Source organism: Meriones unguiculatus, chromosome 17, assembly GCF_030254825.1.
Source record: "Meriones unguiculatus strain TT.TT164.6M chromosome 17, Bangor_MerUng_6.1, whole genome shotgun sequence".
NCBI lineage: Eukaryota > Metazoa > Chordata > Mammalia > Rodentia > Muridae > Meriones > Meriones unguiculatus.
The window spans coordinates 5,482,184-5,549,836 of NC_083364.1; the positions used below are offsets into that span (position 1 = coordinate 5,482,184).

A 67,653-nucleotide genomic window follows, 5' to 3' on the forward strand; every position below is an offset into this window, starting at 1 on the left:
CCACCACTGCCTGGCTAGCTCAGTTTTTTAAACTGCATTTATTTGTTTTGTATTTATGGTTGTTTTCCCTGAATGCATGTTTGTGTGCCCGGTGCCCCCAGAGGCCAGAAGAGGTTGTCAGGTTCCTGGGGACTGGTGCTACTCACAATTGTGAACCACTATGTGGTTGCTGGGAATTGAACTCGGACCTCTGGAAAAGCAGCTAGTGCTTTTAACCATTGAGCCATCTCTCCAGCCCTGTATCAGTCCCCCCATCCCAAGACAGTATTTCTCTGTATAGTCCTGGCTGTCCTAGAACTCACTCACCAGGCTGGCTTCAAACTCAGAAATTTGCCTGCCTCTGGACTAAAGAAGTGCATTGTGTGACTTCCCTCTGGCTCATATAAAGGGCTAATCTGTAGGAATCATATCTCAGCAAAATCTCTATGTGGGTTGTATCTGTGAGGATCGTGGCTTGTACTGAGATCCGGCTGCCTACCCCCTGCCAGCTTTTCTCTTCTGTAACCAGAATATTTGTCATCAGCCTCTCTTTCTATCTCTCTCTCTCTCACACACAAATAAACAAACACAAACACACACAAATAAAATTGAATCTGGACACGACAGTATGTTTGTAACTCCAGCATTGCAGAGGCTTCTGCTTCTGCTGCTATGTCACCCCCACCAAGGTCAAATGTATCCCCTCAATTTAAAGGACAAACAGTCCTCCCTCAAACTGCATGTTGTTAAGCTGGTCACAGCAATGAGAAATCCAACCAACACTGAAAATTGGTGTCAAGAAGTGTGTCTTTTGGCCCAGGAGACCTGACACTGTGGTTCTTATGCATGTGAGGCTGCTTCCTGAAGGGAATGAGAAAGGGCTGTGAGCCAGGCTAGAAAATCCCAGAACCAAGAATGTAGAATTCAGCAGGTGGTTCTTGTGTTTGGGAAGCTCCGAATGCTGAGAAAAAGGTGAACCCTGGAAGCCTGACATATGGGGTATCAGAAGGGCACAGGAAGGGCTTGGTAGGCGTCTCCCCAGCAGATCATCCAACTCCATGCCCAGGGCTCTGCATTCAACCTCTAGCACTGCAGAAGCAGTAACTAACAGAGGGGAACAAGGATTCAGTTGGGAATGGCGTTAGAGGCCAGTCTTGTTCCATTTGACAATGTGGCTGCCTTCTGCCTATGTCCTGAGGACTTGTGTGAGGCTGGATTAAAAGGTGACTGACTGATTTTCTTGGTGGGGAAAAATTCAAGACAGCACAGCATTCCCATTCCAAGGCTCACTGCTTCTGTTCAGATCTGCAGTGGAAAAGAGCAAAAACACATTAAAAACCATGAAGGCTATTGGAGAAAGATGTGTGCTCAAAGTTATGCAAAACGAGAAAAGTGTCCTGAGAGAAACATCAACTCATTAAAGGCCCTAACATGGGAGAACTCAGACCCATTCCAAAGGAAAGAGCCTGAAACGAGAAAGCCACTTAAGGGACTCTCTGCTCCCCAACAGCCTAGGTTGACAGCAACAAAGCCACTGTGTTCCCAGGTGGCCAGGCCTTACTTGGCAGCCCCATCCATATGTACCGTTTTTATAGGCATGGAAAGAATGAGATAGGAGGTCATGAAGATTTCTATTAAGATTTCAGAAGGCTCTGAGACCAGGCTATATGTGGCCATGTCCTAAGGGGCCATTACATGGTTTCAGTCTTGCTTTAGTCTGATCATCTCTTGCTATGCCCCCAATCCCTCCTTTGAAATAGGAAAGTTTATTCTGTGCTGCAGTGTGCTGAAACTATGTAACTTTTGATTGTATAGAAGCTCACAGTGAAGAGATGGCCTTGAGTTTCAGAAGTGGTTTAAAATTTAGAATTTTAAAGCATTGGAACTATTAAAAGATTAGGGAAATTTACGATTATTTATTAATTGTTTTTTTTTTTTTTGTTGTGCCTAGATTGTGAGACCCCAAAAGACTACCAGGAGTTGAGTCTGTTGCAAAACAATGAGGGTTTATTTGATACAAGCTTAAGACCGGGTCATAAGCTCCCTGTTGAAGCAGGAGAGGAATGCAGCCCTGAGGTCTAGGGGAACAGGGTTTTTAAAGGGCAAACCTGCAATCAGGGAGTTTCTGAGCCTTGGCGTTACATGATTGGGTAAGGGAAATTGACTTTTGAAATGATTGGTTTATTTTAGGCTCCAAGACCATAATCAGTCCTGGCCTGTCCGTCTGGGGGCTGCCTGATCATGAGCAATGCCTGGAATGTGCTGATTAGCTGTTGGTAGGCAAGAAGAACAATTAGCACACTCGGTGGTCACAAGCTAGGGGCCATCTGGGTGGGAAATGGTACCTCTTAAGTGCAGAAGGAATGTGGCGAGCCCAATTACTCCCTGCAGCCGGCTGGACATGTCTCAATTAACCCAGTCCTTTGTCTAAACTTTTATTCAGGACCTCAGTCATGCTACCCTAAGACTCTAGTTTTAAACTTTGGACCTCTCATTTCCCCCTTTTTAAGAGGATACTGTCTTGAATCCTTGAGATGTGTTTAGACTATTTAACCTTATGTTGAGGGGCCCTTCCACCTAATAGGCCCTTCAGCCTATTAGGTGGAATTATGGGTGAAGACCTCTTTGTCTGGAATTGCTGTGATGCTGACAATAGGACCATTGGCATTAGGGCCTAGGAAGGCTGAAATGCCAGCCAAAGGCTGGGCAATGGGGCAGTCTTCAGAAGCATCTGGTTAGTTGATCCACCTGAAGAGGCAGGGAATTATCATGTCAGCTTCCAGCAAGTCCAGATTTTAGCTTGCAGTCCATAGCTGATCCCCAAATAGATTCTGTCAGCCAGGCAAAAATCTCCTGAGATGAATTCAGACTAGAGACAGAAGGTAAAATTTGTCTAGTAATTAGGGAAAGTGAGAAATCCCAAGGGAAAAAAACTCATCAGGGGTCCATTTGAGTTATACCAGATCCAGGTCTCATGACTTTTTGATTTCCTGAAACTCTTATGAATTTAGTTTACCAAAGGAAGTATATTAGTATAACCATTGTATTGATATCCATACTTTAGAAAAAGCAGTTAACAGGTGTCTACAAGACAGCAGAAGTAGACTCAAGACCTAGTAAAAGCTACAGCTTTTGGGTCAGATAGCACACTAGACAGATGTTTTTAGCATGATGAAAAGCACTTTTAAATCTCCAGAAGAAAACCAAAAGGAAACTAAAATCTCAAGCTTGTGTCTGGTTAATAAGCAGTCAGTGCTCCATCAGCTTATCAGAACTTTATTGATCAATGTCATAACTCTGAACTTCTGAAATATTATAACAACATTAGCACAACAATAGCAGAGAGGAGAGAGAAATCTGAAATATCTCCCATTTTCAATATGCCTTAAATTACTTTTTTATATCATTACAACTTACATTTATATATCTTAAAATACCTCCAATCTTCCTTGCATTTGCCAACTTTTCCTATACCTTCAACTTTCTTTTATATCTTCATAACTTAAATTTTCATATCCTCCAACCTTACATAAATTTTACATCTTTCTACCCAGTTATTTACCATAAGACACAGGCAATTAACATGAAGCCTGTGAGCAAGGCAAACCTGTTTGCCTTTCTAAATAAAAGATCTATTACCTAGTAGTTCTAACTAGCTAATGAATTGATCAATGAACTAACAGTGGATTAATTTTCTGCTCTTTAGCGGCAAAGCTACCATTAGCTTAGCGTAGCCATCAATATGATCAGAGACCTAAGAGGGATAAATTATAAGCTAAATAAATGTACCAATCTATGTACCAATCAAAATGACAGAGATGACTAGTCAGTCCACCACCTAGGCAGTTGTCCCTGGCTCTTGTGGGCTCATGGCATCATGAGCAGAGGCAGTCTGGCTATCAGACACAGAAGATGAGAGACTGTTCTGTTAAAAAAGGACTTGAGACTCTTACCTCACCTTCAGCAACGTGAAACAATGGCTCTCCAGGTGTCCATAGTTCTGTCCACAGTTTAGGCTGGGCCCTAGCAGTGGGCCAGTTGGGCCAGTCTCACCCAGTGGTTAGCATACCACAATCCAGAGTCGCATTGTGCCCAAATCTTCTCAGAGACCTTGGGGAGCTTTTGCCATGATTTTGGTACTCTCTTATACATGTTAAAAATGCCACATGAAGATCTCTGACAAGCTTGAGGGCCAGCATATGAGTTTCTCTTTGTCTATCATTAGTTATCTGCTCTAAACTGCATCCTGTAAAACAGAATGCCATAAACTCTAATTCTGGCATATTCCTTAGATAAGTGTTTTAGGACCATATCTATTTCAAGTAGATCTACATAGGCAAACTTCTTAGTTACATATCCTAGGCTTAATCTTAAAAACATAAACTCTCATTTTGAGATAAGGTTTCACTTTGTAGCCATATCTGTCCTGGAATTTGCTCTGTAGACCAGGCTGGCCTTGAACTCAGAAATCTGCCCAGCTTGACTATGGGGACTTTTGAAAGAGAAAATAATTGGATTTTTGTGTTATGATGTGGCCATGAGCCTGTGAGAATGGAGATGGAAGGTAATGGCTTAAAATGATGTGTTTGGGCAGATGTGACCCTCAGGGCCAGGAGCCGTGGTATAAAAGGAACTTTTCTTTTTTCTGAGGTAATTGGTGTCTTGGAGACTTATTGCCTCTGTCTGCTAGCCTAAGCCTAGTCCTGGAAGCTTCTAGCCTAGGCCTGGAATGTTTTCTGTCTCTGAGGCTTACTGCTGAATAAGCTCATCCTGTCTTGTTTTCACTGAGCTCTTGGGTGTGAGCTACTCTGGAACTGATCACAAACGGTTGTGAACCATCTGGCTGCTGGAAACAGAACGAATCTGGGCCCTCAGCAATAGCAACAAATGCTTTTTTTTTTTAATTATTTCAGTTTATTTACTTTACATACCAAGGGAGCCCCTCCCTCCTCTCCTCCCACAAACAAGTGCTCTTAACCACTGAGCCAGATCCTCAGCACTAGCACCCCGTCTGTTTTCTTTACTCTATTCCCGGGGAGAGGGGTAAAAAGGGAGAGGAATGAGTGTTGGAGGGGTGGGTTGAGGGAGTTTTATTTTGACCCTGGCTTTTTCCAGAATTTTGAAATCAATTTGCTTGGCATGAAAAGAAAATATGGGAGCCAATTTATATTGTCTTCACAGATGATGTCCTCCTTGCTGCTCTTGGCAACAGCTGGGGCTTGTGACTGGGAGACAGGGCAAACCAGTTTTCAGAACACAGAAGGAACAAAGGCTTGTATTAACTATTAATTAAACATTTAAAATGCAGTAAATATTTATTAAGGGCCTATTTTGTGTTAGGTATAGAACACGAACTTTCCTTAAATATTAATTAATTTAATTTTTACAATTACATAAAACAGACACTTTTGAACAAAATACTCATTTTATAGGTCTAGGAAAAGAGACCAGGAAGGGGATGAGGGAGCGAGAGGGAGAGAGATATCTCACCATGTAGCCCTGGGTGGCCTAGAGCTGGCTGTGCTGACCAGGTTGCTCTTTCTGCTCACAAAGCTCCTCCTGCCTCTGCCTCCTGAGTGCTGGGACTAAAGGCGTGCACCACCACACATGGCTTCACATTCCTCTGGTCTGGTTTCTCACACTCCCTTTGTGCTGTTCCCTATCGCATTTTGAGCAGTTTCCTCTGACTTTTCGTTTATTAAGCTTACCTTAAGCTAAATCTAAGCCAGCCTTTGTGATTTTGGAAAGGAAACATAATAGAAATTTTGATCTGGGATAGGTGGCTCATGCCTATAATACTAGCACTAAGGAGGCTGAGGCAGAAGGATTACCTCAAATTTGAGGAAAAAATTCCAAAATGCAATAAAAAGTAAAATATAATGAATCCCTATCACCTGCTTTAACAGTAGTGAGACAGTTTTGTTTTTGTTTTTTTGTTTTTTGTTGTTGTTGTTTGTTTGTTTTTAAGACAGGGTTTCTCTATGTATCCTTGGCTGTCCTGGACTTCCTTTATGGATCAGGCTGGCTTGAATTCACAGAGATCCGCCTGCCTCTGCCTCCCCGAGTGCTGGGATTACAGCCGTGTGCCACCATGCCTGGCTGGTGATGTTGAGACAGTTTTAATCTTCTTTCTTCTGTGCTCCAACATGTCCTCTTAGCTGTCTGCAGGATTGTTCTAGTGACAGTTCCTGGCATGAATGTTCTTCTCCTGAAGCCCAGCTCAGTCTCAGGAGTTCCTGCCTTTCCTTCGTGAATCTACATTCACCCCTCTAAAAACAGTGAAATAACGAGTCCCAGGCATTATACCATTTCATTGATAAACAGCTGAATACCGCCAAGGGTTGCTAAGGCTATTTTTCAAAAGCTCAACCATCCAACAGTATGGACTGCTGGTTAATAAGTGGTATCCACACTGTGTTCAGCGTTTCCCTGTTAGCTCAGGAAGGTCCTGCCATAGGCTCAGGACCTAAGCAAGGTCTGTGAATTGTGAATTGCATTTGGCTGATGTCAGCTCTATTAATCTGCAACAACTCTGCTTTGTTGCAGAAACTGGGGCAGTTGTCTTTTAGCGTAGGCATCTAATTCTCATATTTCCTGTAAAGTCACTCGTTGTTTCTGAGGACTTTTTTTCCAGAAGTGCTCTTTGCAGATAATCCTAACTTTTTTTCATATCACATAGCAGAAGCCAAGCTCTTCTTTCCTGGTGTTCTGATTTTACTGTATTTGTGTAAACAGTGTTTTTACATGATGCCCTCTTCACTTGCCCCTGAGCCTCTTATTTGGTGTTCTTGGCAGTGGTAACTGTTGCTAGGTCAGTCTTTCATTAGGACTGGAAAATGTTGAGAGAGCAAGCAAAGTGTAAGGAATTCCCAAGTCTGAAATCTGAGATGCCCTGAAATACAAAACACTTGGCACTAAGTTGTCAAACTGAAAAATTCCACATATAGGGGCTGGAGAGGCAGCTCATTGGCTAAGAGCATTGGCTGCTCTTACGGAAGATGAAGGTTCGATTCCCAACCCCACGTGGCTGCTTTCAGCGTACCTAAGTCCCAGCTTCTGGAAATCTAATGCCCTCTCCTGGCCTCTGCTGGCACCACAGACATACATACAGACTAACATCCACACATACAGACTAACATCCACACATATACAATAAAAAGAAATAGATTTTTAAATAATTTATTGATTCTTATTTTATGTACATTGGGGTTTTGCCTGCATGTGTGAGAGAGTTGGATCCCCTGGAAAAGGAGTCACAGACAATGGTGAGCGGCCATGTGCGTGCTGGGAACTGAACCCCTGGGGGTCAGTCTCAGCCAGTGCTCTCAACTGCTGAGTCATCTCTCCAGCGCAAGATTTTCCTTTTTTAAAGAAGAAAAGAAATCTTCAAATGACATTTTGTAAAGAGTTGCATTCAAAGCGCAGGTATAGTCAGTCTTGGCGACATTCGCCATTAATCCCGCTGCTTGGGAAAAGGGGGTAGAACTCTGACTTCCAGGCTATCCTGGTCCATGAAGTGAGTCCTGAGCCAGCCAGGACCATGTGGTGAGACCCCGGCTCAGCCAGCAGAGTGAAGGGGCAGGGAAGAGTATACACTTCCGTTAGGGAGGACCCGGGTTCCAATTCCCGGCACTCACGCTGGGCGGCTCACCGCTGCCTGTGACTCCAACTCCAGGGCACCCCGTACTCTCTCAGGCACCCCAACTCCTGTATGTGCACACACACGGGCGCACACACATGCACAGTTTAACAATAAGAACAGGTGACAGTGCCGCACAGCTGGTCAGCACCCCCAGACACCAAGCTCCTGCACAAAGGAGAGTCATTTATTAGGCAAGATACTGCAACAATTTTTACGCACATGTGTTTGTCTTCTTTCTTTTCTTTTCTTTTTTTGAGACAGGGTTTCTCTGTGGGTGGGTGATTGAACCTGAATGGGCAGAAACAACAGCAGGGTAGTTTAGCAGGGGTGCTTTTAAAGAGAAAAGGGGGAAGTTGGGTCTGGGGTGAGTTGGTGAGTCCTGACTGGACATGTTGGTCAGGACAGCCAAATGGGGATTTGGGTTGTTGGACCTTGAGGTTTTGATACTTGAGCTTGGTGACCAGTCTCAGGAATGAGTCAAATAAGGAAGTGGTTTAGCACAAGAGAAGAGGGGAAGGGCAGGACCAGCCAAGTTTGGACCTGTTAGAGCCCTTCTCAGGGTGCTGGGGAAACGGCTCACCAGTTAAGAGCATATGCCTGAGTTCAGCTTCCAGCACCCATAGCAGAGGGCTCACAGCCACCTGTAATTCCAGCCCCAGGAGATCTGAGATTCTGGTCTCCTTGGAGACCAGCGCCTACCCACACATATGCATACTCATAATTAGAAACACTGAAATACATTCTAAACAAAGGTGAAAACACCTTTAAATAAAGTAAGAAGACAGCCTGGCGTGGTGGCACACCCTATAATCCAGCACTCGGGAGGCAGAGGCAGGCAGAGCTCTGTGAGTTCAAGGCCAGCCTGGTCTACATTGTGAGTTCCAGGATAGCCAAGGCTACACAGAGAAACTCTGTCTCAAATAAAACCAAAGAAGGATAGGAAAGAGAGAGAGAGAGAGAGAGAGAGAGAGAGAAGAAAGAAGACAAAACACAGATGCAAAAAAAAATAATGTTGCAAGCCAGTTGGTGGTGGCACACGCTTTTAATCCCAGCACTTGGGAGGCAGAGGCAGGCAGAGCTCTGTGAGTTAGAGGCCAGCCTGGTCTACATTGTGAGTTCCAGGACAGCCAGGGCTACACAGAGAAACTCTGTCTCAAAAAACCAAAAATAAAAAAATATATACATATGTGTATATTTGAAAATTACATCGAGACATGTGAATAAAACATATATAATATGTGCTGAACTCCATGTTTAGACTCAGATCTCATGCCCAAAATGTCTTATTATATATTTTCCAACATTTGAAGATGTGAAGAAAGACTCTGAAATCTGCACATGTCTAATTCTAGGCATTTCAGATAAGGGAAACTCACACTCAGCTTGAGCATCACCCCTTCTGCCTGTCATAGCTAGAGCTATCCTAGGAAGATGATCGCCTCTTGACTAATATAGTTACTCAAGCTAGTCTTTCTGGGCTTTTGTTTTGTTTGCTGCCTTTTTGTTTGTTTGTTTGTTTATTGGGACAGAATCTCAAGTAGCCTAGGCTAGCCTCCAATGCCTATGTAGCTCAGGATGACTTTGAACTTCTGATTCCCCTGCCTCAGCCTGGGGACATCCACCATGCTTGGTTGTGTGATTATTTTACAATTTGGAAATTTTTGAAAAAGAAGCCATGATTATTTAAAATTTCATAATGTTGCTCAGGCTTGATTGCAAAGGTCACAGTGCTAAAGAGGAGCTAGCAACCACAGGTGTCACTCTGCACACTGAGGAGGCGTGCCCGCGTGAAGAACACACTGCAGGCCTTTCCTGCTGTCCTCTTACTCCCCATGAGCTGAGAAGCCCAAGACTTACCACTCTGTAGACCAGGCTCGCCTGAACTCAAAGATCTGCTTGGCGTTAAGGACATGCACCACCACTGCCTGGCCTGATTTTTTAGGTGGTTGTGAGCCACAACATGGTTGCTGGGAATTGAACCCAGGACCTTTGGGAGAACAGCTAGTGCGCTTAACCTCTGAGCCATTTCTTCAGACCCCTCTAGGGGCTTTTTAAATGGTTTGTTGGTGGTTGGTTTGGTTCTTTTTTTATTTTGTTATTGTTGTTTGGTTTTGGTGTTTACTCTTTTGAGATAGGGTTTCCCTGCGTAGCCCTGGCTATCCTGGAACTCAGTATGTATACCAGGCTAGCCTCAAAACCGGAGGTCTGCCTGCCTCTGCTGGGATTGAAGGCATTTGCCACTACTGCCGGCCTTAAATTTCTATGACCAGTGTACAATTCTTTTTTGAGACAAGGTGTTAGTATATATTCCTGGCTAACCTGGAACTCGGTAAACTTGTTATGTAGACCAGGCTGGATTTCAAGTTACAGCAGCTTTCTCCCAGTCTCCCAAGTGGTGACATTACAAGCATGTGTTACCCGTTGTGAAGTGTTGTTTATTGTGTCTGTGTATTTGTGTTCATGTGGGTGTGCGTTATGCCTGTGCCAGGGCCTATAAAGGCCGGAGGTTAATCTGTTCCTCTAGCCGGCGACCTTGGGTTGTCAGGGTCTCTCACTGGCCTAGCCCTCCTCTAGCAGATAGAATAGGCTGGCTGGCCAGACATCCCCATGTGTCCTGTCTCCACTTCTTCAGTGCTGGCCTTGCAAGCATGCGTGCTGCTGTGGCTCTGCTGGAATCGCAAGGCATCTGCGGGTAAAGTCGGGTCCTTAGCTGCGTGTCTTTACTGACTGGCTGTCCTCCCAGCCCCAAACTACTTTTAAACTTTTAAATTCCTTCCTTCCTTCCTTCCTTCCTTCCTTCCTTCCTTCCTTCCTTCCTTCCTCTCTCTCTCCCTCTTTCTCTTTCCTCTCTTTCCTTCTTTTTGTTTTTTTGAGACAAGGTCTTTCTATGTATCCAAAGCTTGCTCCTCTAACTAACAGATCTGCCTGCCTCTGCCTTCCAAGTACTAAAATTAAATTCCTGCCACTACGTCCCACTACTTCCCCCCCACCCCGTTCCCCCTGTGTAACAGCCCTCACTTTGTAGACCAGGGTGGCCTCAAACTCACAGAGATCCACCTAATGCTGCTTCCAGAGTGCCAGGATTAAAGGCATGTGCCACCACACCTGACTTAAGGCTTTCTGCTTGTTTGTCTGTTTGTTTAAGATGTATTTATTATTATTACTTCGTGTGTATGAGGGTTTTGGGTTTTTGTGTGTGTGTGTGTGTTTGCATACATTCACAGTTGTGCACCAAATGCGTGCCTGGTGCATAATGAGGTGGTGACCTTCCATGTGGGTGCTGGGAATTGAACCCGCATCTGTTGCAAGAACAAGTGCTCTTAGACATTGAGCCAACTTTCCAGCCCCATGAACTTCTCTGATGTTTTGAGAGACCAAAAGATTAAAAATCAGCAGCTATTATTAATATTTAAGGCCTGAACTAGGTGGGTGGAGAAGTCCAGGAATGCCCTGAGGGGAAGAACCCGCCTTACTGCATTCTTTCCCCACCCACTAGAGATACAGTTGCTAGGAAACTGGCCCACCCTCCTAGAGAGGAACACCAGATCATTAATGGTTTGGGGACCCTCCTATAGCCAATCAATTCAAAATGCAGCATTTTGACCAATAGTTGCTTGCCCAGGCAGGAATCTCCCTGACTTGGGAATGCTGGGAGGGACCAGAATCTTTAAATCACCCAACTAACCTGAGCACGGGGCTCTCGGCTCTCACCGCTTCGGTGGTGGGGGGTGCAAGTCCAAGCTGCAGCTTGTAATTTGTGATAAAAAGACCCTCATGTGGTTTGCAATGGACTCAGCTCCTAGTGGTGGTCCTTTGGGGTATCTCCACCTGGGCACAACAGTTTTCCCTCCTGATTGTCGATTCCCTTTCTGAAATGGTCATTGCTTAAATATTTGAGCTTCAGAGCTGAAGCTCTAGTGTTTGTAAATTGTTTTCTAGAGTAGAGGAAATTTTATATTCAACTTTATCCTCCAAGTCTTTCTATTGAGTTTGTATTTCTTCCAACACAGTTTGGATTTCTAAGAACTCCTTTTGTGTATTTGAATGGTAGTTACTCTAGAAATAGCTTTTGGGCTGGAGAGATGGTCCAGCAGTTAGAGTTCATACTGCTCTTCCAGAGGACTAGAGCTTGATTCTGAGCATTCCCACAGCTAGCCGGGCTAGCCAACAAACCCTCAGTGACTGCTTGTCTCTGTTTTAGGGTCACTATGTTCAAAGCAAGTTGGAGAGGAAAGGGTTTATTTGCCTTACACTTCCTTGTCACTGTATATCACTGGAGGAAATCAGGGCAGGAACTCAGAAAGGGCAGGAAACTGGAAGCAGCTGATGCAGAGGCCATGAAGGGGTGCTGCTTACTGGCTTGCTCTTCATGGCTTGCTCAGCCTGCATTCTTATAGAACCCAGGACTACCAGCTCAGCGATAGCACCACCCACAATGGGCTGGGCTCTTCCTCACTGTTCACTAACTGAGGAAATGCCCTACATGCTTACCCACAGCCTGATCTCATGGAGGCAATTTCTCAGCTGACTTCCTTTCAGTCTAATGACTCTAGCTTGTGTCATGTTGACATAAAACTAGCCAGCAACACTGCCCTGGTGAGCCAAAGTTACAAACTCAGGCTGAGGCTGAGTTTCCCACGAGGAAAAGGTCCTCAGGCTTATGCGGAAACTTTTCCATCTGACCCTCCCCCCACTCATTTCTCTAGCCTCCAATTTGCTTTTGCCTTTCTTGCTTCCTTATTTTCGTTTATTTCTTGTATATTAAGAATTCTCCTTGACTAGATAATGAGGCTTGGCTTTCTGTGCATTTAAGACGAGGTCTCGTAAAAAGCTGATTGGGAAGTCTGTATGCGCACTGCAGTGTCCCGGCTGAGAGGTTACAGCAAGGCTCCTGTCTATTTCACTTACAGAACCCTGAGGAAAGTATTCCTTTTTCCTCTTTGGGGTTTCTATTCCACACACCCTTGGGTGGTGAGCTTCCCCACAGAAGGTTTTCCAATAGTGTATTATTGCTCTCATTTGCCTTTGCTTAGGAATTAATATTCTCAGGGTTGCTAAGCCACTTACCTGTTTGCTTTTCAGCTTCCAAAATGTTCCATGTCATTAACCTTTTGCTTTGTTTTTACAGGTTTTTCCTTTACAGTTTGGACAAAACAGATGCTTTCCCTAGCTCCCTAGCTCCCAAGGCCTAGCCCAACTTTAAGGAGAAGCCTCTTCATTTCATTTTCTTCTTTTTCCTTGCCCATGCCTCCTGCTTCTCGTCGTCGTCGTCTTCTTCTTCTTCTTCTTCTTCTTCTTCTTCTTCTTCTTCTTCTTCTTTCCCTTCTTCTTCCTCTTCCTCCTCCTTTTCCTCCTCCTCCTCCTCCTCTTCTTCTTCTTCTTCTTCTTCTTCTTCTTCTTCTTCTTCTTCTTCTTCTTCTCTTCCTCTTTTTCCTCCTCCTCCTCTTCTTCTTCTAGATTTTGCTATTTATAAATTGGGCTGGCCTCCAATTGTCCATATTTTGCCTCAGCCTGTAATTGTAATTATAGACATCTGTCTCTACCTTCGGTTCCATTATTATTTTGTCTCCTTTTGTATTCCAGGCTTGGAAGGAACTCTATGAAGCCAACAGTGGCGGCTTGGATTCCAGATGTACCCCACTGTGATTGGTTTATACTGTGCTGTGGATTGAACCAGGCTTTTCACGTGCTAAACAGTATCTGTGTGTATTTGAGACAGGGTCTCTCTCATATATCTCAGCCTGGCCTTGAACTCAGTTTATGGAGGAAGATGACTGAATTATTGATCCTCCTGCCTCTTTGTCACAAGTGCTGAGATTACAGGCATGCACTACCGCACTCACCTCCTTATGGTAATTTTGTTGGAGGACAAATTCAGGTTTTGACACAGGTTATTTGGTTGCCCTAAAGTAGCATATATACTACACACATACATATGTATATAGATATGCATGGATATATATGTACACTTATATACGTATATTTGTGTACATATATAATGTACATATGTACATACATATATATGCACATATAAATATACTTACAAATATATAAACATTTATATGAAGAGGCATGCTTCTGTATAATCATTGTTTTAAAATTAAGTAACCTCCAAACATATTCCCCATACCCACCATCCGCCTCAATATGGTGCCCAATGGGGGTGCCATACATTGAGAGGAATAAATGAAAAAGTAGTAAGAAGCACTGTGCTGGACAGCTGGGCGAGGGCGGAGACCAGGGGCAAAAAGAACGCAGCCGGAGACCACGCCTCTCGGGAACAGGAGAGAAGGGGCGAGGCTTAATCTCGTTGGTGATTGGTTGCTGTGTATGGCCAATCACATGCAGCGACTGGTTCCCCACCCCCACCCCACGAACTGTGGATCCGCCTCCCTGGAGGCTTTGACGCCACGTTTACAAATGAGGATGGGCTACGTAAGAGAGATGGACCACATAGCCAATGAGAGCTTGGGGCGCTAATGGGCGGGTGAGGCCGCTGCCAGGTTCGGGGCGGAAGAAACATCTCTGGCTGAGACGGAACGGAAGATGGCGGCGGAGACGCTGCTGTCCAGTCTGTTGGGGTTGCTATTTCTGGGGCTCCTAGCACCTGCGCGTCTGACGGATGGTGTCGGGAGCCTGAATCTGGAGGAGCTGAGTGAGATGCGTTATGGGATCCAGATCCTGCCGTTGCCTGTCATGGGAGGGCAGGTGAGCAGTGTTGGGGGCGAGGGTCTTGTGCAAGAGGAAGGGGCGCACGGTGAAGGAGGAAGGGCATCTGTGCATCCGGCGCGGGAGGCTAAGGGAATGGAGAAGAGAGGTGGTGTTCCCACCGCACTGCTGGGAATCGTGGGTAAACCCATTCCCCGGAGACCAGGCACCGGCTGGGGCGGGGCTTCCCCTGTGGACCGCGGGTCCCGGGTCCCGGGGAAAGCACCCAGACTCCGCCGGGCTGGGGGAAGTGAGAGCGCGCTCTCCTCCGCTCGCTGGCGGAGGAGTACAGCTGCAGGACTGGTGGCCACTTCCCCAGGGTCTGAAGAGGGATCTCGTTGTTCTTGATCTGCCTCCCTGCCCCCTTTCCCGACCCTTCTTTCCCAGAGCCAAGCTTCAGACGTGGTGATTGTGTCTTCCAAGTACAAGCAGCGCTATGAATGCCGCCTACCAGCTGGAGCTATTCACTTCCAGCGGGAAAGGGAGGAGGAGGCACCTGCCTACCAAGGGCCTGGGATCCCTGAATTGTTGAGCCCCATGAGAGATGCTCCTTGTCTGCTGAAGGTGAGAGGAACTGGGGCGGGTGGAATGAAGTCTTGAGAACTGGAATGGGACCTCGAGGGCCGGTGGGAGCTAAGGGCCCATTGGTCTACTAGATATTTTGACAGGCAGAAGCGGGAACAAAGCGAGGACACTTTGCTGAATGTAGGGAACAGTTAGGATAGAAGATCCCAAGACAGGTTAAACCAAGATCAAAGAGAATAACGAAGCCTGCCTGCTCCTTCTGCTCCTCAAGCTCTCTGCCTCAGGATTCCATTGTATTCGAAGAGATCTCAGTTATGGCTTGAACCTGTGGGAGTCTTTGTCCGAGGGCTTCAAGGATACTGTGATTTCTTATCTTTATGGAGGCCAGGGAATGACTCATGTCTGTGATCCCAGGCTGGACCGCATAGCGTGGCTCTGTGTCATCCCTTCCCTGAGCCCCCCACCAAAAAGAATTTTTTAAAAAGATAAAGAAAGGATGCAGCAGTGTCCCTTCTCACTGACTTTGCGGAATGAGTGATGGAACGAAGGGAGATGAGACCTAAAAGACAGGTTATCTATATTCTGGAGCCAGGAAACTGTGGTTTCAAAAGGAGGCATTTTCATGCACCCCTGATTGTTCCGTTTTCAATTGTCAGACCAAGGACTGGTGGACATATGAATTCTGTTATGGACGCCATATCCAGCAGTACCATATGGAAGGTGACGCTCCTACATTTTTCCTAAGCCCTCACCATCCTGCGTGGAAGGTGACCTCCCTCCCATGCTTCCCTTCTAGACCTCACGATGAGAATAACATGCTTTGCCGTGGCTTCCCTTCCAGACTCGGAGATCAAAGGTGATGTCCTGTATCTTGGCTACTACCATTCAGCCTTCAACTGGGACGATGAAACGGCCAAGGTGACGGGAGTGGGGGTTTGGAGTGGGGCAGGCAGAGCTCAGGCAACAGGGAGGCTCCCTGGGACCCAGATCACTATGGTCTCCGGGTCGCTGTGGGAAGGTGGCGGTGTTCTTCCTCCTGTTCCTTTCTCATGCCCTCTCCATCCCACCAGGCCTCCAAGCAGCATCGGCTGAAGCGCTACCACAGTCAGACCTATGGCAATGGGTCCAAATGCGATCTCAACGGGAGGCCCCGAGAGGCCGAAGTTCGGGTAAGTCTTAAAAGGAAGAAAATGTTCCCTGAATAACAGACGGCCTTCGAGGGAGGAGGACAGCTGTGCCCTGCAGTCAAAGTGTCTCTTAGGCGCAGAGCCCAGTCTCAGGCCCATATCTAGCAGCCAGCTCTGTGCCATTGTCTGGATTTTCAGAGGTAACTTCATTCTGCCTTCCCCGTAGGCTACCCTCAGTACTTCCGGCCATATTCAATCTTTCCAGCACTTGCCCTCTCTGTCACCTGAGTTGTAAATGTTGGTGTGTATCTTTGACGCCTCTTGCTCTGGATGTAGTGTGGACCCATTGGTCTTAACCCTGCTGATAAAGTGGCGAGCACACAGGAAGCTCCTGCATGCATGGAAGGCCTGATGGAGACGAGAAGATAGATGCTAACACGAGAAATGAGTGTGAAGGAAGGAGCTAAGTTGGTGGTTCTCAACCTGTGGGTTGTGACCCCACAAGGATGGCGTATCAAATACCTACATACTTACTGCTTCATAGCAGTAGAAAAATTACAGTTGTGAAGTAGCAACAAAATAATTTTATAGTTGAGGAGGGCATCACAACATGAGGAACTGTACTGAAGTGTGGCCGCCCTAGGAAGGTTGAGAACCATGCGTAAGGAGCGTTAATGAGGAAGGAGGGGAGAGGACTCATCTCTTAAAGCCCAGGTTTCCTCCTAATGGTCTGTTAAAGCTCTCTGAGAGCTGGGAGCGGCAGGCACGCCTTGATCCCAGCACTCGGGAGGCAGAGGCAGGTGGAGCTCTGATTTTGAGGCCAGGCGGGGTTTTCCCTGTGAGTTCCTCGTGGCGGTACAAGCCTGTGATCACCGGAAGTGCTGCGCTGGAGCACCCAGGCGGGGTTTTCCCTGTGAGTTCCTCGTGGCGGTACAAGCCTGTGATCACCGGAAGTGCTGCGCTGGAGCACCCAGGCGGGGTTTTCCCTGTGAGTTCCTCGTGGCGGTACAAGCCTGTGATCACCGGAAGTGCTGCGCTGGAGCACTGTATGCACAAGGCTGTGGTGAACTACATGGCAATATGTGTCACCAACCAAAAACTAGCGGGAGAAAAGCCTGTTTTGTTCTGCGTGGGACGCGGTTCTCACCTGCATCGCAGCCAGCAGCCTTCTAACAAACGGTCCCTACTCCTGGCTCCCAGCTGAGTGGAGGCAGGTGGTGCTTGCGGGGGCGCACAGACCAGCAGATGCGGGCAGAGAGCTTCTCTACCTACACGGGTAGACACCTGTAGAGAAAGGCTGATACCCAGTAGCTCTATGGGAACCAGATTTGCACAATCAGTTGTGCACTAATATTGAACACTCGGTTCCAAGCGTGGAAGAAGCTTGCAGCATTAGGAATCTTCTGGTGTGTGAATACTCCACCCACGCCCACATCAAGCTGTCGGTACCATGTCGACCATCTTACAACGTTGCCAGAGCTTTGTCAGTTGGTTCTTGTAAGGAGGCCCTGACACGCTGCTGTGTTTGTTGCCCCTCCTGCCTGCTCCTGGAGCCACTTGGCACTTGTGCGTTAGCTGGCTGTCCTGGAGCTCACCCTGTAGACTAGGCTGCCCTGAGCTCACAGACATCCACCTGCCTCAGCCTCTCGGATGCTGGGATTAGAGGCGTATGCCACCACTGCCTGACTTAATTTTTCAAAAAATATTAATTTTACATAAAATAGTAGGTTTCATTATAACACTTAAAAATATTTAAAGAAGAAACTGTTTTAAAGCTTTCTAAAAAATATTTAGGCATGTGCCTGTGGGTGTGAATGAGTTTCTGTACACCGCATGTGCCCAGGTGCCCTCAGAGGCCAGAGGGGATTAGATCCTTGGAACTGGAGGTACAAGCAACTGTGAGCCACCCACCGTGGGTCCTGGAAACTGAACCTGACTCTTTTGCAAGAGCATTGTGTGCTCTTAACCACGGAGCCATCTCTCCAGCCCCTCATGGCATTTCAAGCATGCATATTATTGTAGATTGCTCATGTCAGCCTCCCACCATGTTGTGATAAGTTCTGATGGTAAAACCAATGAGATTTATTGTTGGATTGGACATGGCACAAGTTGAGAATGATTATGACCATTTTCGCTCCAGTGGCTGCAAGTGACAGAATTGTCACTGACTCTGGTGTGAAGGAGGAAGGTGGGCTGGTTCTGTGCATGATGGAGGCTGAAGGGCCTGTCATAGGTCCCACTGGTGGTCACCAGTCAGCGAGTGACTGTGATTCAAACCTGAAGTCTAGGCTGGAGATAAAAAGACTCGCCATGCTTCCATCACAGAGGCCTTGTCCCTCTGCCAGGAACCATATAGTTCCTTGATTGGCTGTCTCTTCATTTGGGTTATACTCCAGTGGCACCTCGTGTGGATCCACAAACACAGGTCCCTTCCACCCTGGTAAGCATTTATATTCCTCACTCCTGTAATCCAGCACTTGAAAGTCCAAGGCAGGAATGATGGCCAGGTTTGGGGCCAGCCTGGGCTCCAGAGTGAGTTCTAGGCCATTCTGGATACAGAATGAGAGTCTGTCTCAATAACAAGCAAGCAAGAGCATGTGTCATTACCTGCAATGATCTTATTTAATATCTGCCTCCATCCACCTCCACTAAAAAGAGCTCAGGAAGAAAGGGCAGTGTCTGTCCTGTTTCTGTTGATCCTCAGTTCCTGGAATGGTGCCTGGCACTGAGTGGGTGCCCAGTTATTCCCTCAGTGAGTAGAGTGCATGACAACCTTTTCTTTTTTTTTTTTTTTTTAGACAGGGTCTCTATGTAGACCAGGTTGACCTTGAACTCACAGGGATTTTCCTGCCTTCTGCCTCTCAAGAGATGGGTTTAAAGGCTTGCACCAGCACACCCAGCCTCAGATGTCACCTCTGTTGACTCACCGGAAAGTCAGTTGTGTCCCTTCTTATGCAGATAGCCACATCCTTGTGTGAGAGCTATTGCACACTCCGCTGTGCTCTAACCTCTAGTGTGGCATCTTCCCCCATCTCCTGAGCACATGCCCTATGCCTTGGAATAGAAAGGTGACTGAGACTTAGTCTGGCCTGTGGGAGACAGGTGTTCACTAAAACAGGGTCAGAGTCATTCCAGGTGAGGTGCAGACTGGGGCAAGTGGAAGTAAAAGGAAGGCCTCCTAAGAAAGTGACCTTTGAACTGATAATTGATGGAAGTTTAGCCCAGCAAGTGTAGAGGGGTGGGAGAGAGGAAGAAGAGAAGGCATAGTAGGTGGGAGGGGCAGTCAAGTGCAGGAGGGAGGCTAGGGCCGGAAGAGGCGACCTGTGATCAGGGAACTGAGTCACAGGGTTGGGAAGGGCTAATCTTAAAGTAAGGACGAGGACAAGGTCATGGGCAGCCGCTGGGGGTCAGGGAACAAGTTGTGAAGGCTCTGTTCTTGTGCTGCACCTGGGTGCCCACAAGACGGTGGGGAGTCAGCAGAGTGTAAACAGGCTTTGGAGGCTCTCGCCGGCTTACAAGCAGTGATTGAGAGATGCAGAGATGGCTCAGGGATGAAGAGTGCACTTCAGGAGAGGCATTTAGAGCCTAAGAGGGAGATTCTGGAATGATTCCTGAGATGGTCGGTTTGTTTTTCCAGATGATACTTTTAGTGGCTTTGGTGTGGGATTTCCCAGGTCAGCAAAGGTCTGCAGGTCAGCTGATCCTCATCTGTTGTGGAAGCCATGCCTGTGGATAAAATAGTTTGATGAAAGCATGGAATCAGTAGAAGCTGAACATGGTAACACTGAGGCAGGAGGAGCAATTGTTGGAGACCACCCTGGGGCAGACCTTTGAGGAAAACATCATAGCATTCTAGAGAGCAGGTAGAACGGGGACTTTTCTGCGGGGCCACAGAGGCAGTGCTATGGCATGGGACTCAGAAAGGACAGGACCACAGTGTTGACTGCACCAGAACCTTCAGCGAAGTGGAAGACCAAAAACTGCTGCAGGTGGGTATAGGATCAGGGGGTTATAGGATCTGGGTCATAGGCGTTTGGTAAGGTCCAGGCCAGCACACAGTGGGAAGAAGGATGTGGGTCCTTTACTCGCAGTCACCCTGTCCAGATACTGCAGTGTGACAGCAGGCACACAGATCTTTCCCAGAGCAATGGCAGTAGGGTGCCTACACTGTGGAGTGAGACTGTTTCTAAAAAAATACATAGTAATAAAAATGTAGCCTCTCTGGGGCCTGCGATCTGGTTAGCAATATGGGACTAAATGAACTTGGATCCCTGTCTCAGGTATTTTCAGGTATTTATGATTCCAGCATGTCACGCATCTTTTTTCCTTCTTATTTGTGACAAGCCTCAGATACAGAACAGTCTGCCTCCAAGAGAGTTGGTGTTGCTGTTTTGCCTCATTTGCGCAGAATCTGGTTTGCTGTTGTCATTGCTTTGGTCTTGGGAAGAGTGTATTTGAAACAGGGTCTTGCTATACGGCCAAGCCTGGCCTGAAACTTGCTTTGTAGCCCACCCTGGCCTCAGCCTTGTGGTCCTCTTTGTCTTCCTCCCAGGCACCTCTACACCCATTCTGTGTTCTGTTTAAAAAGGGGAGTTAGGATGTTAAAACACAACTAAAGCCTGACTCTCACTTCCTCCTTCCTTGGTTCTAGAAACCACAATCATTACCTTGGCCTTTTTTTTTTTTTTTTTTTGTATTTTTATTATAATCACATACATCATAGAATATGTACATTCTTGGGGTTTGTTTTGTTTTGAGACAGGATGCTGTGTACCTCAGGCTGGTCCTGACTTACTATATAGCCTTGAATTTTTTTTTTAAGATTAATTTATTATTTATACAGTGTTCTGTCTGCATGTGTGCCTGCACACCAGAAGAGGGCACCAGATCTCACTGTTGATGGTTGTGAGCATCATGTGGTTGTGGAGACTGAATTCAGGACCTTTGGAAGAACGGCCAGTTTTTGAGCACTGAGCCATCTCTCCATCCCTGGCTTTGAGTTCTTAATGTCCTGCCTCCACCCTCCCACTGCTGGGTCGCCTGGCTGCGCTGCCACTCTGCTGTAAATCTTATTTCATGCCTCTGCAGGCATCAGGCTCTGGTGCAGTGCCCTGAGTTCAGCCCCAGGACCACAGAAGGTAAAAGGAAGTCGCCAGGTGTGACAGTGCGTGCCTGCCAGTGTGGCGCCCAGGACACTGAGCGGGAGAAAGGAAGGCAAGGAGAGTCCTACCACATACTGCTTTGCTTTTTTGCTGCTGTGCTCCTCACCCTGGGAGGTAGCACACAACCTGGTGACAGCACCAACTTACCACATGCTGCCAGGAAGCACTTCTTTTTGTTCTGTTTGGTTTTGACTCAGCATCTCAGAATGTAGCCTTGGCTGTCCTGAAACTCTCTGCATAGCGCAGGCTAGCCTCTGCCTCCCACATGCTCAAATTGAAGGTGGGCGCCACCACATTTAGTACTGCTGTTTTTATGCACAGTGCCACAGTGTGGGTCATTGGCAACTTACAGGCTCCCATGGAAACAAGGAGAGGCAGAACCTCGTGCTACAGGAGTGCATGCTTTATTTCCTAGGGCCACTGCTCCTTTATTTGTTGACCTGTCTTTTAGACACAGAGGCATCTTCTAAATTTCTTTTTGGTTTTTCAAGACAGGGTTTCTCTGTGTAGCCTTGGCTGTCCTAGACTCACTTTGTAGACGAGGCTGGCCTGGAATTCACAGACATCCGCCTGCCTCTGCCTCCCCAAGTGCTGGGATGACAGTTGTGTGCCACTGTGCACAGCTTTTTATTATTTTTTATTGTGGAAAAAAAAAAATCATACCACCGAGATTACTGTTTCCAGAGCCTTTTCATCACCCTAGTAGAAACACTTATCCATGGGTGGTAATTCCCCGTTTCTTCCTTCCCAGTTTTCCTCTGCTTTTCTCTGTATGGGTATGCTAGTTCTGGGCACCTGTGTATCTTAGTTACGGTTTCTATTGCTAGGATGAAACACTGTGACCAAAGCAAGTTGGGGAGTAAAGGGTTTTTTTGGCTTACACTTCCACAGCACTGTTCATCAGTGAAGGAAGTCAGGCCAGGAACTCAAACTGGGCAGGCACCTGGAGGCAGGAGCTGATGCAGAGGCCGTGGGAGGGGACGGGTGCATCTTACTGGCTTGTTCCTCACAGCTTGCTCAGCCTGCTTTCTCATAGCACGAGGACCGGCAGCCCAGGGATGGCGCCACCCTTCCCATCAATCACTAACTGGAAACTGCCTCACAGGCTTGCCCACACCAGATCTTCTGGAGGCATTTTCGTAATTGCGGCTCCCTCCTCACAAAATATGTTAGCTCGTGTCAAATTGACGTGAGATTATACAGCACATCATGTAAACAGGGTTAGAAAGAACCTGTCACAGCTTACTCGGTGTCTTTGTTCAGCCCCGGTACAGTGTTTCTGGGCCATGGGTTCGTTTTGTGGCTTTCTCTGTGGGTCCCGTGTTGTCTGCATGCTCATCTGTTGCTGCTCGTGGACCCCTTTGAGCTGGTGAAAGCAGATGGAAGGGCGATGTGCAGACTGTTTCCAGGTGGTGGTTAGTGGACTGCCTGGGAGTGGCTCGTGACTGACTGCACTTTGTTTAGTGTTTTCCCGTTCCTGCTGGCAGTCGGGGGCGTGGGGGGGGCTGCATTTTGCTGTACTTTCTGTGACATGTTTTTAACTGAAAGCATTGTGACTGTGTGCGTGTGAGATGCGTGGTGTGTTTATGAGAGGCGGTGGCCATAGTGTGCTTGTAGAGGTCAGTGGGCGCTTTCAGGAGTGCCAGGGCTTGAACCCAGGGTGTGGAGCTCCTGCTCTGAGGGTGTGCTCACTGTCTTGTTCTGTTGCTGTGAGCACATTGTGACCAAGGCAACTCTTACAAAGGAAGCATTTAACCGGGGAGTGTGTCTCTGGAGCAGTAGCTGAGAGAGAGCGTTTCAGCCTGCTGTGGGCCCACCACCCCCCACCCCCCCACCCCCCCCTCACCCCCCCCCCACCCCCGTGACACACTTCCTTTAACAAGGCCAAAGCTCCTAGTCCTAATCCTTTCTGACAGTTCTGCCCCCTGGTGACCAAGCATTCAAAACCACCAGCCTTGGGAGCCATTCTTACTCAAACTGCTGCACCCTCTGAGCTGTCCCTAACCCAGTATTAGTTTTCTTCTTTATGTGTGTGAGTGTTTTTCCTGCGTGTGTGTCTGTGTGCTGCATGGACGCTGTGCTCACAGAAAGCAGAAGAGGGCGTCAGGTCCCTTGGAACTGGAGTTATAGGTGGCTGTAAACTACCACTTGGGTGCTGGGACTCAAACCTGAGTCTCTGCAAGAGCAGCCAGTGCTCCTAACCACTGAGCCATCTCTCCAGCCCCTCCCTTTGTTTCTTTTCTTTGTTTTTGAGACAGGGTTTCCTCTATGTAGCCCTGACCGCCCTGCCGTAGACCAGGCTCTCCTGAACTGAAGCTGCACCTGCTGTGCTTCTCAAGTGCTGGGATTGAAGGCATGCTCCAGTACTGCCTGGCAAAATAAGTAGTCCAGGCTGGCCTTGGACTCTTGATCCTTTTGCCTTCGCCTCCTTCCTGAAATCCTACTGGCTTGGACCACCACAACCAGCCCTCCTTGTTCTTGGGATAGTCTCACTATGTAGTTGAGATGGCCTTGAACTCAGGATCTTCCTGTCTCAGCCCACTGAATGTGGCCTTATAGGTGTTTTCTATCAGTTGTAGATTGTTTTTGTTTTTTAAAGATGTATTTATTGTGTATATGGTGTTCTGCCTGCATGTAGAGCTGCACACCAGAAGAGGGCGCCAGATCTCATAGATAGTTGTGAGCCACCCTGTGGTTGCTGGGAATTGAACTCAGGACGTCTGGAAGAGCAGCCAGTGCTCTTAACCTCAGCCATCTCTACAGACCCAGTTGCAGATTCTTACGCATTTTTTTTAATTGACACAGGACGGACTATGTAACCCTGGAGGGCCTGGAACCCACTCTGTAGACCACTCTTCAGACACATAGAAGATCTAACTGCTTCTGTCCCTCGAGTGCTGGGATTAAGGGCGTATACCACAACCCCTGCCCTGGGTTTCTTTTTGACCCTTATGCATTTCATTTTGCTCATGACTCTGAAGAGATCGAGCCAGTGCTAGTGAGCACCCTTGACTTAGTCCTGATTTAATGTTTTGGTAGATGTGTGTGCGTTGTGTCTGTGCACAGTTGGTATGTATGTGAATGATGTGAATAGAAGCCAGAGGTTGATGTTAGGTTTCTGCCTCTACTGCTACACACCTTAATCTTTTGAGACAGGCTCTCACAATGAACCTGGAGCTCATCAGTCAGGGCGGCCAGAGCTTGGGCTCCGGGGATCTTGGTCTGTGCCTCCCCAGGGCCGGGACTGCAGATGTGTGCTGCTGTGCCCAGCTCCCCCCTGGCTTTAGTAGACTCACTTGTCTTACCTTGTGTGTCTGAGTGTTTTGATTGTCTGTATGTGTGCCACATGCATGCCCAGTAAGGAAAGGGTACTGGGTCCCTTGGAGCTGGAGCTGTGGATGGTTATATACTACCACTGGATGCTGGAATGAAATCCAGGTTGTCTACGAAAGCAACAAGTGCTCGTAACTGCCGAGCCATGTCTCCTGCTCCTGACTTTAGGGGAAGTTTCATTCCTAGCATGTTTTCATGTAGGTTTTCTGCTGTTGTGGTTTTGCTTTTGGTTTTAAATGCCCTTTATCAGGGGATGACGTTCCATGCTGTCCTAGTTGGCTGCCATTTTTATGGTAGATGGCTTAGATATTTTTCTTATCTATCTCTTATAGTCATTAACATGATTGTGTGTGTTTGTTCTCATCTTTGATTCGCTTACATAGTGAGGTGAGTTCTATTCTGAAGCACTTTGTTTCTTCGTTATGTTTCTGTAGCAGAGTACGGTCATGATGATGTTTAAATACACATAAAGGGCCAGGTGTGGTGGCACACATCTGTAATCCCAGCACTCAGGAGACGGAAGTAGGTGGATCTCTGTGGATTCAAGGCCAGCCAGGGTACACTGAGGTCTAGGATAGCCAGGGTAACATAGACCCTGCTTCAAAAAATAGCTAGCAAGGCTGTAGAGATGGCTCAGTGTTTAAGAGCACTGTCTGCTCTTCCAAAGGTCCTATGTTCAATTACTGGCAACCACATGGTGGCTCACAACCATCTGATGCCCTCTTCTGTCATGTAGGTGTACATGCAAGTAGAGCAATCATACACATAAAATTAAATAAATAAATAGATTATAAAATTGTACATACTTATGGGTATCTGTGATACTTCAAGATACACCACTGCATAATACTTAAATTATGGAAAACCTATCCAGCTCCTCAAACATTTATCATTTCTTCATGGCGACATTCATAATTCTTTCTTTGAACCACTATTTTTTGTTTGTTTATTTTGTTTTGTTTTTTGAGACAGGGTTTTTCTTTATAGCCACGGCTGTCCTGGAACTCACTCTGAGCTGCAGGTCTCTGTGAGCTGCCCAGTATGGGTGATAGGAATAGAACTCGGATCTCTTCAGGAAGAACAGCAAGTCCCTGTGAAGATGGCCTGCTGCGCCATCTCTTCATCTCTCTCCTTTATTCTTTAATGCTGCTTTTAAGCTGACGTACATTCATTGTCTACGGTGGGTTTCATAAGGACATTACTGCAGGCATGTAACGTACTTGAAACTCACCCATTTCCTCCTCCCCCTCCTTCCACACTCACCTTCTCTGTAGCTGGCTTTGTCCGTTTATTCAGTGTTACTTCTGTTTTTGTTGTGTGTGCATGTGTGTGAGCTCGTGTATCTATATAAAATCTAAGATCCACAGAAATGGTGTCTCGTCACAGCAATAGGACAGTGACTACGACACAGCATAACTTTGTGCTTTTATAGCTCAAAAGGTAATGGATTGTGTGTGTAGAAGCTATTTTTTCTTTCTGTATTTCTCTGGCATTGTCCATGGCTCAGCTGAATAGGTGTTGATCCGCAGGTATCTCGGTGGTGTGTTGGCTGAGAGTCCTGGTGAATGCCCACAAGTGCTATAGTTGGGGCGGCCGAGAAATATATTTATATATTTACATATAAATATATATTTATATTATTAAATATAAATATATATTTATATATATTTTTTGTTTTGTTGAGATATGGTTTCATTATATACCCTGACTGGCCCAGAACTCACTCTGTAGACCAAGCTGCTCTGGAACTCACAGAGATCTGCCTGCCTCTGCTTCCTGAGTACTGGGGCTCAAGGCACGCGGCTGTTGTTAGTGTTAGAGCATCCTCCATTCTGACTTGCACAGTGATAGTTGACAGCCACACCAGGATGTGTGACATTCTCTTCTGCCCACGTTCCTGCGGCATCTACTTGCTTTTTCATGGCCGCCATTCTGAGGAGAGTCAGGTGGCATCGTACTTGCCTCTCTTTAAGGCTGGGGAGGTTGGTGTTTTCTATGTTTCTTTTCATAACCGTAGCCCTTTTATTGACTGTTTCTAAACTTTCTGCGGTAGTTCCTGAGTCTTTCGTGGATGCTGCTCTTCCCCTGTCAGATATTTAGCTAGACTTTCTCCCTTTTGTAAGCTGTCTCTTCACCCTTTTTGCTGTGTAAAAACCTTGAAGAGGCAGGTGGCCCTCCATGAGTCCTCTTTAGATTATTTTATATGTATAAACTGTTGCCTGCATGTGTATCTGTGTATAGTGCTTGTGCTGGTATCTAGATGAGGAAACTAGAAATCATGTGATCTCTGGGGACCAGAGTTCTAGATGCCAGGGTCTTCTGGAAAGAGCATCAGTGCTCTTAGCCACTCTCCCATCTCTCTAGCCCCTCTTGTTAGTGCTTGGCCACCCTGGTCTACATATTGAGTTCCAGGCCAGCCAAGGCTGCATAGTGCGACCCTGTCTCAAAATAAGAAAAGAGAAGCAAATGCATTGCACTGTTGCTGCTGCACAGTAGGACCACAACCTTGACCGTCCACCAGTGTCAGGTACTGAGTTTCTCTCCTGCCTCTGCCCTACTCTCTCCTGCCTCTGATAGCCAGTCTAACATGCACACCTCTATAAAATCCATTCAAAGTGTTGGATTGTTTTTTTAAAAAACAAAACAAAACAAAATGTGTGAGTGGGATCATGAAGTGCCTGTTTGTTGTCTGTTTGTTTTCTGTTTGTTTGTTTTTCTTTAGGAGTGTTACAAGTGACAAGATTTCATCCTTTTCTGGCAACATAGCATTCTGTTGTACAGTTCAGCCATCGTGTGTGTGGTATATACATATGTACATCTTCTTGTATGGATGGATGGATGTGCAAGCATGAGAGAGGCCACAGATCCATTTGGGTGTCTTATTTTATTACTCTGCCCCATTTTTTTAAAGTTCATTTTTATTTATTAAGTACATGTTGGTATCTTTTCGTTTTGTTAAAACCATTACATCTGGAGTGAGGTGATATCTCACCGTGGTTTCAGTGTGCATTTCCCTGATAACTAGAAATGATGAACATTTAAAAAAAAATACTTCCTGACTGTTTGTACGTCTTTGATGAAATAGTTAATTTGGTCTGTTGCCTCTTTTTTTCTTCTTTAGTTCAGGGGTGCTGCTACATTTGTTGCTCATTTTTAACCAAGTTATCTGGTTTTTGCTATTGAATTGTGTGAGATTCTTGTATATTCTGGATAGTAATCCCTTGACAGATGTCAGGTTTGCAAACACTTTCTCATATTCTGAATATTGTCTTTTCACTCTTATTATTATATCTTACTGTGTGTGTGTGTGTGTGTGTGTGTGCCACCATTGCACTGTTTATTGTGTGTGTGTGTGTGTGCCACCATTACATTGTTTAGTGTGTGTGTGTGTATGCCACATTTGGAGACCAGAACACAACTTGTGAGAGTCAGCTCTCTCCTGCCAGTCTGTGGCTCCCCAGGGATTGACCTGAGGTCATCAGGCTTGGTGCAAGTGCCCCACTGGCTGAGCACTCGCACTGGCCCCTCTTCACTCTTTTGATTACTTTCAGTATGCAGAAGCTTTAGTCTGATGCAACGATGTGTTTTAATAGATGCCTAGTCAGTACCCTAACATTTTAATTGACTTCTATGCAATTTTCATGAGTAACTTGGTCTTTAACTTTTTTTTTTGTATGGTCATTATTTTGTTTTGGCATCTATGTGTATTAACTTCATGAACTCTCTTGAGAAGCATGCCTAATTTTTAAAATCCAATTAATTGATTAATGTGGTGGGTATCAGGACACGAGTTAGCTTGTATCCGCCTTTTTGAGGCCCTCTCCCTCTCTTTCTTTCTCTCCCTCCCTCCCTCTTTTTCTGTCCCCCTCTGTCTCTGTCTGTTTCTCCCTTTGTCTGTCTCCTCTCTGTGTGTCTCTCTGCTGCTTTGCTGCTGGCTCCTGATGAACCATTTCCCCAGTCTGACCCAGTCTGAGTGCCCCGCCTTTTATTCTCTGGAAAAATTTGCTAAGATAGGTATTCTTTTTTTGTTGTTGGTTTTTGTTTTGTTTTTCAAGACAGGATTTTTTGTGTAGCCCTGGCTGTTCTAGAACTCACTCTGTAGACCAGGCTGGCCTCAATTGCAGAGAGATCCACCTGCCTCTGCCTCCCAAGTTCTGGTATTAAAGACATGTACCACTGCTGTTCAGTAAGCCATTCTGGGGGCTGGAGAAATCGTGATTAAGAGCACTATTTGTTCTTCCGGAGTTAAATTCCCAGTAACCACATGGGGCTCACAATAGTCTCTAATGGGACCCGATGTTCTCTTCTGGTGTGCCCTTTTCATCCCTACTGCTGAATTCACGGCCTCTTATTTATTTATTTATTGTGGATCTGTATTGCCAGAAATGTATCTGTTTTAATAGTCTAAGGACCTTGTTTTAGTTTTGTTTATTTTCTCTATTGTCTACTTACTATTCCATTAACATCTTCATTATTTTTTTCTATTTTATATCTTTTCTCTGTATTCCTGTATTTATTCTGGTCTCTTCTTAGCATTTTGGGTTTTATTTAGTTTTTGTCTTTTGAGACAGGGTCACACTCTGTGGTCCAGGCTTTAGCTTTTTGGTGATCCTTCTGTCTTTGTGTTCTAAGTGCTAAGAGGCTATGCGCCACCACATTGGCTCATATTTACTTTTTTAAATACGTCTTGCTTATTCACATCAATCATAAACAGAAATGTTTAAAAGGTGTAGACGAAGTTTTCAGCATGCTTTTCCCTTATGAACCTGCCCCGTCCTTGAGGGAAAGCTCTGTGGCTTTTTGTGGTGGACCAGGGGCTCCGCAGTCTCGCTCTGCCATTGAGCTGTACTTCAGCTTCCATTGATTGTTTTGCTTTTTTGTTTTGAATTTTTTAAGTACTCAGAGTTTGGGGGGCATGGTTTTGCTATCTATCCTAGGCTGCCCCTGATGCCCTTCAACTCACTGTTTGCCAGGCTAGCCTCAAACTGGAAATCCTCTCATTTCTGTGTCCCCAAGTGCTAGGATTATAGGTATGGACCAGGCCTCTCAAAGTTATTGATAGTCTTTTTATTTGAAGGGCTAGAGAAATGGCTCAGTGGCTTTAAGAGCACTTGTTGCTCTTGCAGAGGACCTGTGTTCAGTTCCCAGCAATCATGTGGTGGCTCACAGCCATCTGTTACTCCAATTCCGAGGGATTTGACACAAAAATAAATAATTAAAAAACGAAGCAGAAAGCCCACTTGTACACAGCCCTGAAGGGCAATCCTTTTGGAGATGCCTCTCATGCAAAGGGAATTATGCTGGAAGAAGTAGGGGTTGAAGCCAAACAGCCAAATTCTGCTAACCAGAGTGTGTCAGGGTGCAGCTGGTCAAGAGCGCCGGAGGATCACAGAGTCCGCGCCCAGTGTGACGGCTGCTTGAACTTCACTGAGGAAAACGGCGACGTTCTGGCTGCTGGATCTGGTTGAAAACATCATACTGTAGGTGATATTCCTGGAGTCTGCTTTAAGGCTGTTAAGGTCGCCAGTGTGTCTTGGCCCTGTACAAAGGCAAGAAGGAAAGACCATGATCGTAAATGTTGACAACGAAGCACAGTATTACATTTTCATATTCTGAAGAGGGGGGCTTTGAGGGTTTTAGGATTAAAAACAACAAAAAGGGCTTTTTATTTGGGGGCTGGAGGGATGGCTCAGTGTCTAAAAGCTTTACTGCTCTTGTCGGGGCTGGGATGTGATCTCTGCACCCACGTGGTGGCTCACAAGCACCTGTAACCGTAGTTCCAGGGAAACCGGCGTTCTCTGAGGGCCTCTGCAGGCAGTAAGCACACGCGGGGTGCACACACGCAAATGCAGCCAGCAACCCACTAAAATATACAAATCTTTTAAAACCTTTTTATTTATCAGAAAGAGAGGGTGTGAGAGTGCCACAAGCGCGCGTGCCGCAGTGAAGTGGAAGTCAGGGGACTTCTGGAAATCTGTTCACTCCTCCCACCACAGGTTGCAGGGGGCAGGTTCGGTCAGGTATGGCAAGCACTTGTACCTGCCGGGCCACGTTTCCAGCCCTCAGCCTTCCAAAACGCGCTTCCAAGCATGTGTCTGCAAGCTCTTTCCCACTCGGCGCGTCGAAAGCTGCGTCTCCGTACAGACGCTGCTTCCTCCTGGGCCACCTCTGCGCCACCTAAGCGGTTCCCATGGCTGGGGTGCAGGTTGTCCTACTCTCTCATCAGCTGGGCAGTGCTGCAGCGAATGGTCTCCCTGTACCCGCAGAGTGCGCAGAGCTGCGGTTTGGATCTGAGCTGCCAAATCACCCTGCTCAGGAACACTGCTCCCTCCTCCCTCCAGGGTGTGAGACCGCCAGTCTCTGAGTAGCCATGCCCGCCTGGTATATATTTAAACTTTTGGAATTTGGCTAATCCTTGGCTGTGCGTCAGATAAAGAACTCTTTCTTAGGATGGTTTCATTTTGCATTTTTCTTAAGAAAACGTGTAAGCTTACTTGTCTGTGAGAGACTCTCGTAGTCCCAGCACTAGGAGGCAGAGGCAGGAGATCATTGTGAGTTCAAGGCCAGCCTGGTCTAAAAATAGAGTTCCAGGACAGCCAGGGCTACATTGTAAGACACTACCTCAAAACAAACAAAAAAGAATCTCTTGTCCCCATTACACAGGGTTTCCCTGTGTAGCCTGGGGTTTTGTGGACTTGCTTCATAAACCAGACTGGACTCAAACTCACAGAGATCCGCCTGCCTCTGCTCCCAAGTGCTGGGATCACAGGTGTGCGCTACGTGCCAGCTTTTTACACTTTTCTTTAACCATCTTCCCCTTTGCCTGTTTTCCTGGTGCCTTGCCCATTTGTGTTTGAGAGACCATCCTCAAGAGACCATGTAGCTTTTCTCATAACCTTTTCTCCCTTTGCCTAACTAAGATTGAACGGTGGCTTTGCACTAAGTAGGGGTTGGCTCCCAGCCCATCCAGAGCGGAATGCTTATCTTGTTAATTCCCGGCTCTTCTTTCCTAACTGCATTTAAAGCTCTTTATTTTGCTCAGAACACTATTTGGTTGCATCTCTCCAGTTTTAATGTGTAGCATTTATATTTTCAGTGTAATTTCTACCTCAATTCAAAACTAGGTTCTCAAAATGTATGTTTCTCTCTGTCTCTCTCTCTCATTTTCTTTTTTCTTTTCTCTTTTTTTTTTTTTGAGACAAGGTTTTTCTGTGTAGCCCTGGGTATGCTTTGTAGACCAGCCTGGCCTCAAACTTACAGAGATCTGCCTGCATCTATCTTCTTTGTGTGTGTGTGTGTGTTCATTTTTATGTTTATTTACTTATTTTTACAAATTTTTCATTATATATCCTGATTGAAGCCCCTTCCTACCCTCTCTTCCTCTTCCCCCTATCCCCTTCCCTAGTCCACCGAAAGGGGACGTTCTCCTTTGCCATCTGATCCTAGCTTATCAAGTCTCATCAGGACTGTCTGGATCCTTTTCCTCTTCGGCCTAGCAAGTGATCAAAGAGCAGGCAGCTGAGTTCATGATAGAGGCAGTGCCTGTTCCCCTTACTTGGAACCCACATGGAGACTGAGCTACATCTAAGCAGGGTGTCTAGGTCCTCTCCATGCATGGTTCTTGGTTGGTGCGTCAGTCTCTGCAGGCCCCCTGAGCTTAAATTTTTCAGCTTTGTTGGTCTCCTTGTGGGTACCTCTGTCTTCTGAGTGCCGGGATTAAAGGCATGTACCACTAGATGGTTTACAGCAACACCAACAATATGCTCTAACCCTGTAGACTCCAGGGTTGCCATGGTAACATTTGTGGGGTGTTCTTTGCTGAACTGGTGCTTGTTCATCCTTCTTGTAGGTTTGCATATAAGTGGCCTAAGGAACGGCTCTGTGTGTTCTAAAAGGTCTGGGGGCATCTCCTCTTTCCCTTTGTGTCTGCCATTTTGGTGAATAACCAGGCTGGCCCAGCAGGAGGCTCTTTGTGGGACCCAAGCCCAGGCTATCACAGTGAGGCCTCCCTCACAAGAACCAAAGAACCAAGCCCCTGCCTGATTTTAAACACAACTCTTTGACTCTAAGCCAAGCTAGACAGCACAAGCTCGGGTTGTGGTTAGGTGGACAGACATACTCACTTCTGTGAGACCCAAGGCACACAGTGGCTGTCTGGGGCACAGAGACTGCGGTCAGGTGGGACTGGGCCATCCCAGACATCCCGGATGGCTTGTGCAGAGGCTGCTAGTTCTTCAGATCTGGGTGGGTTTTTGGTTTCATTTTTGTTTTATTTTGGGGGGTTTATGGGTTTTGGAGGGCAGGGGTGGCTGGCACAGGGTCTCATGTAGCTCAGGCCAGTCTTGAACATGTTACGAAGCTTGGGATGCCCTTGAACTCCTACTCTTCCTTGAGTGCTATTTTCGGTTTTACCGGATTATAGATTGTAAGTATTACAGGATCATAGGTGTGTACCGCCACACAGTTGTCTTTAATGGCTGTTTGTGTTTGGAACTGTTCTCTGGTTCTCTCCAGTGCAAAGCCTGTAGTTTTACTACTCAGAAGGCTGAGGCAGGAGGATTGCTTGAGCCCATAGTTTGATGTCGGTGTGCAGTGCTGGAGATCAAAGCCATGCTAGGCAAGTCCCTGGACCAAGTGCCCATCTCGGGGACAAGGCTCTCCTCAGATCTCTCTCGTTTTCCTAATTTCATGCCAAGTTAGCAAAACATTATTCAAAGGGTAAAATTGCCACCACAGTGGCAGATTGGGTCATTAGTTCTCCCGTCTTACTGCTTTCAGGCTATTTTGGTTGGAAATTATATGGCTTACAGGTTGAACCAACTTTTCACTCTTGAGACACAGTACATTCCAGGCTCGGTGTAGAGCTGAGGCTGGCCTTGAACTAGATCCGTCAGCCTCAGCTCCCAAATGCCGTGATGACAGCTGTGTATCTCAGTTAGTTGATTTGAATGTGGGTGCACACTTGCCATGGTGTGTGTGTGGAGGTCAGAGGACAAATTCAGGTCTTGGTCCTTGCCTTCTTTGTTTGACACTTGAGTGCGGGCTAGCTGGTATACAGGCTTCTGGAGGTTCCGTCTGTCCCTCCCGAGCTTCTGGGGGTTCTGTGTGCCCTTCTCCAAGCTTCTGGGGGTTCCATCTGTCCCTCCCGAGCTTCTGGGGGTTCTGTCTGTCCCTCCCCAAGCTTCCGGGGGTTCCGTGTGCCCCTCCCCAAGCTTCTGAGACAGGCTGGCTATGAAGTTTGGGCCTTCCTGCTCCTCGTAATGCATGTTGGGTTCGCGGGTGTGTGAGCCCCCACCAGACCACCCAGACTGCTTACAGCTCTTCCCAAGGCAGGGCATCCCATGCTGCCTTGGTTTTGCAGCTAGGGTACTTGTGTCTGCTGTCTCACTGCCAGTACTGACTGGTTGAAAGGCCCCAACCCCCGCTATGACACCAGATTCTGCTTCTTTTTTTATCTTTCCTATAACTACTTAAGTATGATCTGACTTGGCTTATTTTCAGTTTCTTATTAATTTATTTTTGAAGTAGGGTCTGTCTGTGTAGCCCTGGCTGTTCTGGAACTCACTCTTTGGACTAGGCTGGCCTCAAACTCACAGAGGTCCTCCTGCCTTTGCCTCTCAAGTGCCAGGATTGAAAATGTGCATGAATATTTTTTAATGTGTCTCCCTAAGGAGGTCCCTCACCCCCCACCCTGGGGCCTTTCTTTCCTGTACTGGAAATGAAACCAGGGCCTTGCACATGACAGGCAAAATCCTACCACTGAGTTATGGCCAGCTCTGTGGGAACTGTTTTTCTAATATCTAGGTTTACTATGCATTTTTTTTGGTGGGTGGATAAAAAGCTTTCTGAGACACCATCTCCTGTAGCCCAAACTAGCCTTGATCCCCGATCCTCCTGCCTCCACATCCTAAGTGTTGGGATTACAGGTGTGGCTTATCTCTTATCGATTTCCTGTTTGATTTCATTGCAGTCAGAAAAGTGCACCGTTTAATTTGAAGTCCTGTTATGTTCGTTGAGACTTGTTCTGTGGTCCATTGTACTTCAGTGTCTGAGCACGCTTGTAGAGAGCATGTGCTCACGTGGGCTACCATTCAAGTCATGATCTTCAATTGTGTTGTTCAAATCAGTTTGTGTATTTTTCTAATTAGCCTTTATCTGCCAGCTCTTTATTGGTTTAGTTTACTAATGCTCATGAAGCCCTCTATGCCATGTACTGCTCTAGTTGGTGGTGATATTCCAGTGACCAACAGGTAGAAATTCAATCAGTAAGCTGGGAGAGACAGGTGATGACAAGACAGAGGATGTTAAACTCAATCTCATCCCCAAAGACTGTTGTGTTTTGTAGTGGCATTCTGTAGTTGTTTACCTGTGGGTATTACTATTGTACAGGAACGTTCTTTTGAGCCAGTATTACCTAACTTACGTTTTCACCCTTCACCGCACCCCACCTCCAGCCTACCTGGCCACCCTTGCCTTTTTTTTTTTTTTTTTAATTAGTCTGACAGTCGTTAGGTGACGTTTGGGGACTTTTTTCCCTCCATGCTAGGGACTGAACACGTAGCCTTGTACATGCCAGCTAGGCGCTCTACTGGGACCACATCCATCCATGTGACCTTCTAAGGTTTAACCTTTCTCCAGACTATCAGCTCCATTTTCCAATCCCACTAGTGCTCTGTGAGGCTGTCACTGTCTGTATCTCGGGCGGTGTTGGTATCACGTTCCTCACCGTGGCCTCATAGTGCGTGAGGTGGAATGGCACCTCCTTGCAGTTTTGAGGGGCACTTCCTCGATGGAGTTAGGGTTAGTGTTTCTCTTTCCTGAAACAGTGTCTGTTTAGTTCTTCTCACATTTTAAAATTAGGTTATTTGTCACTTTATGATTAGAGTGTAAAAGTTTTCTTTCCTTCTCATTCATTCATTCATTCTTTTATTTATTCATTTCTTGTGGCAGGGTCTTGCACCATAGCCCAGGTTGGCCTTGAACTTGCTATGTAGCCCACGCCAGTCTTGAACCCCAGACTCCCCTCCTCGGCTTCCCTAGCCCTCAGATTATAGTTGCCAGTGCACGCAGCACTGTGTCTAAACTCACTTGTTTAGCTAGTTTGTTCAAACTGTAGTCCGGCTGCTTGGGTGTAGCAGTCGCCCTGCCCTAGCCTTGGAGTGACGGGATTATAGGTTTGCCCCCACCACACTTAAACACGTTATTAAAGAAAAAGAACAGGTGGTGGCATGCGCGTCACCCATGCTCTGGGGCTGTGCTGGTCCTGCGTTGCGCCACTCTTAGAGTGTGTGCAGCCGAGCTGAGCGCTGCTTCTTATTATTGAGAGTGAGTGTACATGGTTGTCAGAGAACAGTTGGTGGGAGCTGCTTCTCTCCTTCCACTGTGTGGGACACTGGGGACCAAACTCAAGTCGTCAGACTTGGTGGAAGCACCGCTACCCACTGAGCCACCTCACCAGTCCCAACATACCATGCTTACACAGAACAAGGAAGTGACCGGCTGACTGCCTATCTAGACTTGCCTACTTGCTCTCCTGTTTATGCCCCTTCCCAGCTGGTCACCTGAGCAAGAGTCTTAACTACGTCATGTCATAAGTTTTTGTGTCTCGGCCCACAGAGCTGGGGTGCCAAGCCATTCTTACCGGGTCTTTGTGAAAGCAAATGACTGGATCTGTGCGGCGTGTCACACGCACAGTGTGCGCCGCGGGTCTGACAAGTGGCTCTCCCTTCCTGCCCTGACAGTTCCTATGCGATGAGGGCGCGGGCATACCTGGGGACTACATCGATCGCGTAGACGAACCCTTGTCCTGCTCCTACGTCCTGACCATCCGGACCTCTCGGCTGTGCCCCCACCCTCTCCTCCGGCCCCCAGCCAGCGCTGCCCCACAGGCCATTCTCTGTCACCCATCCCTGCAGCCTGATGAGTACATGGCCTACCTCCAGAGACAAGCTGGTGAGTCCACAGAGGAGTGAGGAGAGACGGGGACGGGGACAGGCAGGACAGGGTTGGGTCCTTATCCTGTTTGCACACTGTCTTTCTGATAGAGTCAAAGCAGCGTGAAGAGAAAATCACGGAGGAAGTCCAGGACCCAGGTCGAGAAGTGTGGAGTGAGGTCAAGTCTGTGGGAGCACCCCCACAGGAAAAAGGTGGGGTGTGCGTTGGGCTGCTCCATGAAACCACCAGCTCCTCCCCATCCCACCGCCCTGTGCTGGCAGGCATGGGTGGACTCCTGCTGCAGTGTCGGGGGGGGGTGTGCCCCTCCTGTTTGCCCCCTTCTTCTCTCTCCTTTGTTTACACTCCCCTCTGTTCTCCATACCCAGAGGTCAGCCCAGCCAAAGAAGATAAGGAATCAGGGTTCTGGAAGATGCTTCATGAGCCGGAGAAACAGGCTGCAGGAGGAGAGGAGGCACAGGCAGGGGTGAGATCCAGCCTCCCAGCAGCCTCTCCACTGAGCCTGACTCGGGCTCTGGGATGGGTGGGTCCCTCAAGCCAGGGTCTATGAGGTGACCTCTGTCTAGGGAAGGAAGGCTATCGCTTGAGGAGCATGGAGGGCGGAACAAGCCTCCATTGCTGAGTCTGCCCTTTCTCCTCACCAGGAACAGGACCTGAACCCTGAGGCTGCAGCCGATCCAGCTCCCAGCCCTCCTGATGGTTAGTCACCCATCTCCTTTAGCTCTTAGGTGGGGTGGAGTAGGGCTGACCACTCAGAGGGAGGGGTAGCTAGGTCGTGGGAAATCACTCCGCCCTCCCCTCCCCATTTTTCATGGTGCCAAAACCTGAACCCAGATTCTTACACAGCCCACCTCCAAGCTGTCCAACTGCCGGGCCCAGTGAGCTCACGTTCACTGTTAGCCTTCCCGATCAGCAGGACCACTTAGGGAGGTCAAAGGGAACTGAACTCTGCCCTCCCCTGTGATGTCATGTAATGTCAGATTGCCCACCTATAATGTGTGAGTGAAGCCACATGCTACAGAGTTGGGGGGAGGTAAGTGGAAATGGATCTGCACTCCAGAGTAGAAGGAGACACAGCGAATGCCTAGAGCTGAGATGCTGCTAAGTAGCTGTAGAAAGCAGAATGCAGTAAAAAGGAGCCTTAGCCCCGAGTCTCCTCTACGGTCCTAAAAACTAGAGTTTTGCTCCCACCAGAAAAGCTAGCAGTGCCTGTCACCCACCTGTGCCCACTGGGAGCCCATCTGAGGACCACACTCCCTAAAAGGGCTTGCTCGCTTGCTCCCTGAGGCAGAGACCCCACACCTCAGGCATCAAGAGAGGATTTAAGGGGGCTGGAGAGATGGCTCAGCAGTTAAGAGCACTGGCCTCTCTTCCAGAGGACCCAGGTTCAATTCCCAGCACCACATGGCCGCTCACACCTGTCTGGAACCTCAGATACAAGGGGTTTGGCACCCTCACACATGCAGGCAAAACACTAATGCACATTTGAAAAAGAGAGGGAGGTAGGCTTTTAAATGCAAAAGGCCCCTATCATTCTCTTTCCATCTCAGCTTTTCAGAGCAACGTGCAGGCCAAAATCATTCGGAGTCCTGCAGATTTGATTCGACTGATAGAGGAGCTGAAAGGTGGAGCAAAAAAGGTGTGCCCCTGCTCAAGGATGGTGGGACCTGCCTCCTTCCCGTGGGCATTTGAAGAGCTACTGACCTGGGACAGATTGACCCCAGTAGAGCCCAGTCCTGCCCCTGGCTCCCATCCTGCCCTTCCTGCGTCCCCCACCACCCCACCGTGCCCTGCCACATATTACAACAAATCCTCCTCAACCCCTGGCCCAGGGGAAGCCAGGAGCAAGCCAGGAACAGCCTGGAGATGATGCCACGGAGGCCCCTCAGGGGGAAGCAGAGGTGAAGGAAAAGGGTGATGGACCTCAGGGTCTTGTGGAAGAAGAGGACAGTGATGATGAGGAGGATGAAGATGAGGATGAGCGGCAGTTACTGGGAGAGTTCGAGAAGGAGCTGGAGGGGATGCTGCTTCCCTCGGACCGAGAGCAGCTCCGCTCAGAGGTTAAGGCTGGCATGGAGCGAGAGCTGGAAAACATCATCCAGGAGGTAAGCAGCACTCACTCCTGCGGCTGCCACGCTTGCCTGTGGACAGGCTCTCCCAACATGGTGGCTGCTTCCGTAACTAAAGGAAGGAAGACAGTTGACTCTCCTATAGAGCGTGGCCCCATCTCTGTTCCCCAGGCCCCTAACTGCCACCTTCTTTGGGCCTTCCAGACAGAGAAGGAACTGGACCCAGAAGGCTTGAGGAAGGAGTCAGAACGGGAACAGGCAATACTGGCTCTGACGTCCACTCTCGACAAACTCATCAAGAGGCTGCAGGAAAACCAGAGTCCAGAGCTTGTGCAGAAATACAAGAAAAGAAGAGTTGTCCCCCAAAAACCTCCCCCATCGCCACATCCTACAGGTGAGAACAGTCCAGGGAGCAGTCCTCTTGTTCCCAGAGGGCACAAACTTCAGAGTGTGCCTCTCTCCCGCCGTCGGGGCACTGTTCTCAGGGCCGAGATTCCCTCCACTGTCCTCTCTGATGGACACCTCAGAGCCATCCTGGAAGAGCCTGCCATGCTCTCTGGTTTGCTGGCATTCTGTCTGACACAGGCAGAAACTAAATGACCTTGAGCCTAGAAGCTGACTCACTTACTCATCCGTGAGGAAGGAGCTCTATGCACCCATCTTCCTGTGTGGGGAGGGACACACACAGTTCGGGGTTTTCCATAGCAGAGCATGGTGGGAGGTGGGCAAACGGAGGCAGGGTTGGTAGCAGGGGCCTCTCTGCACCAAGGACTCCAGATGTCGCTGTGAATAGGCAAGCCCGTTGGCATAAGCCACCAGCCTGGACACACACCTCCCATCTCCCTGCGTTTATTTCATGGAATTCTGCTGGTGCGGAGAGATAAGGCACTTCAGCTTCAAACCTTCGGTCCTCCTTTTCGGTAACACTGAAAGGATGTGAAGTCTCAGCATGGGGAAAACCCGGCCGTGGCTTTCCAGTCTGCTCCTTAAAGCAAAACCTTTGTAGGTGCAGGTGTCGCCTGGCTTTCAGAAAACAGCCGTTTCCTATAGAAAAGGAGAGTTACAGGGTGGGAAGGTCGGGACTGCCATCAGGGAAGGGCACGGTTTTGAACCTGGATCCCACCCAGGAGAGGTAGAGTATCTCCCCAAAGCAGCCCGTGGCTAGAGAGAGGCTCCCCAGGGCAGCCCTCGCCCTGGAGTCACGGCTCCGCTTTGTGTCTCCCTGTGTCTACCCCTCTAAGAGGAGGAGCCTGAGCACAGAGTCCGGGTCCGAGTCACCAAGCTCCGTCATGGAGGCCCCAATCAGGATCTGACTGTCCTGGAGATGAACCGGGAAAACCCACAGCTGAGACAGATCGAGGGGCTGGTGAAAGACGTGCTGGAGAGGGAGGGGCTCGCGGCGGAAGGTGGGCCCTGAGGGGCGGTGCTCAGCTCTCGGAAGGGCTTGCCACAGGAGTGGCAGGGCTGGGTCACGGTGGACCTGGAGGGCAGGGGACCCTCTAGAGCTCCCAGCCCACCCCTCCTCACTACCCATGTGTCTCCCTGCAGGAAAGATTGAGATCAAAATTGTGCGACCTGGGGCAGAAGGTAATGAGGACACACGATGGCTGACCGATGAGGACACAAAAAACCTTAAGGAGATTTTCTTCAACATCTTGGTGAGACATCCCACCCAAGTCCTAGGTCCCCAGCACGTGCCACTGTGCTGTGGAAATGAAGGTCTGGTTGCCCCAGCGGCCCGTTGCCAGCCATCCGACCCGAGGTGAAGCTAAGCCTCATCTGTTCCTCAGGGCAAACCCCGTGGGGGGACATCCTCCCCGTCCCTGCCTCCCACGGGGTGGTTTTAGGACCGCTAGATCCTATAGCCCAGGTCTAACCTTGGCTATAAGGTAGCACTTCTAGCTCAGCCCCCTTCCCTCTCAGGTGCAGGGAGCAGAAGAGGCCAATAAAGAGCGTCAGCGACAGAGAGAGCTGGAGAATAATTATCGCCGAGTGTGGGGCTCTCCAGGTGGCGAGGACACTGGCGACCTGGATGAGTTTGACTTCTGAAGCCAGCACTGCCAGGCCCTGCGAGGGCTCCAGCATCTTCCTGACTGGCTCTGCCTCCTTACCTCCCTTCCTGGGGCCCTGGAGGCAAAATGGCAGATTGGAGCTTAGCTCTGGACTTGAGGGCTCCAGTCCCGAGAGCATGTGAAAGCATGGGGACCCACGAGGGAGAGCTGTTGCAGCCCCAGTGAACCATAACTTCAGCTAGGCCCACGGGCTCCACTCCACACACATGCCTCTTTGCCCCTTTGGCTTTTCCTGTCCCTTAACTCCTTAGCTCTTCCCCCATTCTACCCACAGACTTGATGAGACCTTAGGGGGCCATGGTGGGAAAAGCAGGAGGGCTGCTCCCCCACCCCACCTCACCCTACCCTACCTCAATGCCCTGTTGCTGTCTGGGAGCTGCTGCCCCTCCCTTGGAATCCCTTCTTCCTGTTTCTGCTGCCCCTGTTGCCTGTACTTCTGAGTGATGGGGCCTCGGAGACCTCACACATCACCTCACCACCATCCCAGCACAGGGAGGGTACAGAGCCTCCCACCCATGTTCTTCAGCAATCAGGTTTCTAAATAAAAAACTGGACCATCAGTCTAGCAGCCTTTGTGGGAAGGGTGCTCAGGATTGGGAAGCCTCTGATCTTGCTTGCTACCTGCTTCCCAGAAAGTATCAGTGCGCCTGGGGTACACAGATGGTGGCCAGGACAGCTGAACAAGGCCCACCAGCATGGAGAGAGGGTGTTCTCTCCTTGGTAAACTGACCAGGCACTGGCCTCCGGAGGACTGATGGAGACTGAGTGTCAGAGCAGGCATAGGACAGCAGTATCTTATAAACTAGCGTCCAAGCTCTGAAGGGATGAGGATTTGGAAGTGAGTCTCAGAGGATCCCAAAAGCAGCGGCAAAGCTACCGGAGACCTTAGGTCCTTCTTCGCTATCTGCTCCTATCCCTTCCTTATCTCTAGAAAAAGTTTGCCACACTAGGGAACCACCACCAGGGCCTCGCACTGCCAGGTGGACGCTTTACCACTGGGCTATGTCCAACCAGCTCCATCACTTGGGCAGTCGCGGTCCTCTTCCTCCTGACATCACGGAGGCCAAAATGTGTACCACAGAGACCTCCCCCGGCCATCTCCTTCCTGCAGGATACTCCAGATTCCACTGGCCAGCCAGTGTGTGTGTGTGTGTTTGTGTCCGGTTATTTACTGATCTGATCCTTGGAAAACCACCTACAGCCATGACAGAGCAGCTACCCACAAGCCAGCTGCACAGTCTTCCAGAGACAGGTGGGGCTGGGGTTTCAGTCTCCTCCTGATGGCCAAGGACAGCTGTGGGTCCCTCTGGCCACTGCGTTCTCTCCCAGGGTAGAAGCTCTCAGACAGTAAGGGTCAAGGTTCTCCTTTGCGTCCCCAGCTGGGAAGGGTGTGTCCCTGCTGGAGCCACGCACCACCATCCCCAGAGAAGGAGATGGAAAGGTCTGACTACTGAAGGACTTTGGGGACTAACCTTGCTGAATGTGGACGAGTGCTGACTGTGCCTGTTACACTTAAGTGTTTTGAAATGTAGACAAGTCCTGCTGTGCACACCCGTGAGAGTCTCTTGGGATAGATGGTGCAGTGGGGCGAGAGTTTAGCTGTCTGGAGAGTGGCCATGGTGGTTCTGACAGCACTGGCCACCAGGGGGCAGTAATGAGGATGGGCCGGTTACAAACCAGCACTCTGAAGGGATGAGGGTGTGGAAGTGAGCCTTAGGGGACCCTGAAAGCTGCTGTGATGCTGCAGGAGACACCCTCAAAGCTTCAGCACATTTATCACCGGTGCCTCCTGGTCAGAAAATGTAGAAACCTTACTGCACCGAATCAGCTTGCACTTTCAATAATTCCTTTTTCCTTTCTTTTGACTTTTGGCAGAATTCCCATGAAGGTCAGTCAGCCTCAGCTGTGCTAAGGCAAACAAAAGGAATAAAACAGCAGGTGTGTGGCAGATGGCATTTGAAGGCGGTGGGGAGGTTTGTGGACAGGATCCCACGTGTGGAAGTGCATGGGCAGCTGCACAGGCAGGAGAGAGCAGCAGCTCGCCTGTGCCCAATCCAGGAGCGCCTTCCTACCGGGCCACAGCCTCCAGGGCTTGAGGTTTTGTCACTTCGTCTCCCGTCCCACAAGACTAACATAACCCATTAGAAGAAATCAATCACTGGGCGGTAGAGTTTGCTGACATTCTGACCGTTTCTCACTGGCCTGCAGATCCTTTGACTTCATGACCAGAGTCCGTGTTTCCTCCCTATACCCTAACACCCTAAGCGTCTGAGAAAGGATGTGAGCTTTTGCTATGAGCAGAAGGTGGAAAGGATGAAAGGGACCAAGGGTCTCCACCGACAGGCCGTGGGGTCTCTCAGGTTGTCCTGTCTCTGCCCCTCTTGACCACAGGCCTGATCCGTGTCTGTCCCTGCTAGGTGCTAGGTGATTACCCAGCCTGGGGGAACAGCAGCCAGATGAGACCTATGTCTGGAGCTATGATCAGACCCTGTGAGTTCACTGGCTTGTTTACAGAGGAACACTTCAGAGGACACCAGGGTTTACGATCAACCTCCCCCAAAGATGGCGGTGCCACCAGCCTATTCCTCAAGGTAGACAACAACATGTGGATGCCCAACCTGCTCTAGCTGCTGCTCTAGCACCACCCTACATGCCCTTATCAGGCTTGGGTGCTTATCTACAGAAAAGCAGCAGGGCTGGCTGTGTGCTGAGCTGTGGTACTATAGCTCAGGATACCGTCACAATAAAAGTGGGCAAATGCCTACCTGAGCTAGCATGGACCTGGTGGGCCATTTACAGGCCCTGTAAATGTTGGGGAATCTCTTTCAGCCCCTAGTGCCGGCTACCTCCACCCCCCATTAGCTGTGATGCCCGGGGATCGGGTTAACATTCTTCCCCAGGTCCACAGCACTTACAGGTGCCCTCTCAGTGCAAGTCACTGAGGTCACCTGCCCAACATCCCCTAGCTAGGGCACAGTGTACCAGGTTTCCAACCAAATATTCTCATTCTTGAACCAAAACAATCCTGCCTTCTCAGCCTGCAAGCCCCTAGGCCTGTCGCTCCAAACACTACACTCCAACTCCTTCCAGGTTAAGCACTGATTGTGCCAATTTTGCCATCAGGTCCCCGCTGCTGCTCCCACCTCATAAGCCCAGGCCTGGCGGGCCAGGCTGGAACTCCTCTGTGCCTGTGGAGACTGTTCTAAGCCCAGCCCAAGAGCTGCCGGCACCTCGTCCCGGCCCTTCTTTCCGTCTCCAGCTGCCCAGCATCGACAGGCACACCCTTGCTGCCTGATCAATAACAGACCAGCATCTCACCCCCTACACAAAATCAACTTCCTCTTTAATTACTGTTAAGATTCACACCACCTGCTTTGGAGGTGAGAGTGGGCAACCCCTGCCCCCTCTTCCCTCCACTCCCCGATTACCTGGTCTTTTATAAAATAGTTTAGCCAGGAAAAAAAGAAAAAAGACCGGAACCACTGACACAGACAGCCCAGAGCCTGGGTTGACTAAAGGAGGCAGGGCTGGGCCAGGTGCGTCCACTCCGCCTCCCTCTTTCTGGGGACGGGGCCAGGACCTTGAAACCCAGCTACTGCACACCCTCTCAGCCCTGGCTGGGGGGAGCAAAGGATAGAGAAACAGACCTGGAGCTGCTCCAGTGGGAGAGGGGCTGGAAAGAAAGGATTTTGGGGAGGGGCCCCATTGTAGGGGTGCCCCTACCCCAGATCACCACGGTGCTGCACAGTCACAGGTACGCAGTCACGGCCACAGACACAACCCGAGAGCACCCCACCCCAGCCCACCCCAGCCCACCCCTGGCTTCCCCTACCCTGAATGCCCTCCCCTCGCCCCTACCCACCCCATCCCCATGTGGGGGAACAAAGCAATAAATTACAAGGCCCCTCTCTAGCCCCCTCCTGTTCCAACCCTTCTCCTCCACCCCAAGATCGTAAGGGGAAGGACCCGGGCTCTCTGGCTCCCCCTGGCTCTTTAGCTTCCATTCATAGATAGGAAGAGGGGGATATCTGAATCCCACTCCTCATGGTCCCTTTCACGGAAAGGGTTGGGGACCCCTCCACCTCCACGGGCAGCAGGGGTCCTGCCCCTCGCTGCCCTTCCCCCTCACTGGGCAGTGAGATCAGCATGGAAGGGGTGGGGTCCCCAAATTGGTCCCAAGTCGCAGGGCTCCCATTACTAAACCCTCCCTCTGGTGTAACGTGGCCCCAGGAGCCAGCCTGGGTTTTGGCTCCCTCCACCAGACTGCAGAGCGAAGGCAGGATTGGATCTCTTCCCCGCCCCGCCCCTAGGGAGCAGGAGCCAGCAAATCCAAGCACCCTGGAGCCCACACAGCCGCAAATTCCCAGCAGGTAGACCCAGGGCAATCCAAGTAAGGACACGGTGGAGTAGGGGCAGGTCGAGCTAGGGTCTCCGTGCCTCGCTGGGGAGAGGGAGGTGAGTCTGTGTCTCCTGGGAGGCGTGCGGGGCTGTGCCCACGAGGGGGTAGGAAGTGCTCCCATGGGGCGGGGTGCAGACTGGAGAGGTGAGTGGGTGCATCTGTCCAGCGGTCCACCCGGTGTAGTCGTGCCCGGCCCGTGCAGGGGTGGGGAGTGTCTCTCCAGCTGCTGGACAACTATACCAGCGCGATGGTGGTGTCCACTCGGCCCAAGCTGGCAGCGCTGCTCCTGCGCCTCGGGCTGGGCGTGGCGGTGATGCTGGGGGTGGTGGCCGCGCTGGGGGTGGTGGCGGTGCTGCCGCCCTCTCCTGGGCAGCCGTGCTGGAGGAGGATGTCCGCACACAGCTGGCTGCCAGCCTGGCGGGCGTAGAACAGTGCCGTGCGGCCCTGCGCATCTCGGGCTGCCACATCCGCGCCGTACTGCAGGAGGAAAAACCGTGTGGCCACGGACCACCCAGGGGACTTCCACCCCCCCGCCACCCCCCCCCCGGCGGCTCCAAGCCCACCTCCAAGCTCCCTTTCCCTACCTCTCCGCTCACGTACCCACAACAGCAGCTGCGTGATGACAACGTGGGAGAGCTCAGCGGCCAAGTGCAGCGGCGAGCGGAGCTGTGGGTCCTCCACGCTGGTGTCGAGTGGCCCATGTCGCGCGTGGGCCAGAAGCAGCAGAACGGCGGCCACGTCCTGGGCCTGCACAGCGGCCCACAGCTGGCGGCCCAGCGGCTCCTCGGTGGTGCCCAGAGGCGCCAGGAACAACAGCTGCTCGTACTTGGCGCGAATCCACGACTCACGCTCCTCCCTGCAGTACCAGGGACCAAGGGAAAGAGTCGTAGGGGACCTCTAATCAGGACCTCCCGGAGCTGCACAGCCTCCATGCCAGTCCTCTATCTTTACCTCGAAGAGTCGCGTGTTGGCTTGGCACGGCCTCGAGTGTCGCTCTCCCACACGCGGTTGGCCGTGTCGTTGCCAATTGCCGTCAGCACCAGGGTCAGCTCCCGGGGCCAGTCATCCAAGTCCAGCGACCGCACGCGCGACAGATGTGTGCCCAGGTTCCGGTGGATGCCAGAACACTCGATGCAAATGAGCGCACCCAGGTTCAAACTGGCCCACGTGGGGTCTGGGGACAGGAAGCAACAGTAAGCCACCCCGCCATTCATCAGAGGGCAGCTAACTTCTAGTCTGTGCCCTCACTTACTGGGGGCTCCACAGTCCACGCAGGTGGAGTTTCCCTTTGCGTTGCGGATTGCCTGGATGGCCACAGCTTCGCTTTGACTGTCCGTGCGCAGCTGCAAAGGGCAGTGAGGTTAGCACTGACGGCGCAGCACCCCCTCTGACCCTCAGCCCCATAAACAATGTCAAAAGGGTTACCTTGACCTTGCTGCTCTCACAGCACTGAAGGCTGGCCAGGATCTGACTCTCGATGGCCTGAACCCAGGCATCCCTCTCCTCGAAGCTGGCTGCCTCGAAGTGCCATGTCTGACCAGTGCTGGACACAATCAGGAACTCAAAGTTCTCCTCTGGGTGGGTGAACAGGAGAGGTCATGAGGGACAGAGTTCAAGCAAGCAGCCTTCCCCAAACCCTTCCTCCCTGTTGTCCTTGGAGCCCCTAGGAGGGGGACAGTGGAGGGAAGGGAAGCAAAGGGTGGAACAGCAGGAAGCCCAGCGCATGCAGGGAGAGGCAGGGCACCCCACCCCACTGCACCCCGGCTTAGCACCCCTCCCGGCTCCCGCTAGTTACCTGCTTTATAAATATTTCTTAAACTACCAAAGGATTTTAGTTTCCACATTTTGCGCTTGGCTGGTTTCCCGAAGCGAAGGAGATAGAGACAGAGTGGAGAGCACAACAGAGAAAGAGAGAGCGAGAAAAGAGAAGGAGGCAGATGGAGAGATAGACAGTGACAGAGAGTGCCAGAGACAAAGCAGGACAGACAGATGGGGAGAGAAAGCAGAACTAAAGTCAGTGGCCCCAGAGCAGAGTGGAGCAGAAGCCAAGAGCCGTGAGAATAGGCAGGTCTGGAACCCAGGTCCGAGCACCCGGAGGAGGACAGGGGCGGGGTCGGGTACTGTGGCCAGAGAGAAACCTGGTCTCTTTGGGGGATGGGGTGTCAGAATCCGTGTGGATAGCAGGAAAGGGAGGAGAGGCTGGGATGAGGACCCTGGGGCTTAGAAGACCTGGAGAGGGTGGGTGGGTTCTGTTAAAAGGGGACAGGTCAGTGGTCAGTGGCTCTTGGAGGGAGCCGCCAGTCACTGGTTACTGAGAGCAAGTGAGGGGGAGTCACCAGGGCCTGGGAGTTCAGGGGCTGCAGTGCTATCTACATACACAAATGGGTCAGAAGTGCATATGAGGGCAGGAACTAGGAGTGAGGAAAAGAACAGGGGCGGGGAACAGGGACAAGAGCCAGTCGGTGTGCGTCTTTCTCCACGCAGTTATGTGCAGTGGTAATGACAGTCAAGCACTGAATTCAGGCGCTTCTCCTGCTCCACAGGGGCCAGGGCAGGGTGGGGAGACAGGGGTGAGGGTCTGGAGTGGGAGTGGAACAACCCACCGCAACCTCACCTTCAGCCTGCACAGCCGAGCCTTCAGTCTTGGACGGCGTGCTCAGCTTCTTCCTCCTCTGCTTCTTCATCATGGGAGAAGGTGGGGGCTCCCGACTCAGGGGGCTGAGGTCGCCAGAGGGGGTACAGTCTTAGGGAGGAAGGGAGGGGAACAGTGCCTCAGTGGCCCTTCCATAGACTTCCCAATAGCTTGTATCCTGCCCTGGACTAACTGACATTTTAGGCTATCTCCTCAGCTGACACTATCCAAGAGGGCCCCTGGATCATCCCTGGGGAGGTGGGCAGATGAGCGAGTGCTTTGGAGTCGACTGTACTCAGCTCCTGACTGCAACTTATTGACCTGGAGCTCTTTGAGCAAGCTCATTAACCTTCTGAGCCTTACTTTTTTCATTCCTAAACTGTGGATAATAATCTCTACCTGGTAAGTTGTTGTGAAGAACATTTATTACAGTTGCTTCTTGTTTATGCATGTGTGCATATCATATATGTGTATTATTTGTAGATATACTCTCCAAACATTTCAAACACTGATGTGCTAGTTAAGGTCCTCAGTGGTTCCCAATCTTCCAAATGCCGCAGCCCTTTAATACAGCTCCTTATACTGTGGTGACCCCCAACCATAAAATTATCCCTGTAACCATAAAATTCATAGCTGTAATTTTTCTACTGTTATGAATCATAATGTAAGGATTTTTGGAGATAAAGGTTTGCCAAAGGGGTCAGTGACCCACAGGTTGAGAACCCACTGTCTTAGAGACAGTTCCTGCAGAGCAGAAGCTGAAGCATGAGGAGGTCAAGAAGCTTGCCTCCCGTGTAGTATGTCAAATCAGAAACTTGAGCTCAGCAGGCAGGCAGACTGGGTCTGGAAACTAGTCTTCACTGCCATGTCAGACACATCGTATGAGCGTCCCTCACACCCTCAGTCCCTCAGTCCTGCTCTAAGCCTCCACCTTATTTCACTTCCCACGCACATCCCATTTGGCTCTGGAAGCACTGACCAGTGCTAAGGGCACGGGCCAAGTTCCGGTCTGGTTTCAGCAGATGCTTGGATGTCTGGTCTGTTGGAAGCTGCAGCGAACTGGGGCTGGGGCTTGGCATGGGAGTAGATGCTTCTGTGGTAAGGAGGGGAAGAGGAGACATCAGTGAACCTGTCTCCCAGTCCTCCGTCTTGATCAGCCCCCACCCCACACAGCCACTGTAGCCCCAACTCCTTCCTGACCCCACCACTGTTCCCTGCCTCTTCCCCTGCCCCCATGTAATGGGCCCCACTCACCAGGGCCTTCACCCATCTGGACGGCGCTCATGTCCTTAACCAACCCATTGATGCTGGCTGAAGGGCCAAAAGCAGAGATGGCCCTTGGGGGCCGCTTGCCCGGGACTTTGACTGTTGTCCGTAGCAGGTCCATCTCCTTGCCGTGTGTACTGTGGATGTAATCCTGTAGAAGTACGGCGTTAGACAGTGTACAGATAGGGTTTCGAGGGGGCAGTTCTGGTCTTTGGAGGTGCTGAGAATTAGAAAGGGGTAGAAAGGGGCCCTAGGAGCTGACTGGGTTAGGAAGAGCCTGGAGGAGGAGGCCTGTCAGACTTGGCCTGGGCGCACTCCCTGCATGGCAGGCCAAGGACAGGCCATCCTTGGTACTCACCCACTAGAGTACAAGTTCTTGAGGGTAGAGAATTTACCCTCCTGTCCCCAGCAAGGACAGATGGTGGGCTCTAAACCTAGGTGCTGAACCTAAGAGAGCAGGACTAAAGCTTCCCAGAAATGGTGTGGAGACTTTTCAGAGGCATAGAAAGAACCAGAGGGATGTCCACAGTTTTCCAGTGATGACCACCTCTGCTACTCACATTGATGCTGGGATGGTAGAGCAGAAAGCCGTTGCTGGACAGAGTCACATATTTCTTCTTCCATTCTTTGTTCAAGGAATTGCCACTTCGCTTCAGCAGGAAGCTCTGGAAAACAGGAAGGCGTGTGGGAGAAGAGCCGGCTAAGAGCAGCTGCTTTGAACCTTTCTTCAGTTCCTAACCCTCTTACCTGTTTAATGGGGATGGCTCGCCCACTGCCTGTCGTCTCTCCCCGACTGTCTAAGCTGCGCTTCTCGGAATCACTGCCCCGACGGTTCTGGAATGATGACTGGAATTAGCCGGGGGGGGGGGGACAGAAGGATGGTGAAGAGAAAGAGGACGAGTCCCACAGAGGGAACTAGAGACTAAGCATGATGGGCAGGCAACACGACAGAAGGAAAAGGGGTCAACACGTCCAATACCGCAAAAAGGCTGGTCCTTCGCTTAGCTGCTCGGTGCAGGGACCCTGGGGTGCTCAACCCAGCCACTGCAGCCACATCGGCACGGAGCTCCCGATGTCCAACGTTGGGTGAGGATGGGAGGGAAGAAGAGTAGTCACTGGTGTGGCCCCCGTTGCTAGCCTGGAGGAGTCAGCAGAATTTAGCATCCAGGCATGAGGCCTTCCCTGCCGTCCTCATTATTCCCCCATATTGCCACCAGCAACACAAATCTCCCTAGCATTCTCACACTGCTTTAAGGTCTGTGAAGTTTGACTTCCTGAGCGCTGTACTGTGCAACTGGGGCTGGCTGAGTTCCAGTTCAATGTTGCTTCCTTTTTCCTTTCTTTCTTTCTTTCTTTCTTTCCTTCTTTCCTTCTTTCCTCTCTCTCTCTCTCTCTCTCTCTCTCTTTTTTTTTTGACAGGGTTGTTCTGTGTAGTCCTGGCTGTTCTGGAATCACTCTGTAGACCAGGTTGGCCTCGAACTCAGAGATCTGCCTGCCTCTGCCTCCTGAGCACTGGGATTAAAAGTGTGTGCCTCCATGCCTTGCTGAGCCATCTCTCTTCTAATCCTACCGGCCTCCCCACCTCCTTTAAGGTTGGCATCAGCCTCTGACCCCACATCTCACCTGCCCAGCTACAGGAGTGGAAGCAGCTGAGTGGCTGGGCGAGCTGGGCAGAGACTTGCAGGCGGCCAGGAGCTGCTGCTGTTTGCGTAAGGTCACCACCTTCTGGGCCACTGAAGGAAATGGGGGTTGGATACCCACACCCTCCCCTGAGAAGTCCCCAGGAGATAATATAGCCCCAACTTCCTGTCCCCAGGGCCTCTGTGCCACCTGTGGTCTAGCCAGATCCTCCCAGAAAGAACCAGTGAATTCACTGACACAAATTCCGTAGGCTCCTCTTCCCTCTCGGGGGCCAACTTCCCGTCACTGGGAAACATGGAACTCGATACTGGCCTCTGGAATACCATGGTATCTCCAGCTCTCTGCTGTCAGATGCTGGGGACTCACCCTCCTGGAAGACCCGGTCCACATTCAGCCCGTACGTCGCACAGGTCTCATAGTAGCTGCAGCGTTTCATGTCTGTGCACAGAGCCCTCGCGCGAGCATCACCCACCACTCGAGGAGAGGATGCGCTGATCCTGTCTGAGGGGACAGGAAAGCGGGCAGGACTGGTGAGGTACCTTTCCTCCAACGTTCATGGTTCCCTTTACCATTGTTTGGAGCCCAAGCTAGACCTCTTAGAGCTGAGTGTGGAAGAGCGCCTGTCCTCGAGTGGGCAGGCCCTTTGTGAATACAGGGCCCTGTGCGTGCCTGTGTGTGTGTGTGTGTGTGTGTGTGTGCGCGCGCGCACGCGCGTGCGCGCTAGCACGCGTGCACCTGTGCTTTCAGGCAATACCTCAGAGGCTGAGCGGAGCTTCCTGACAACAACTGGAATTCACAGCTGATAAACATCCTGAGAAATCGCTGAATTTGAGACCTGAGTGACAGGACACCAGCCTGGGAGAGTTGGATGCCTACAGGTACCAGGTGGGCTGTTCATCGTACAGTCAGAAACCAGGAAGTGAGAGGCAGGTGGAGGCCAGCACTGGCAGCGGCATGTGCAGCCGCCTGGATCGTCCTGGCAGCTGAGCAGAGGGATGGTGACAGCGCTCCTCCTGTCGCTCACAGTCTGATTGCTTCTGAGCTACTACTAGGAGAACTGAAAGTTTTCTGCCCACCTGATTGCCTCCAGATTTCCTTGTTTCCTCTGTTTGCAGAGAAATTTCCCTGCAACAGTGTCAGCCTGACCCAGCTGAAGGGAAAGGCTTTCCATCCAAAGGAGGACTTGGCATTTTCTGTGTGTTTTGAGGTAGTGGCGTCAGAAATGGTGATGTGAGCACAGGGTAGGTGACGGACATCTCCAGAGGGGATCAGAGATGGCCCTTACAGCTGCCTTTCCCTCCCAGGCTGTCCTCTTTTCTCAGCTCAGACCTTGTTTGGTTCATCACTTCCTTATTTGGACATCAGGCTCCCTCTAGAGGGTTGCTGGAATCTAAGTAGCCAGTTCAGATAGCTTGCCAATTTGGCAACTATGGTGGACAACACTGGGGTGGGGGGCATCCTACTTTAAAAGGATGGCTTTCACACTTCCTCCTTACCTTGAGTCCCCACCAGAGCCAGGGCCAGACCTCCTCGGCCCTCCCCTCGCAGGGAGCTCAGCTGCCCATGGAGGCGGCTCACGGCCTGGAAGCTGCTCTCGTCCTCCAGGCTGAAGACGAAGATCACCGCATCTACCCAGCCTGAGAACTTGCAGGGGATGAGAGGGCAAACAGAGGGTCATACGGGCCACCTGCTCTGGATGCCACTCACAGGGGCTCCCGGCAAGGCCCCTTTGCAAAGCAGCCTGCCATTGCCCTGCCTGCACGCCTCACCTTGGTATCAGGTGCTCCTGCTTCCTCTCGGATCAGCACCAGATGAGTTTGGCCGTCCACCAGCATCTCCTTCTTGTACTGCTCGCCTGCCCAGGAGAGTGGCAAAGTGCTCAGAGGGGTGTCACCAAACCTTCCATAGTCCCTGAACTTAGCTCTTGTGCCTGGACCCAACTTGGACCTGCCCAGGCACTGGTCTTTCTGGTGGCTCCCTGGCCCCAGCCTTAGCTTCCTGTGGTTTCTGAGAACTCACTCTCAGTCTTCTCCAGCACCTGGTATGAACCCGTGAGGAATCTGTGGATGAGAGACGACTTCCCACTTCTGACATCACCCAGCACACCCTGTGGGAGATATGGAGACAGCAGGAGTTAAGAAAGGGCAAGGAAAGGCGGGTGTGGTGGCACACACCTGTAATCCAGTGCTCAGGAGGCAGAGGCAGGCAGATCTCTGAGAGTTTGAGGCCAGTCTGGTCTCCAAAAGTGAGCCCAGGGGGCTGGAGAGATGGCTCAGTGGTTAAGAGCACTGGCTGTTGTTCCAAAGGACCTGAGTTCAATTTCCAGCCACCACATGGCAGCTCACAACTGTCTGCAATTACAGTTGTAGATCTGACACTCTCACACTGACATACATGAAGGCAGACTAATGTAATAAAATAAATACTTTTTAAGAGGGAATGCAGGACAGCCAAGGCGACAGAGAAACCCTGTCTCGAAAAACTAAAAGAAAAAAAAAAAGCAAGACACTTATTCTGCTCATGTCAGAGCCCATAGGAACTGGCAGTATTATGCCACCAAAGACGGACCTCCAGAGCCTCCAGTCATGGTCCCATGGCCCAAGTAGACCACACACACCTCCTTTTTTGTTTTTGAGACAGGGTGTCTCTGTGTAGCCCTGGCTGTCCTGGAGCTTGCTTTATTGATCAGGCTGGCCTCGAACTCTCTGAGATCTGCCTGCCTCTGCCTCTGAGTGCTGGGATTATAAGCATGCACCACCTTGCCCAGCAAAGACCGCTTTTCATGTGTCATTTAGCAAACCCTTTGAACCTGTTTGTGTAGCATGGTATAGACCTAGGCATTAACTGAAAGTTTTGCCCAGTTCTAAGCAACACATCAAGAGGTTCTGTGTTGTTTTGTTTTTTTTTAATGCCAGACATGAGAAGCCTGGACAAATGGAGAGACAGCATGAAGACCAGAGAAGTTGTAGAGTAATGAGCAGCCCCCTCAGTTCTCGGTTCTGTAGGGAGGGAAGGGGAAGGGAGCAGGCAAACTTTCCCTGCAGACCAAAAGGCGGTGTTACCTACCAGGCGCAGTTCGGGAATGGAGCGGCTCAAAGTCCATTCCTGGCTATTGACCACAGCCTCTGAAAAGGGAAGGATGCGGTAAGATGGGAGGCTCGGCCTGGGAGACTCCCAGCCCTCAGCCACTCTTCCCAAGCGGCTCACCTGACCCCTAGCACCCTGCCTGCCCTGCCTCGGGTCTTGGAGTGTCCCCAGTCCTCCCATCCCAGCCCCTGCTCTCCGCACAGCTGTTGCCACTGCTCAGTGGTTGCTTAGCAACAGAGCTAGCAAGACAAAAATACTTCAGCTGGCTTCTCCCTTAAACACGTCCCCAACGTGGGTCCTTGCCCCGAGCAGACCAGGACTTTCCTAGCCTCTCCTGCCGCTGCACAGGCCACAGGGACACACCTAACATTCTTGGGGCAGATCCGCGAGGGAGGGCCTAAAGGGAGTGGATCTTCTTCCATCTCCATTTCACCGGAGAGAAGGTAGGAGGGGGCTTTCCTGCCGTTTTTTTCAAGGTCAGTGGCACAGGTAGTTGTAACCCCTGTCCATCAGTCAAGGGGACAGAACTTGGGATTTTCCTCTGCCTACATTTCCATGGCCTCCGAGAGAACTGCGGGGTAAAGCTCCATCCCCAAGCAGAAAGAAACCAGAGGCTCGGGGAGGAAATATTCTCGCTCGCGCCGGGTCCAGCCCCCGCGCCTGACACCGCCGGACGTTCCCGGGGCGCCGCAGCTGCGGCGGGAACTCGGGGATCCGGAGCCATCTGCTCCCACCCGCTCCGGAGCCAAACCCCCGCGGCCGCCCCCGCTTCCAGACCCGCCTCCCCTCCAGGGAATGTCTGGTCCGTCGCACCCCCCCACCCCACGCGCCTGTCTCTCCCAGTCAGGAAATAATACTAAAGGCACCCTCGGGAGAAATAAATAAATAAAGCGCCTCCCTGAGGCCTCCAGGTCTCCCGGGGTAGGGATTGTCTGTGCAGCCGTTCCGCCCCCTGACTCACTCGGGAGGGCGGGGGCGGGTAGTGCAGGGAGCCAGGCTTCCTACCGGCCCCCTCTCCGCTGCTAGCTAAATCCGCACGCCCCAGCCCCCGCCCACTCCAGAGCAGTCCCCCCGGGCCTGGGGAGGCCAGCACCCGCTCTCCCAGAGCTGTCTCTGGCGAGGAACTGATGCAAGGTCACTTGTCACGCCACCTGTGCCTGTTACTCCGGGGAAACTGAGGCTCCCACATGCCCTGCACCTCCAGCGTCTCCCACACTCAAGGCAAACCCACTACCGCCTTGCTTCCAGAACCCGGCCAGGGCCGGGGTTGGGGTCTGAGGCTTCTGTGGGTGACTGTCTCCAGGAGGCATCGACCAAGGCCATCCTTTCCCAGGAAGTACACTCTCCAAACACTCAAGTCACGTCTCGAGAGCCCTATCCCTGGCCTCGGCGCCTGGGGAAGGAGCGAGCCTACCCCCCCCCGTCCGTGCACGGCGTCTCCCCACCCCCACCCTGCAGCCTCCAGGTGTCTCAGGCCCCGACCCCTTCCTACTCACTAGGGGAGGCACGTAGCTCTGCGCCCAGCAGCTCCCTGGACCCGCTGCTGGAAGACAGGCCTTGGGGTCCGGGAAGGGGCCCGGGGCCGGGGGGCCCCCCTGTGCTCTTGGTGAAGATACCGCTGATGAACTTGAGCATCTTGCGGTCACGAGTGGACGCCCGGCCGCCCTCCCGGCCCCTTTTCAGCCCTGGAGCTGGAGGCTCCAGAGTGATAGGGGGTGCAGGCCCGAGGGGCTGCGTGGAGGCGGCAGTGACAGAAGTAGCTGGAAGTGGGGTTGCGGGCACGGTGAGCGGAGGAGAGCCGGCGGTGGGTCCTGGGTGCAAGTCACTATTGTCCAAGGTCTTACTCTTGCCTTTCCGAGGGGACAGCTTCCCTCTCGCGCCGGCCCCAGCCCCGACCCCACCAGAGGTCGTGACTGCAGCGCCCCCTCCCCCGCCGGCCGCAGGGGCAGAAGCTCCAGTCCCGGCGGTGCTCTTTGACCCCTTGACCCTGGGCTTGCCCTCGCTTTCGGGCCATGACAGGCGGCTCCCCGCGCCCTTGCCCCCGCCGGCCTTGGCTCCACTAGTGGTCACGGTCTTGAAAGGCTTGGGAGCCGGCGGAGGAGGCGCCACCTTGAGCCTTCGGCTACCGGTGCCGGGATGCGGGGAGGACGAGCCTGGGACGCCGCCGCCCGTCCGGCCCTCGGGTTCCGGACCTCCCCAGCTCGGGCTGCTGAGCAGAGGGCGCCGGGAAGAGGGGGCGCCCCCCGGCTTGGAGTCCGGGCTCAGCCCCCCGGGGAGCGGGGGTCCCGGAGGGGCGGCCCAGAGGGACAGCCGGCGGCCCGGGGCCGGGGAGACCGGGCGAGCCGGACTGGCCGGAGCCGGGGACAGCGCGGGGGGCTCCGCGCCGCCGGCGCCCGCGCTGCTGGTGCTGATCCACAGCGCATCCTGCCGGTGGAAGAGACCGTGCCGCTTCTTGCCGGGCTCCTCCGCGCCTCGGGGGCTGCCGGGGTCTCGGGGCTCGGAACCCCTGGTCCCGGGGGCGCCGGCCGCGGCCGCAGACGGAGAAGGCGGAGGCGGAGGCACCGACTCGAGCTTGACCAGCGTCAGCGAGATGAGGTAGGTCGTTGTCCGGCGCTGAAGCGCGCCCGCGCCCCGGCTCATGGGGCCCGGAGACCCCCGAGCTGGGGAGGGGAGGGGACTCCCCGGGACTGCCTCAGGGGGGCCCGGCCATGGGGCCGCCCTGCTCGCTGCCCCCAGCCCCCGGACCCCGCTGAGCCCCCGGCCCGGCTCCGCTGTCGCCGCCGCCTCCGCCGCCTCCTCTTGCGCCCCCCTCCCATCACATGGGGCGCCCCCTCCCCATGCTCCCCGCCCTGTGCCCCCACCCCCTTGGAGCCCCGGGACCTTGGTGCTGCTCCAGGGAGACGCGCCGGACCGTGCACCCCGACCTGGGTGGGGGCGCTGAGATGGGCGGAGGAGGGTGGGAAGGACAGTAGTGGGGGCAAATGGGGATGAAGGAAAAGGGGGCAGAAAAGGGGACAGGGGGCTAGGGTAGAAGCAGGGGTGGGGGGAGGCAGGGGCGGGAATGCGGACTCAATGGGCAGAGGCCGCGGATGCAGTGGGAAAGGGGGGGTCTTTCGGGTAGACTAGTGGGGCTGTCTGTGCGGGGGATTCGCAGGAGCGCGGGGAGGATGCTCGGGATGGAGATATTGGAAGCGGTGAGGGAGGAACAGGGAACGGGAGGGGTAGGAACCCACGGGTCTGGGGTCTGGGAGGGGAGGGGCGTGGATCCTGGAGAAGAGTCCGTGTGTGTGTGTGGGGGGGGGCTCGCCCGGGATCGGCTCCGTCCGGATGCGCGTTGTGTCCGGGCGCTCCCCTCACATTGAGGAGGAGGCGGCCCGCGGGCCCCCCCACCGCATCTCTTCTTCCCCCCTCCCCAGCACCGCTGTCTGCTAGGGTGGTACAAAATCCAGGACTGGATTTTCCTCCCAAAACACGGACTGGATTTTCTGGGATTTGGAGTCCCCTCCACCAACTACCTAGCCCCCTCCTTTCTCACACCAAGGTTAGGGAACACGAATGTAGAGTGTGGCATTTAGGGACAAAGGTAAAATCTGATCTATTGGCTGGACAGGTACAGGGAACAGAGAGAACTCTTTTGGTCTCTGTCAATTCTGGAAAAGCTGAAATGGGAAGGTGAGGAGCCCGGACATCCCTTCCCAGGACCCCCTTTCGTTTCTTTCTCGGGGTACCTGGATGAGTCTCCTTACTCATCACCCAGCGCTCTCTCCCACACCACCTCCACTCCCACCCCATGCTGAATACTTTCACTGCTCTGGAACTTGGAGTGACTGTCCCAGAGTGAACTTGAAAAGTGTTCCCCAGGGATGGGGACAAACAAGGAACTCAGTGGGGTAGGAAGGGAGGGGGGTTGCCTCTGGAGGGGAGACACGAAGGCTTCTGAGACCGAGCTGCAGCGTGAGTCAAAGGCCCCCGGCTCAAGGTGGAAGAAATGCGTCTACCGATTGACACCCCCCTTATTCCAAAATGCATCCAGTCTCCATAGCAACCGTAGCTCCAAGAGTGCCTCAGAAGCCGCAGCGGGGATAAGCGGAGAGGAGGGATCAGTGTGTAGGCTGGGTGGTAGACCAATCAGGGGATACTGCTTGGTGAAGGGGCTACTCTCACACCTGGCTACCCACCTGCGGGGGATTTTGCTCCCTGGACACAAGGAGCCCCTCACTGAGCCAGCGGGAGCCGGCCTTTTAGGGGTTTCCATTCAGTCTCCTGAGGTCTATGTAGCCAGGTTCTTACGGCAGGTTAAAAAGGGGGAGGGGGCGCAGAGTGAATGGACACCATTTGCGCTGTGTCCCCACCCCTCTAGGGGCTTTGGAGTTCAAGGCTTTGTCCTCCAGGAGGGCAGAGAAACATGAGCAGTTGAGCCCGTGCAGACGAGAGACTGAGACCCCATGGAGGGGGAGGGGAGGAAGGAAGAAGGTCCCCCTGGAGCCTTGGAGACCTCTGCCCGGGATCTGGAGTCTCGGAGGCCCTTTGATTTGGCGTCCCACCCTCCTGACGCAGCCAAGACTATAATAAGAGCTGCCGTGGGCGGCTCCTGCAGGCAGGAGCCAGCACTGGGTTCGGCCTGGTAGGGGGTAAGGGTTGGGGGCTGAACGGGGAGGCGGGGAGCCCTTTGTTCTTCAGAGACCCATATCCACTCTCTCCCAGATCCTGTCTTGGAGGTCAGCGGTTTCTTAGGGAGTGCCCTTCAGGCCAGATGACACCATCCTCTGGACAGGAGACCCACCCTAGTTTTTCCACGAAGGAGACAATTTCATAAGGGGGAGTTGCTAGCTTTTTAATACTTGGGGGTGGAGTGGTCTCGGTTTTTCTTCATATTTAGTGAGAACAGAATTCTGTCTCAGAGTAGAACAAATTATGAAAAAGTACTTACAAAAATGAACCTTGCCAGGTGATGTGGTACACCCTTTGGAGGAAGCTGAGGCAGGAGGACAGCTGAAAGTTTAAGGTCAGCCTGAGCTACACAGTGAGTCCAGGGGTGGCCTGGGGTAAACAGCAGGTCCCAAAAGTAGTCTCCAAAAACGGACAGTGTTCTCCTGGGGATTCAGAGTGGTAGCAAATTTGCCTGGCATGAAGAAAGCCTGGGGGCCATTTTCATCCGAGCACTACCCACCACACACAGAAATATGGAGAGAGGGTCTACTCAGCCCCCATTCTCTTTAGTTTCCTCTCTAAGACTTTTCGGTAGCTGCTCATTATGCAGCTGAGTCTGAGGCCGGTTTAGGGCTGTGTCACTGAGACCGCCTAGAACGCTCAGCCCTGTTCCAGTCTCCCACTACACTACACTACAGTGCTAGGACTACTGCTGTGCCCCCATCACACCAGCTCTCTGTCTCCCTTTCTAGGACTACGTGGGTGTCTTTGTTTGGTCAGAGGTGGGCATTCTGTAGAACTCCCTACTAGGATTCCCTTTCCCAGCACTCAGCATCTCAGGGAAGATGCAGGAGTTGTTCCTATCAAAGGGTTGGGTGCAGGGGCGGAGACGCTGGCTTCAGAAGGGTGATGAGAAGAGAGAGGCATGGAAGGAAAATGGGACTGTGACACCAAAAACCTAAACCAACCAATCCTTCCTCCAAACCGTGCCCCCGGTCAGAAGGTGTCCTTGATGAGACAAGTTTGTTTGTTTGTTTGTTATTGACACTCCCTTCCCTAAGAATGGAGGAGGACTGATAACTGGACCTATCAGGGTCTGATCTGGGCTCCTGCCTGACACAAGTGTTTCTCTGAGTTCTTGGCATCTGGAGATAGAGGAAACATAACAGGTCCCCCAGTTCTCAGTGCTGGGCCTTGTGGATGGAGAACAGACTTGCCAGGACTCCACCACAGGACCCCAGGCTACAGTAGGCAGAAGGATGTGGCGGATGGTGTTGCCATGACAGCACTTCCTCCCTGTGCTGTCAACACTTACTCTAATGAAACTAAGAAGGTAGAACGGAAGGAGGTAGAGGGGAAGGCAAAAACGGGCACGCAGGAGAGGCGACCGAGCCAAGTCCTGGGGGCCTCGCTACAGGGAACTGTACAAAGCGTGGGGCTTTACGGGTTAGTGTGTCTGTACACTTATGCACGCGCACATACACACGCACACACACTTCTCTGTGTATTTCTCTACTGCTGGAGAACAAGAGGTCACTGATCTTGACCGGGTCCTGGGAATAAGCAAATATCAAGTCCCAGAACCTCCTGCCCTGACTGCTTCCTGTTCTGGACTCCCCAGACAGAGACCACTAATGGGTCTAATGGGTCTGTTACAATCTGTCTCTCCAATGCTATCCACTCTCTGCTGCCAAGGTCAGCTCCACAGTGACCTGCATTTTGTTCAGAGGGCATTTTTGGAAAGAGGAATAATAATACACACACACACCCCCCATGCCTTTTCCCATCCTCTCCAAATGTCTTCTTTCCTGAGCCCCAGCTCCGTCTTAACAACTAGGAAGTGGCTGCTTGAACAGTTAAATCCTATGTTTAGACACCGCTAAGCATTTCTGTATCCAGTGCTGGTCCCAAAGCAGCCAAGTTAGGGTTCGATGCATCTCTTACCTCTTACACTGTCCAGTGAGGCCTGGATGCCATCTCGGAGTTCAGGGTCACCCACTCTCTCTGCCAGCTTCCTGAGTCGGCTCAGAGCCTGCTTGGCCACCTCATGTCGTCTGACTTCTGCTCTTACGGTGGCTATAGCTAACTGCCTTTGGGCATGCATGTTGCGCAGACAGACCTGCCTTGCCAGACTAACAACCACCTCTGACCCTGAAGCCCATGACCCCGCAGCCCCTAGACTTCAGAAGGCCCCTTCTGCTGTTCCCCAGAACTCTTGACCCTGCCCGCCCTTCCTGGCGGCTTCACTTCCTGGTGAGCTTCAAACCCACAACCCACACAGTGCTGCCTCTTACACCTCCTGCACCCCCTAGCGTTGACCCTTCAGCTCTGACAGCCAGCCCCAGCTGTGATGGCTCAGTCAGGCGAACGGGGCCTTAGTAAGACCTCCCACAGCCTCTGTGGGAGGTAGCTAATTAAGATGGGCATGGCCAGTTGTGGTGGCCTATACCAGTAGGATTTGCTGAGGAGGTGGAGGCAGGAGGATCACAAGTTCGAGACCAGCCTGGGTAAGAAAAGAAAAGGAAAAAAGAAAAAAGATGGGTGTTGGTTCTGGGAGAAAGCTGGTGGGATTGCAGGTAAGGTCCCATATTCTTGGTGGTTTGCGAATTTGTCTCAGAATCTGTCATCACAGAGGCCTGTGTGCTGGTGCAGACTTAGCACTTTGATCTGGAGAGATAGTTCAGTCAGTAAAGCTAAGGCTCACACTTCTAAATATCAAGAGTTTGAGCTGGGGATGATGGCCCACAAATGTAATCCCAGCACTCAGGAAGGCAGAGGCAGGCTGATCTCTGTGAGTTCGAGGCCTGCCTGTTCCACAAAGCAAGTCCAGGGCAGCCAAGGCTACACAGAGAAACACTGTCTCATAAAACGAAAACAATAAACAAACAAACAAACAAAAAAAAGAGTTCCCTTTCCAGTTCTTCATCACTCTCTACACATTCCTACAGGCTTTCCATAGTCAGCTGCCCATGATAACCATCCCTATTCAAAAGACCCAAGTAGTTATGGGGAAGAATGGGGGGGCAAACTACACTGGTTAGCATGTGTATAACATCTGGACATTTACAACACACTTTCATTTATATTCCTGGTTAGCCCAAAGGGTAGGGTCAGTTACCACTATTATGCTGAAAGGCCAATAACAGGTGGACAGAGATCTAATTATACTGTTAATTTAATACACACAACCAAGGTACTTGTGGGCTGGTTCCTCAGGGTCCATCGTTCTGCCCTTGATTCATGACCTGAAATAGAAGACAAATGAGGAGCTGAAGGAGAAAATGAGATAAAAGCAAGTTGGGGGTCATAGGGAATGGGTTGTTTGACGCAATTATCATTATTATTTGGCATGTGTGTGTGTGTGTGTGTGTGTGTGTGTGTGTGTATGGTGTCCACAGGTTCTGGTTTTATGTCTCCACTGCAGAAAGTAACTTACTCAAGAAGGGTTTATTTCAGCTGATCGTCCATTGCTGTGGAGAAGTCAAGTCTGGAACTTCAAACAGCTAGTCGGTCACAGGGCGCCCATAACCAAGAGCAGAGAGAACTGAATGTATACAGGCTCACCTGTTCGCTTGTGTTCAGCTCTCTGTCTCCACTCTTACACAGTTCTTGACTTCTGCCTAGGGAATGAGGCCACTCACAGTGGACTGGTTTTCTCCACATCAATTAATTAAGACAAGCTCGCCCAATATAGACAAAATCCTTCATTGAGACCCTCTTCCCCAATGGTTCTAAACTGACAGGATAGTTAAAACTACAGTTCCTCCACAGGATGTGTGTGGTGCACGTGTGTGTGTGCCTCTGTGTGGGTTAGTCCATGGCTGGCATGGCTCCTCTTTTTTGATTGCTCTCCAATTTGTTTATTGAGGCAGGGTCTCTCAGCAAGCCCAGAACCTCCTGTTTCCACCTCCAGGGCACCAGAGAATTTCAGGCAGCAGGCACACCTGCCTGGCTTTCATGTACACTCTGGGATCCAAACTCTGATCCTCACATGTGCACAGCAGGCACTTTGGCCACTGAGCCATCTCCTAGTTATTTTGTTTCAAGGATTGAACCTGTCTGGAGAGATAAATGATCCTCCATCCCTCCCTCCGTCCCTCCCTCCCTTCCTTCCTTCAAGACAGGGTTTCTCTGAGTAGCCCTAACTGTCCTGGAACTCACTGTGTACACCAGGCTGGCCTCAAACTCAGAGTCCACCTGCCTCTGCCTCCCCAGTGCTGGGACTAAAGGCATGCGCTAGCACACCCAGTCCAAGTTGTTTCTTATGTATAGCTTCTTTGGGAAAAAAAAAAACTATCTAGAAGATTTATTTATTTTATTTTATTATTTATTTTATTTTGAGACAGAGTTTCTCTGTGCAGCCCTGGCTGTCCTGGAACTTTCTCGGCAGACCAGGCTGGCCTTGAACTCGAGATCCACCTGCCACTGCCTCCTCAGTGGTGAGACTGAAGGTGTGTGCCTCCACCACCAGCTGGCCATTATTTATTTTATTTAAAATTTTATTTTATGTGTGTGAGTGTTTCGCATATATATATATGTGTGTGTGTGTGTGTGTGTATGATATATGTATGTATGGGGCCTAGGTAAGAGGTTGTCATATACCCTGGAACTGGAGCAATGGATGATTATGAACCACCACGTGGGTGCCGGAAACTGAATGCAAGTTCTCTTAACCTTGATGCCAACTTTCCAGGCTCTCGAGTATATCATCTTGAGGATGATTTATGATGGATGAGTATGTGAACATTTTTATATTTGGAGATAAAGGGGTTGCATTTGGATTATTTACTGGACTCCATAAAAATGGACTAAAGAGCAGTGACAGTGATGCTAGGTACTGATGGAAGCATTTTAGACATTCTCACTCATGCAGTCCTCAGGACAACCCAGAGGTTGGAAGAGTAGGCTCATTGTCATCCACCCCTCTTCTACAGATGAAGAAGGAGGTGCAGAGGGTTTGTGTGCCTGGCCCATACTTACAGCTTGACCCCAGCGGTGAGGCTAGACTGCAGGCAGTCACAGGATGTGAGCACATACAGGCTCAAATCACTGTGTGGAGTTGAGGGGGCATTTTTCTGGTTCCATTCCCACCAATGCTGCTTCTTTGTCCAGGAAGAGAAGGGTTGTGACCTTTCTCACTCCCATAGGGCACTATGTCCAATGCTTATGCAATAAGGTTATTGACCAGCCACTCACTATTCCCCCTTCTGGAGCAAAAGTGTGGAGACTTGGGGTTTGAGAGATGGCTCAGTGGTTAAGAGCATTGGCTGCCCTTCCAGAGGACCTGGGTTCAATTCTGATCCATCTCACACCCGTCTGTAATTCCAGTTTCAGGGATCTGACACCCTCACACAGACATATGTGCAAAAACAAAACAAGACACCAAATGCATATAAAAATAAATCCATTTTTGAAATGAATTTAAAATTCCTTACTTGGTGTCATCTTGTGGCAGCCCTGGATCACCCATACGTGTGTTCTAAAGACGCAGAGCACACCAGTGTCTACACCTGTGGTTTTTCACAAATAGGAATGCCCCAGCCTCAAGTCACTGTTTCCACTTGGATTTCTGGCATGTCCACACTGCAGAGGGAGGAATGTGGAACAGAACATACGGACTAGTAGACACGTTTACCAAGTGCCTGAGGATTTGCCGGCTGTTGCCATGCCTGACTTGGATCCTCCCTAGCTGGGCAACATAGTTCATTGGGTAAGCATGACGCACTATAACACAATGATGGCATCATCATGAGATCATCCTGAAACACGGGAAAAGGGAGGAGAAAGGTTATCCTTGGAGGGGCGGAGCCACTTCCTCCCTCTACAAGTCCCTGTTTTCTCTTCACTTGTGTCCTCTGAATTTCTCTTCGGGTTCAGTCTCGCAACTCGGTACTCGGGAATCTACGCTTTTGAAGTTTAGGTTCTGGTCCCTAAGAAACTGTAGAAACCCTCAGTCTTTTTTTTTTTTAAGTTTCGTCCAATGAAAACCTGAGGGAAGGACCGGGAGGCGGGCTGGTGACGTAATGCAGATTGATTGGCATTGAAGTCCTGGACGTCCTGGATTAGACCCGAGTTTCGCCAATCCAGGGGCAGGGGTGGGACCGTGCAGGCGCAGAGTATTGGTTTGGCTGGCTTGGATTTAAAGTGGTAGAAGCTGTTGGAGTTCTACAAGACGGTCCCTAAAACCTTCCCCTCAAGTCCTTGGGACCATTTGGGTCCCCAGAACTGAGGAGATGGTTTGCGGCGGATTTGCCTGTTCCAAGAATGCGCTGTGCGCTCTCAACGTGGTTTATATGGTGAGATTTTGGAGATGAGGAAAGCTCCGGGGCGTAAAGAAGGGGAGAGTTTCTGGGGGACTTCCGGTGGGGAGAGGGGTGTACTGGGGGTTCTGGAAAGCGTCTCAAAAACTTCCGGCGAGGAGGGAATTCTTGGTGACTTCCGTGGAAGAGAAAGACTTCCGGTGATGAGGGGGCTCTTTTGGTGGTGGGGCGGGGTAGATCGAAGCCTGAGGGCCTGTAGCCCCAGTCTTCACTTAGGCTCCAGCTTCTTCCCAAAATAGGGATGCTAAGGGTTCCGTTTGTACCTTGAGAGGCTACTGCGCTTGCCCGACTCCATCCCGGGTATTCCCAGTTACTTGCGGAGAGCGCCTAGGCACGAGTAGTACTGACAGCACACCTCAAACGGCTAACCTGTTTAGTCCCGTTGTAATAGCCTTTGGCTGTGCCGCAAGGTAAAAATTCTTGGCTATGACAGGGTCTCGTTACTAGCTAGCACAGGCTAGCTGGAACTTTGCTGTGCTGCGGTTGCGGGGATTACAGGTGTGAGCCACCGGACCAGGCTGAATTCTTTAACGTGTACTCTCGTTTCTGTTTCTTGCAGCTTGTGGGCTTATTGCTCATTGGCGTGGCTGCCTGGGGCAAGGGCCTGGGTCTGGTGTCCAGCATTCACATTATCGGAGGAGTCATTGCTGTGGGTGTCTTCCTTCTCCTCATTGCAGTGGCAGGCCTTGTGGGCGCCGCGAGCCACCACCAAGTGCTGCTCTTCTTTGTATCCTGACTAAGTGACTGGGGCCCCTGGGCAGGGACCTCAGACATGTCTCTTTGTTCTTATTCTGTAATCCACTGAAGCCGATGTTTTTGTTCTCAACTGGATAAAACTGCTGTTTTGTGAACAGAGAAGGGCCTTGAACTCTGCCCCCTTGCCTGCCACATTGCAGTTACAATTACCCTGGGTGAGATTTTAAAAACAAAAAACAGGATCATGCTATGCAGTCCTGGCTAGCCAGGAACGCACACTAGGCTGGCCTTCACAGGTATCTACCTGCCTGTCTCCCTGGGTGAGCTATTCTAAATGGAAACCAGATCTTTTTTTGCCATAACTTCTTCTCAGTACATGATCATCCTTGGTTTGGTCTTCATTGTCCAGTTTGGAATCTCTTGCTCATGTCTGGCTATTAACAGAAACAAACAGGTAAGGGGATACCCTTTCACAGATGTACTTGCTTTCCCCTTTAAGCCTCTCAGCCTGACCCTTTCACTTCCAGAGGCATGTGCTTCCTGACGCACCTGGTTAATTCCCCATGATGTAGTCAGGACATTACAACTGTGACCTGCCGTCCTGTTTCTCTGGGATGGTTGTGAACTGAGTGGGGAGACTAACGTTCCTCTGCCGACCTGCCCCAGGCAGATGTCATCAGTGCTTCCTGGTGGGTCATGAGCAACAGCACCCGGCATGAATTTGAGAGAAACTTTGACTGCTGCGGCTTGTTCAACCGCACCGCCCTGCATGTGCGAGAGGAGACTTCCTGCAGCGCAGTAAGTTGAGGGAAGGGGAGCCCAGCCCGGAGGGCCTCGGTGAGGGCCACACCCAGACAGGCAGCCTAGTCTGCAGGCATTTAGCCACGGGGGGGGGGGGGGGGGAGCTCCAGGCTAGAACTGTTCAAACATGACCTCTGGGACATCCACTGCAGCTGTTTGATGTGGCAGGTCAGCAGCTTTGCATTCTGGATATATATATTCTGTCCCCAGATGTGCAGGACCAGGAGCTCTGCATGCCAGATGTGTGGAGAGAAGTTCCTCAAACATTCAGACAAAGCCCTGAAAATCCTAGGTGGTGTTGGGCTCTTCTTTAGCTTCACAGAGGTACAGATTCCCAACCCGTCATGCACACCCATGAGCCTTAAACCCCAAGATTCTCAAACATAACTCGTCTTCTCTCCCTTTCCTGTAGATCCTTGGTGTTTGGCTAGCAATGAGATTCCGGAATCAAAAAGACCCTCGAGCCAACCCCAGTGCCTTTCTATGAGACCTTTGAACCCCCAGGTAGGGTCTCTGCAGCCCAGGCTGGTTTCCAGCTTGCTACACAGCCAAGGATAACCTTGACTTCTGGATCCTTTCGCCTCAGCCTTCAGTGCTGGGATCACAGGTGTGTGTCACCACACTCAGCAAGTCTCTGGATCCATCTGATGGCTCTGCTCTTCCTGTGTCTCCCCCTAAATCCTCAGAAACCTAGAGTGGTCGCCCCAATCCCCACGTTTTTCCGTTTTTAAAGGCCCCCTTGCCTCACTCCTTAAAACAGATGAAGTGCTGTCTCTCTGAGGATCTAGTACGCTCCTAGAAGCCTTTCATGACTACTTTCCCTCCCCTCAACACCTTTGGGTCCAAGGACAAAATCAGAACAGTATCAAAGGGAAACCAGCAAGCCCGGGGCGGGCCAGAGCTGTAACCTAGGGCCCACACAGGCTAGGCAAGGGTTGGTGCACATGAGCTGTCCCAGTCAGAACTAAGGCCATTTTAACCAAATCTTCAAAGAAAGGACTTGAAAGACCGTTTCTAAGCTTGTCGGCCAAAAAGCTGGACTACCTGCCTAGGGCCTTGCAGGGAACTTTCTTCATTGTGGTTTCTCAAAGCCAATCAGAAAAAAAAAATTAAAGAAGAAAAAAAAAAGCACATTCTTTTGTCTTGTTTTGTTTTCCTGTATAAAAAAGGGTCCCAGTATAAATCAGGGAAGAAGACAAGATACACCCACCCTTTAGTGTAGAGAAGTTGAGGGGCAAGAGGGTAAGCCTCATAAGGAGGTGTGGGGAATGTCATTTAAGGCTTAAAATATTCTCTGTAAAAAACTGGGGGAGTCTCCACAGCCTCAGAGGAAGGCAGAGGTTGCCTTTTCAGCGAGGTCCTCTCCATTCAAGTGTCCAGAAGCGGAAAAAGGCAGCTGCTCTTCTCACTCTTGGTCACTTTCTTCCTTGTGTAGGTAAGAGTGCTGCAGGGCTCGGAAGGCAGAGATTCGCTTATGTGGGTTAAAAGTCAGCATTTCCTATGGGGAGAGGCAAAGGTCAGAAAACAGCTGAAGAGGCTGGCGCCCACTGCAGTATGGCTGATAGCCTTTCTCCTCCTCTGGCTGGCCACTT

The 67,653-nt window shown here is 50.7% G+C and overlaps 4 protein-coding genes across 11 annotated transcripts in view; 2 read left to right on the forward strand and 2 right to left on the reverse strand.

Annotated features, from left to right (window-relative positions):
* The first annotated feature begins 14,125 nt into the window (after nt 1-14,125).
* On the forward strand, nt 14,126-41,129 carry Os9 (OS9 endoplasmic reticulum lectin). 2 transcript variants are annotated; one of them, XM_021657616.2, is made up of 15 exons: nt 14,126-14,329; nt 14,717-14,893; nt 15,511-15,574; nt 15,696-15,772; nt 15,925-16,023; nt 36,218-36,428; nt 36,521-36,622; nt 36,797-36,894; nt 37,073-37,127; nt 37,979-38,067; nt 38,261-38,533; nt 38,702-38,891; nt 39,739-39,903; nt 40,046-40,155; nt 40,421-41,129. In XM_021657616.2, exons 1-15 carry the CDS (start codon nt 14,168-14,170, stop codon nt 40,544-40,546), a joined length of 1,998 nt encoding a protein of 665 aa, XP_021513291.1. In that variant the 5' UTR covers nt 14,126-14,167; the 3' UTR covers nt 40,547-41,129. The 2 variants fall into 2 exon arrangements, with proteins under 2 accessions (XP_021513291.1, XP_021513301.1); XM_021657626.2 differs by lacking the exon at nt 39,739-39,903.
* Nucleotides 41,130-43,891: 2,762 nt separating this feature from the next.
* Agap2 (ArfGAP with GTPase domain, ankyrin repeat and PH domain 2) lies at nt 43,892-60,363 on the reverse strand. Of its 4 annotated transcripts, none has more exons than XM_060370972.1 (19): nt 60,189-60,363; nt 53,574-53,632; nt 52,527-52,614; nt 52,277-52,362; nt 52,004-52,151; nt 50,874-51,008; nt 50,490-50,599; nt 49,846-50,004; nt 49,614-49,700; nt 49,427-49,531; nt 48,855-49,017; nt 48,580-48,693; nt 47,583-47,711; nt 46,764-46,823; nt 46,394-46,542; nt 46,221-46,311; nt 45,920-46,142; nt 45,569-45,824; nt 43,892-45,445 (listed from the first exon to the last, which is right to left on the reverse strand). In XM_060370972.1, the coding sequence occupies exons 1-19, from the start codon at nt 60,346-60,348 to the stop codon at nt 45,203-45,205; spliced, it is 2,565 nt and encodes an 854-aa protein (XP_060226955.1). In that variant the 5' UTR covers nt 60,349-60,363; the 3' UTR covers nt 43,892-45,202. The 4 variants fall into 4 exon arrangements, with proteins under 4 accessions (XP_060226955.1, XP_021513281.1, XP_060226956.1 ...); XM_021657606.2 differs by lacking the exon at nt 60,189-60,363 and adding an exon at nt 55,091-56,996; XM_060370973.1 differs by lacking the exon at nt 46,764-46,823.
* A 3,969-nt stretch (nt 60,364-64,332) lies between these two features.
* Nucleotides 64,333-66,921, forward strand: Tspan31 (tetraspanin 31). 3 transcript variants are annotated; one of them, XM_021657586.2, is made up of 6 exons: nt 64,339-64,540; nt 65,124-65,291; nt 65,634-65,714; nt 65,927-66,058; nt 66,272-66,385; nt 66,474-66,921. In XM_021657586.2, exons 1-6 carry the CDS (start codon nt 64,478-64,480, stop codon nt 66,546-66,548), a joined length of 633 nt encoding a protein of 210 aa, XP_021513261.1. In that variant the 5' UTR covers nt 64,339-64,477; the 3' UTR covers nt 66,549-66,921. The 3 variants fall into 3 exon arrangements, with proteins under 3 accessions (XP_021513269.1, XP_021513261.1, XP_060226958.1); XM_060370975.1 differs by lacking the exon at nt 64,339-64,540 and adding an exon at nt 64,729-64,974; XM_021657594.2 differs by lacking the exon at nt 66,272-66,385 and having other exon boundaries at nt 64,333-64,540.
* Nucleotides 66,922-67,170: 249 nt separating this feature from the next.
* The window catches only part of Cdk4 (cyclin dependent kinase 4), a 3,307-nt gene continuing 2,824 nt past the window's right edge, over nt 67,171-67,653 (reverse strand). For both annotated transcript variants that reach the window (XM_060370974.1, XM_021657574.2), the window contains exon 8: nt 67,171-67,559. In XM_060370974.1, the coding sequence (XP_060226957.1) occupies nt 67,467-67,559 (93 nt within the window). In that variant the 3' untranslated portion in view covers nt 67,171-67,466. The remainder of the gene's footprint in view (nt 67,560-67,653) is intronic.

Coding starts and splice junctions, on each gene's coding strand:
- Tspan31 (XM_021657586.2), top strand. CDS start 64,478: ATGGTTTGCGGCGGATTTGCCTGTTCCAAGAATGCGCTGTGCGCTCTC. Junction 64,541..65,123: donor CTCTCAACGTGGTTTATATG/GTGAGATTTTGG, acceptor TGTTTCTTGCAG/CTTGTGGGCTTATTGCTCAT. Junction 65,292..65,633: donor ACCAAGTGCTGCTCTTCTTT/GTATCCTGACTA, acceptor ACTTCTTCTCAG/TACATGATCATCCTTGGTTT.
- Os9 (XM_021657616.2), top strand. CDS start 14,168: ATGGCGGCGGAGACGCTGCTGTCCAGTCTGTTGGGGTTGCTATTTCTG. Junction 15,575..15,695: donor CCAGCAGTACCATATGGAAG/GTGACGCTCCTA, acceptor CTTCCCTTCCAG/ACTCGGAGATCAAAGGTGAT. Junction 36,623..36,796: donor AGCACCCCCACAGGAAAAAG/GTGGGGTGTGCG, acceptor CTCCATACCCAG/AGGTCAGCCCAGCCAAAGAA.
- Agap2 (XM_021657606.2), bottom strand. CDS start 56,234: ATGAGCCGGGGCGCGGGCGCGCTTCAGCGCCGGACAACGACCTACCTC. Junction 49,018..49,426: donor TCTACCATCCCAGCATCAAT/GTGAGTAGCAGA, acceptor GTACTTCTACAG/GATTACATCCACAGTACACA. Junction 48,694..48,854: donor CCAGATGGGTGAAGGCCCTG/GTGAGTGGGGCC, acceptor TCCTTACCACAG/AAGCATCTACTCCCATGCCA.